At 38.8% G+C, this 70,665-nt stretch overlaps 1 protein-coding gene and 1 long non-coding RNA gene across 3 annotated transcripts; one reads left to right on the top strand and one right to left on the bottom strand.

Moving 5' to 3' along the window:
- Positions 1 to 18,806: 18,806 nt before the first annotated feature.
- LOC142150008 (uncharacterized) lies at positions 18,807 to 41,717 on the bottom strand. 2 transcript variants are annotated; one of them, XR_012690966.1, is made up of 4 exons: positions 40,853 to 41,717; positions 21,292 to 21,685; positions 20,526 to 20,893; positions 18,807 to 19,204 (listed from the first exon to the last, which is right to left on the bottom strand). It is a non-coding gene; the product is annotated as an uncharacterized LOC142150008 (long non-coding RNA). The 2 variants fall into 2 exon arrangements; XR_012690967.1 differs by lacking the exon at positions 20,526 to 20,893.
- CD36 (CD36 molecule (CD36 blood group)) lies at positions 41,577 to 68,729 on the top strand. The gene is made up of 13 exons (XM_075205273.1): positions 41,577 to 41,699; positions 42,793 to 42,950; positions 48,856 to 49,000; positions 51,637 to 51,816; positions 53,939 to 54,030; positions 57,650 to 57,699; positions 58,610 to 58,679; positions 61,368 to 61,555; positions 63,654 to 63,772; positions 65,915 to 65,988; positions 66,846 to 66,900; positions 67,740 to 67,897; positions 68,496 to 68,729. The coding sequence occupies exons 1-13, from the start codon at positions 41,577 to 41,579 to the stop codon at positions 68,503 to 68,505; spliced, it is 1,422 nt and encodes a 473-aa protein (XP_075061374.1). The 3' UTR covers positions 68,506 to 68,729.
- Positions 68,730 to 70,665: the final 1,936 nt, after the last annotated feature.

Raw genomic sequence — 70,665 nt, 5'->3', positions numbered from 1 at the left:
TCTGATGGGTTTGTTTTGATTTTTCAGCCTAATGATCGCTTGCTTCACTGATAGTGACAGCTCTTTGGATCTCATATTGAGAGTCGACAGCAACAGATTCCAAATGCAAATATCACACCTAGAATCAACTCCAGACCGTTAACCTGCTTAATTGACGATGAAATAATGAGGGAATGGCCCACACATGTCCATGAAATAGATTTTGAGTCGATTGTCCCATTACTTTTGGTCCCTTAAAAAGTGGGAGGCACATATAGAAACCGTTGTAATTCCTACACCTTTCGCCTGATTTGGATGTAAATACCCTCAAATTAAAGCTGAAAGTCTGCAGTTAAAGCACATCTTGTTAGTTTCATTTCAAATTGATTGTGGTGGTGCATAGAGGCCAAAACATGAGAATTGTGTCGATGTCCCAATATTTATGGACTTGACTGTATAGTCAGAAAGGTACATTTTTCTAATGACCTTTGCAGATCCTTTACAAAACATACTGGGTCTTAGTCGTTAAGGCACGCATATTGAGCGCATTATGCTTTTGTTTTGAACCACACGTAAATCGCCTCTGCATACTCCCGGAGTCAACAAGGAACGGATCTAAAGATACGTGTGGTGTTGGTTACGTGTGTAGGTCTGCTCTGCTCTAGTAGACTAGACACTGCGAATTATGTACTATACCTATGTAGAATATGAAATCTCAAAAGAAAGCACAAAAAAAAAAATATTAAGCAATTAATATTACCTGTCAAAAATATAGGCATTTATGATTGATTATACATGGAAATATTTTTAAACAATGTTTTTTTATATATTTTTTTCCCCTTGAAAAAACATTTGTTAGGCTGTCCTTAATGTCTACTGTACATAAAATAAATTTCTACTGTTGCTCCTGATTGCAAACACATATTATAGCAAACATGTAAAAACACAGTACGCTCAGCCAATTCAGTAAATTTCTATACCACCTATCCACAGTGTAATAACACTAGTAAAAGTACTCTGTAATGTCCGTGATAGCTTGTATTCTGTCACAAAATGTTAAACACCAGCAGAATCTGATCTGCGCGTTCTCCCCTTCCACAGCCCAATATCCTGGGAAAAATTGAATCCTAAAATGTCAAACAAACAGGGGCGCCTTCACGGTGTCCAAGATAAAATGGTTTTATTGAAATAACAGAGTTTGCATGTACCAGATTAAAAGACAGTTCAGGCATAGATCACAGAATCAACTGACTCCTAATTTTCCGAGAATGGACACCAAGTGGGGAGCATCTCTTTTGGACCTTGATCCATCCAACACATCCACCTCAAATATATTCTAGCATGCATACTCAGCCAGCACTAGTAAACAGAAATTAAACTAGCCCCCCAGTTGGAGCAAGAAATACGACTGTAAACAAGCGCACTCCTGCGTGCGCCTGAGTTTGACTTAGACTTGACTACACGGGAACACCATTACTGTATATTGCCTACGTTTCTGTAACAGATTCTGGATACTTCTACTACTAATCTTGATTAGCGCTGGCTTACCTGAGGTGTGGAGTCTAACGATCTCCCCGGTGTTCACCAAGAACCGCCGCAAGGCGGGGTGGGCTTCGCTGCCAGGAGTCGCAGGTCGCAATCCTCAGGTTCGCCCCAAGATGTAGTACAGCGGAGTGGAGCGGAGGTTGCGGAGTCAGACAAGCCGGTTCGGTACACAGGAATGGAGGCAGGCAGAATCAGGAGGCAACTCGGAGTCAACAAACCAGGTTCGGTACACGGGTCACAAGAACAGAGGAATGGTCAGCAAGCTGGGTCAGTACACAAGGATAGGAGAGCCAGAGTAGTCAAACAGGCAGAGATCAGCACACAGGAAGACACAGGAGACTGGAAGACACAGCAATCCACGAAGCACAGGAGCCAGGAACAGGTAAGTGTTGCTCTGACACTCAGCGATTGTCAGAGTGAGGTTTTTATCCTGACAGGGATTCAAAATCCCCGCCTCTAGGTTGTGGTCATGTGACCACCTCCGGGTGCGGTCACGTGGTATTGGATGCGGAAGTGCGGCTTCCGGAGCGGCGGATGTAAGTCCGTTACAATAAACCCTGCCATAAAGGTGGACTCCGAACACCTAATATGGTTTTAAGGGAAATTTTTTATGGAATAATTTAAGTAGACGGGGAGCATGCAGATCAATAGCTCTTACCCATGAGCGCTCCTCAGGGCCGTAACACTTCCAATCCACCAAGAACTGTATAGCACCTTGAACTTTACGAGAATCTAGGATAGTTTTAATCTCGTATTCGACTTTATCCCGATCCACAATAGGAGGAAAAGTTCTAGATGAGGTGGAGAATCTGTTGGTTACCATCGGTTTTAACAAGGAGACATGAAAAACATTAGGTATGCGTAAAGAGGGAGGCAGACTCAATCTAAAGGCTACGGGATTAATAATCTCAGAAATAGCGAATGGGCCAATGAATTTGGGAGCAAATTTTTTACTGGGAACCTTTAAATGAATGTTTTGCGTGGATAGCCATACCCTGTCACCGACTGAAAAACTTGGGGTTACTCTCCTCCTTTTATCATAGAATTTTTTGGAACGAGTGGTTGCTTTCTTTAAATTTATCTTGGTCTGTTCCCAAATAGCGGAGAAGTTACGAAACAGAGAGTCCACTGCCAGAACTTCAGAAGAAGTGTTTTGCGAGAAGGTGGGTAGTCTAGGATGGCAGTCATAAAGAACAAAAAAGGGGGAGTTAGAGATGGCCTCATGAAAATGATTGTTATGGGTGAACTCGGCCCAAGGGAGAAGGTCCACCCATTATCTTGGTTACTTGAGATAAATATTCTTAGAAACTTCTCTAATTCTTGGTTAGTTCTCTCTGTAGCCCCATTGGACTGGGGATGATATGCGGAAGAAAAGTCAAGCTTAATTCCGGACTTATTGCAAAAAGACCTCCAAAATTTTGATATGAATTGTGAACCACGATCAGAAACAATATGTTGAGGACAGCCATGGAGGCGAAATATTTCTTTAATAAAAATATCGACTAAGGAGGAGGAAGAAGGAAGGCCTTTAAGAGCAATAAAGTGGGCTGTTTTAGAGAAGCGATCCGTGACCACTAGCACCACCGTACAGGATTTGGAAGGAGGAAGGTCTGTAATAAAGTCCATTGAGATCTGTGACCACGAGTAATCAGGAATGGGTAATAGGAGCAAACATCCATAAGGCTTTTTCCTAGAGGTCTTGTGTTGAGCACATTTGAAACAAGCAGAAACAAATCTCTTCACATCGTCCAGTAAAGAAGGCCACCAGTAACTTCGGGACAACAAGTCCCAGGTCTTGCGGATGCCGACATGCCCAGAGAAGAGAGAGTGATGAGCCCAGCTAAGGAGTTGAGTGCGTAGTCGTGGCAAGATGAATTTTTTGCCCGGAGGGCAACCCTTGTTCAGGTGTGTAGTTGCCAATACTTGGCAGGGGTCTACAATGAATTTATTGTCTTCCAAGGTTTCCATGCCGGCTGGATCAAAAGAGCGAGATAAGGCGTGTGCCTTCGTATTCTTGGATCCAGAGTGAAAGGTGATGTTGAAATCAAAGCGTGAGAAGAAAAAGGACCACCTTGCTTGCCGAGGGTTTAGACATCGGGCAGTACGTAAGTAAAGCAAATTCTTGTGGTCGGTATATATGGTGATTGGAAATTGCGCCCCTTCTAGTAGATGTCTCCATTCGGAGAGAGCCAGCTTGATGGCCAGGAGCTCTTTGTCGCCAATCTCATAATTCCTCTCAGCAGGTAACAAGCGACGGGAAAAGAATCCGCAGGGATGAAGTTTACCAGAAGGGCTTCGCTGTGACAGTACAGCTCCAGTACCAACGGAAGAGGCATCTACCTCCAGGACAAACAGACGTGAACAATCCTGCTGTTGAAGAATGGGTGCAGATGAGAAGAGAGACTTTAATAATATAAAGGCTTGGATAGCCTCAGTGGACCATATACTAGCATCAGCAGATTTATGGGTCAATGCCGTGATGGGAGCCACAAGAGAAGAATAACCTTTGATAAATTGACGATAATAATTGGAGAATCCTAGGAAGCGTTGGGTGGCCTTAAGACCAGAAGGTTGGGGCCAGTCAAGTATGGCTTTCAATTTAATGGGGTCCATCTGCAGACCGGTACCAGAAATAATATATCCCAGGAAAGGAATTTGTTTCTGCTCGAAGGTGCATTTTTCTAATTTGCAAAACAGATGATTTTCCCGGATACGAGAGAGGACTTCCAGTACATGACTGCGATGAGATACTAGATCTTGAGAAAAGATGAGGATGTCGTCCAAGTAGATGACAACGGATTGATACAAGAGGTCTTGAAAAAGCTCATTCATAAAGCCCTGAAAGATGGCCGGAGCATTGCATAACCCAAAGGGCATGACCAGGTACTCAAAGTGGCCGTCTCGGGTGTTGAACGCCGTTTTCCATTCATCCCCCTCCTTAATGCGTATGAGGTTATACGCTCCTCTGAGATCAAGTCTAGAGAAGATGGTGGCACCCTTAATCCGGTCAAACAATTCGGAAATCAGTGACAGAGGATACAGATTTTTAACGGTAATGGCATTCAGGCCTCTGTAATCTATGCAAGGGCGGAGGCCCCATCTTTCTTTTTTACGAAGAAGAAGCCAGCCCCAGCTGGTGAGGCAGACTTGCGGATAAAGCCCCTTTTTAGATTTTCTTGGACGTATTCCTCCATAGCCTTAGACTCCGGGAGGAAAAGGGGGTAAACACGGCCCCTGGGAATGGGTTTACCAGGTATCAGATTAATGCCACAATCCCAGATTCTGTGAGGAGGAAGTCTAGTGGCATCTTGTTGACAAAAAACATCAGAGAAGGTTTGGTATGGTTCAGGCAAAAGAGTCACAGGAAATTCTTGGGAACGTCTGGGTCTATTCGAAGGAACCACTTTCTGAAGGCAGTGAGAGAAGCAGGACTGTCCCCAGGACAATATGTGACCTGATTTCCAGTCTAAGGTGGGGGAATGGAGACAAAGCCATGGAAGTCTTAGGATGACTGGGTTGGTAGATTTCTGAATTACTAGAAAAGAAATCTTCTCCCGATGAAGCGCTCCTATCTGAAGAAGGAGGGGAATGGTGCGTACCAGAATGGACCCCTCAGGAATTCTTCCCCCATCAATGGCCAGCAAAGATATGGGTTGTTCCAAAGCTTGTGTGGGAATAACGAATTGTTTAACTACTGCGGCAGAGATGAAATTTCCTGCGGCTCCAGAATCAAGAAGTGCCGACTGCGGGAAAGTCTTTAGTCCTAACTGAAGGGAAATGGGAATAGACAGGCAATCATTACTCCCCACAATATAAACACAACTTGTTCCGAAATCTCCTCTCCCTTTCTTCGGCTGACAGGCGGGTCCTCCCCAGTTGCATGGGCTCTTCGGAAGGAAGAACCGGGGTTTGGAAGTTGGGGGCCAAGCTAATCATACTACGCCGAGATTGTTCCTTCTCAGAATTACGTTCCTTAAAACGCAAATCAACCTTGACACAGAGAGAGATAATATCATCCAAAGACGTAGGGAGTTCCTGAGATATCAGCTCATCTTTAATCCGGTCTGAAAGGCCCTGCCAGAATGTAGCTACTAGGGCCTCATCGTTCCAGCGAAGTTCAGAGGCCATAGTTCTGAAATGGACCGCATACTGTCCCACAGACTGGTTTCCCTGGCGGAGACGTAATAAGCCGGAAGCGGCATTGGACACCCTTCCTGGCTCATCAAATATTTTCTTAAAAAGTGGACAAAAAGACGTTGAAGTTATATAGAATGGGATCATCCCTCTCCCATAAAGGGGAAGCCAATGCTAAGGCTTGACCGAACAATAAAGAAATCATATAAGCCACTTTCGTTTTTTCGGAAGGGAAGTTCCCTGGTAATAGCTCGAATTGTATGGAGCATTGATTTAAAAATCCTCTGCAATATTTGAGGTCCCCATCGAATTTGGGTGGGTTAGGTATCCGTAACTGCGAGGAAGAAGCTGCTGCTACGGCCTGAGGTTCAGGGGCCACTGCCGGTCCAGGTGGTCTACCAGCCACGAGGGTGTTCTGGACAACATCCAACCGGGTAGATAGACTATTGAGGAATTTTAAAAGTTGCTCTTGGTTAGCCTCTTGCTTATCCATCCTTCCCACTAAATGCTCCAACAGATCTTTAGCTGCGGTATCCATGGTCAGAGCAAACTGTAACAGATTCTGGATACTTCTACTAGTAATCTTGTCCTCAGGTTCGCCCCAAGATGTAGTACAGCTGAGTGGAGCGGAGGTTGCGGAGTCAAACAAGCCGGTTCGGTACACAGGAATGGAGGCAGGCAGAATCAGGAGGCAACTCGGAGTCAACAAGCCAGGTTCGGTACACGGGTCACAAGAACAGAGGAATGGTCAGCAAGCCGGGTCGGTACACAAGGATAGGAGAGCCAGAGTAGTCAAACAGGCAGAGATCAGCACACAGGAAGACACAGGAAACTGGAAGACACAGCAATCCACGAAGCACAGGAGCCAGGAACAGGTAAGTGTTGCTCTGACACTCAGCGATTGTCAGAGTGAGGTTTTTATCCTGACAGGGATTCAAAATCCCCGCCTCTAGGTTGTGTTCATGTGACCGCCTCTGGGTGCGGTCACGTGGTATTGGATGCGGAAGTGCGGCTTCCGGAGCGGCGGAGGTAAGTCCGTTACAGTTCCTTAATGACTCAGGCCCACTGTATTTTGAAGATTATGTTCCATAATATACCCAATAACTGTAAAGTATAAAAAGAATACAATCAAGACACCAGCAGACAATTCAGCAATCACTTTTCAATTTGTGTGTGGTGAACAGGAGCATATACCAAGACATATTGATAAAATCACAGAGCACAATTAAATTCCCATTCCCATATAAACACACCCCTTACCAGTTATTAGTTATTAAGGAATAGTGTGTGTGTTTGTGTTCATATATATATATATATATATATATATATATATATATATATATATATATATACTATATGGACAAAAGTGTTCGGACGCTTGACCATTGCACTAACAGGGACTATAATGATGTTGTATTCAAATACGTATACTTTAATATGGAGATGGTCCCCCTTTTGCAGCGATAACAGCTCTTGGAGGGCTTTCCACAAGATGTTGGAGTGTTTCTGTGGGAATTTCTGCCCATTCATTCTGTAGAGCATTTATGAGGTCAGGCACTTATGTTGGATGAGAAAGCCTGATTCGCAATCTCCATTCCAGTTCATCCCAAAGGTGTTTTAATGGGGTTGAGGTCAGGGCTCTGTGCGGGACAGTCAAGTTCTTCCACAACGAAATCATCAAACCATGTCTTTGGAGTCCTTGTTTTGTGCATTGGGGCACCGTCATGTTGGAATAAAAAAGGGCCTTCCCCAAACTGTTGTCACAAAGTTGGAAGCATTACATTGTCCAAAATGACTTGGTATGCTGAAGCATTAAGATTGCCCTTTACTGGAGATAAGGGGTCTAGCCCAAACCCTTAAAAAACAGCCCAATACCATTATCCCTCCTCCACCAAACTTCACAGTTGGCATAATGCAGTCAGGCCGGTAACTTTCTCCTGGCATCCACCACACATTAAGACTCACCTATCTGATTGCCAAACAGAGCAACGTGATTCGTCACTCCTCAGAACGCAGAAGGTTCCCACTGCTCCTCCGTCCAGTGTCAGTGTGCTTTACACCACTCGATCTGACACTTGGCATTGGTCTTGGTGATGTGAGGCTTGCATGCAGCTGCTCGGCCATGAAAACCCATTCCATTGAGCACCCATAGCACAGTTTTTTTGCTTATATTAATGCCAGTTGAAGTTCAGAACTCTTCAGCTATGGAATCAGCAGAGCGTAGGCGGCTTTTACGCACCATGCGCCTTAGCAGTCGTTGACCCCCTCTGTGATTTTACATGGTCTTCCGCTTCATGGCTGAATTGCTATTGTTCCTAAACGCTTCCACTTTCTAATCATATCACTTACAGATGACAGTGGAATATCCAGCAGGGATTGTCAGAGTGAGGTTTTTATCCTGACAGGGATTCAAAATCCCCGCCTCTAGGTTGTGGTCATGTGACCGCCTCTGGGTGCGGTCACGTGGTATTGGATGCGGAAGTGCGGCTTCCGGAGCGGCGGAGGTAAGTCTGTTACAGTTCCTTAATGACTCAGGCCCACTGTATTTTGAAGATTATGTTCCATAATATACCCAATAACTGTAAAGTATAAAAAGAATACAATCAAGACACCAGCAGACAATTCAGCAATCACTTTTCAATTTGTGTGTGGTGAACAGGAGCATATACCAAGACATATTGATAAAATCACAGAGCACAATTAAATTCCCATTCCCATATAAACACACCCCTTACCAGTTATTAGTTATTAAGGAATAGTGTGTGTGTTTGTGTATATATATATATATATATATATATATATATACTATATGGACAAAAGTGTTCGGACGCTTGACCATTGCACTAACAGGGACTATAATGATGTTGTATTCAAATACGTATACTTTAATATGGAGATGGTCCCCCTTTTGCAGCGATAACAGCTCTTGGAGGGCTTTCCACAAGATGTTGGAGTGTTTCTGTGGGAATTTCTGCCCATTCATTCTGTAGAGCATTTATGAGGTCAGGCACTTATGTTGGATGAGAAGGCCTGATTCGCAATCTCCATTCCAGTTCATCCCAAAGGTGTTTTAATGGGGTTGAGGTCAGGGCTCTGTGTGGGACAGTCAAGTTCTTCCACAACGAAATCATCAAACCATGTCTTTGGAGTCCTTGTTTTGTGCACTGGGGCACCGTCATGTTGGAATAAAAAAGGGCCTTCCCCAAACTGTTGTCACAAAGTTGGAAGCATTACATTGTCCAAAATGACTTGGTATGCTGAAGCATTAAGATTGCCCTTTACTGGAGATAAGGGGTCTAGCCCAAACCCTTAAAAAACAGCCCAATACCATTATCCCTCCTCCACCAAACTTCACAGTTGGCATAATGCAGTCAGGCCGGTAACTTTCTACTGGCATCCACCACACATTAAGACTCACCTATCTGATTGCCAAACAGAGCAGCGTGATTCGTCACTCCTCAGAACGCAGAAGGTTCCCACTGCTCCTCCGTCCAGTGTCAGTGCGCTTTACACCACTCCATCTGACACTTGGCATTGGTCTTGGTGATGTGAGGCTTGCATGCAGCTGCTCGGCCATGAAAACCCATTCCATTGAGCACCCATAGCACAGTTTTTTTGCTTATATTAATGCCAGTTGAAGTTCGGAACTCTTCAGCTATGGAATCAGCAGAGCGTAGGCGGCTTTTACGCACCATGCGCCTTAGCAGTCGTTGACCCCCTCTGTGATTTTACATGGTCTTCCGCTTCATGGCTGAATTGCTATTGTTCCTAAACGCTTCCACTTTCTAATCATATCACTTACAGATGACAGTGGAATATCCAGCAGGGATGAAATTTCACAAACCGTCTTATTGCAAAAGTGGCATCCTATCACAGTACCATGCTTGAAGTCACTGAGCTCTTCAGAACGACCTATTTTGCATAACAAATGTTTGCAAATATAGACTGATTTTATACACCTCTGGCAACCAGTCTGATTGAAACACCTTCCCAGGTTTGACCAATTACTTTTATCCATATAGTGTATATCAAATATGCAAGTGATTTTAATATTTATACATTTCTGTAAGCAATATTTACATAAATTATTAGTTCAAATATCATCGTTTATAATTGGAGAGTTCTTATGTCAAAATTCATTTATTCACTGTCCAAGACTTTGGTCTACAGGACAAAAAAGGATCACCTACAGCGTTCCATGTCTATGAATCTATAACTTTTTCTAGTTTTACTAGGTGAAGGACATCATGTTTTTGTAGCAAATAATGCCCACCATAAACTGCTAAGCACATTATTATATCTACTTCTGTCTTGCATATGATGGGGAGACAGATACCATCATATTTATTTGGTAAGTATATTTACCTGCTAAAAGAAACTTGGAGTAATGTTTGTAGGTTACTGATAAATATATTAGATATTTGAACATCATTTTTCCTTTGTTTTCTTATTGAACAGATTCTCAAGTTCAAGATCTCATGAGAGCAGAGGTGTATTAATTAGAGATGAGCGCACTCGGATTTCGTGAATCCGAGCCCACCCGAACGAGTCGGATCCGAGACAGATCCGGGTATTGGCGCCAAATGAAAACCTGAAACCGAGGCTCTGAGTCATAATCCCGCTGTCGGATCTCGCGATACTCGGATCCTATAAATTCCCCGCTAGCCGCCGCCATCTTCACTCGGGCATTGATCAGGGTAGAGGGAGGGTGTGTTAGGTGGTCCTCTGTCCTGGTAGATCTCGTGCTGTGCTGTGCTGTGCTTTGCTGTGTTCTGCAGTATCAGTCCAGAGGTACTGTGTGCTGTGCTCTGTCAATTTTGAGTTCAGTGGTGCTGCTGGGTCCTGTGCTGTGTCCTGTTCAGTCCAGTGGTGCTGTGTCCTGTGCTCTGTGCTTCTAAGGGCATAGTTATTTCCACATTATTCCCAAGTGTTTAAAATTTTTTAAAAAACTTATAAAAAAAAATACAAAAAAATAATCCAAAAAAAAATTAATTACAAAAAAATTTGCAAAACCAATCCTGCAGTATAAGCCCATTGGTATTGCAATATTACAAAGTTCACACATTCTGCAGTATCAGTCCAGTGGTGCTGTGTCCTGTGCTCTGTCCTTCTGAGTTCAGTGGTGCTGCTGGGTCCTGTGCTGTGTCCTGTTCAGTCCAGTGGTGCTGTGTCCTGTGCTTTGTGCTTCTAAGAGCATAGTTATTTCCCCATTATTCCCAAGTGTTTAAAAAATTAAAAAAAACTTATAAAAAAAAAAAAAAGGGAATTATAACAAAATTTGCAAAACCAATCCAGCAGTATAAAGTCCATTGGTACTATTACCAAGTTCACACATTCTGCAGTATCTTGTGCTACATATAATGAAGACTAAAAATTTGGAGGATAAAGTAGAGAAAGATCAAGACCCACTTCCTCCTAATGCTGAAGCTGCTGCCACTAGTCATGACATAGACGATGAAATGCCATCAACGTCATCTTCCAGGCCCGATGCCCAATCTCCTAGTACAGGTCATGTAAAATCCAAAAAGCCCAAGTTCTCAAAAAGTAGCAAAAAGAGAAACTTAAAATCATCTGAGAAGAAACGTAAGGTTGGCAATATGCCATTTACGACACGTAGTGGCAAGGAACGGCTTAGGCCCTGGCCCGTGTTCATGACTAGTGGTCCAGCTTCACCAAGGATCTAAGCCCTCCTCCTCCCCCCCTACAAAAAATTTAAGAGAGTTATACTGTCAGCAACAACAACAAAACAGCAAAGAACTCTGCCTTCTAAACAGATGACATCACAAATCCCCAAGGCGAGTCCAAGGGTGTTGTTGGTTGTGAACCCTGACCTTCCCATCACTGTACGGGAAGAGGTGACTCCATTCAGCATTTGCAGCACGCCCTCTGCATATGCTGGAAGGATCACCCACAGTCCAGTTACAGATTTGGCTAATGAAGGTGTGAATGTTGTACACCGGGAGGAGGATATTGATGTAGCTGGCGCTGAGGAGGATGTTGATGATTATGATGCAGACAGATACCAAATTGCCTTTCTCAATTTCTATTTATATTCTAGATTATATGACGGCTGAATAGTTTTCTATTTTACTCCTAGTGAAGAGGGGATGCAGACAGATACCAAACTGCCTTTGTCCTTTTCTTTGTATATTTGAATTTCTAGTTCTACAGTCTATGCAGGCTGCTTTTTTTATATTCAGCTACAAGTGTAGGGCGGGGGGCATAGATAGCCACCAAAGTAACGTGGTCCATTTAATTTCACTTTCTAGCTCCACAGTCTGTGCAGCCTGCTTTTTATATCTTCAAAGTATTTACAAGCCTTGCAATCTAAATTAACTAGAGGTAGTGACGTGCTAGAACTCCACCCTCTATATGCTGCAGAGGATGGAGGAGCATTAAAAAAGGCCATTCAAGCCTATATAGCCACCTACGACATAGGAAAAGAAGTGGGGATGTGCCTGAGTCAAGTGCACTGGAGAATGATTTCCGTGTTGTGCAAGGTTCTGCAGCCATTTGAACTTGCCACACGAGAAGTCAGTTTCGACACTGCCAGCTTGAGTCATGTGATTCCCCTGATCAGGCTTTTGCAGAAGCAGCTGGAGAAAGTGAGGGAGGAGCTGGTACACCACTGCGATTCCACCAAGCATGTAGCTCTTGTGGATGAAGCCCTTCGTACGCTTTGCCAGGATCCGAGGGGTGGTCAGTCTTTTAAAGTCAGGGGAATACATTCTGCCCACCGTTCTCGATCCTCGGTTTAAAGCGTATGTTGTGTCTCTGTTTCCGGTGGACACAAGTCTACAGCGGTGCAAAGACCTGCTGGTCAGGATATTGTCCTCTGAAGAGGACCGTGACATGCCAACAGCTCCACCCTCATTTTCTTCCACATCTATGGCTGCGAGGAAAAAGCTCAGTTTTCCTGAAAGAGCCGCTGGCGGGGATGCTGATAACATCTGGTCCGGACTGAAGGACCTGCCAACCATTGCAGGCATGTCTACTGTCGATGCTGTCACAATTGAAAAAATGGTGGAGGATTATTTTGCTGACACCATCCAAATAGACATGTCAGACAGTCCATATTGTTACTGGCAGGAAAAAAAGGCAGTTTGGAAGCCCCTGTACAAACTGGCTCTATTTCACCTGAGTTGTCCCCCCTACAGTGTGTACTCGGAAAGAGTTTTTAGTGCAGCGGGGAACCTGGTCAGTAAGCGGCGAAGGAGGTTGCTTCCTCACAACGTTGAAAAAATGATGTTTATAAAAATGAATAATCAATTCCTCAATGAGGTACAGCACTGCCCTCCAGATAGTACAGAGAGACCTGTGGTTGTGGAGTCCAGCGGGGACGAATTGATAATGTGTGAGGAGGAGGAAGTACACACTGTAGGGGGAGAGGAATCAGAGGTTGAGGATGAGGACGACATCTTTCCTCAGTAGAGCCTGTTTAGTTTGTACAGGGAGAGATGAATTGTTTTTTTGGTGTGGGGGCCCAAACAAACCAATCATTTCAGCCACAGTTGTTTGGTAGGCCCTGTCGCTGAAATGATTGGTTTGTTATAGTGTGCATGTCCTATTTCAACAACATATGGGTGGGTGGGAGAGCCCAAGGACAATTCCATCTTGCAACTCTTTTTTTGGCATTATGTGACCATTCAACAGTCGTTTGCCATGTTCAAAAAGTAAAACAAAATGTCAACAAATTCAAAAAATTAAACCAAAAGTAAAATGCCCTGTCATTATTTAAAACAAGAGGTATTGACGTGCTAGAATTACTGTAGTGTTTATATGTTATAAACACTACACTTGGAAGTTGGAGGAGGTGTTGTGGCCCCGGTACCAAATTTAGTACCGGGCCACTCCACTATGCAGTCCAGATACAGGTGTATCAGATATTAAACAACGTTGACTGTTGCTGCAAAATTTTTAAATAATATTGTGGGGAACACTACACTATGCAGTCCATAAACTTTTTTGGTGGAATTCAGACCAGTTCAGGGTTTTTAAATTATATTGTGGTGACCACTCCTCTACGCAGTCCAGGTACATTTTTTGGTGCGATTCAGACCAGTTGAGGGTTTTTAAATTATATTGTGGTGACCACTCCTCTACGCAGTCCAGGTACATTTTTTGGTGTGATTCAGACCAGTTCAGGGTTTTTAAATTATATTGTGGTGACCACTCCTCTATGCAGTCCAGGTACATTTTTTGGTGCGATTCAGACCAGTTGAGGGTTTTTAAATTATATTGTGGTGACCACTCCTCTACGCAGTCCAGGTACATTTTTTGGTGCGATTCAGACCAGTTCAGGGTTTTTAAATTATATTGTGGTGACCACTCCTCTATGCAGTCCAGGTACATTTTTTGGTGCGATTCAGACCAGTTCAGGGTTTTTAAATTATATTGTGGTGACCACTCCTCTACGCAGTCCAGGTACATTTTTTGGTGCGATTCAGACCAGTTGAGGGTTTTTAAATTATATTGTGGTGACCACTCCTCTACGCAGTCCAGGTACATTTTTTGGTGCGATTCAGACCAGTTCAGGGTTTTTAAATTATATTGTGCTGACCACTCCTCTACGCAGTCCAGGTACGTTTTTTGGTGCGATTCAGACCAGTTCAGGGTTTTTAAATTATATTGTGGTGACCACTCCTCTACGCAGTCCAGGTACATTTTTTGGTGCGATTCAGACCAGTTCAGGGTTTTTAAATTATATTGTGCTGACCACTCCTCTACGCAGTCCAGGTACGTTTTTTGGTGCGATTCAGACCAGTTCAGGGTTTTTAAATTATATTGTGGTGACCACTCCTCTACGCAGTCCAGGTACATTTTTTGGTGCGATTCAGACCAGTTCAGGGTTTTTAAATTATATTGTGGTGACCACTCCTCTACGCAGTCCAGGTACATTTTTTTGGTGCGATTCAGACCAGTTCAGGGTTTTTAAATTATATTGTGGTGACCACTCCTCTACGCAGTCCAGGAACATTTTTTGGTGCGATTCAGACCAGTTCAGTGTTTTCTTATTATATTGTGGTGACCACTCCTCTACGCAGTCCAGGTACAAATTTTGGTGTAATTAAGACCAGTTGATGGTTTTCTTATTATATTGTGGGGACCACTCCACTACGCAGTCCAGAAAGATACCTCGTTGCAACGTTTTGGACTAATAACAATATTGTGAGGTGTTCAGAATACACTGTAAATTAGTGGAAATGATTGTTATTGAATGTTATTGAGGTTAATAATAGCGTAGGAGTGAAAATAAGCCCAAAAACTTGATTTTTTAACTTTTTATCCTTTTTCAAAAAAAATCCGAATCCAAAACCTTAAATCCGAACCAAAACCTTTCGGCAGGTGTTTTGCGAAACAAATCCGAACCCAAAACCTCAAGAAAATCCGAATCCAAAACACAAAACACGAGACACCAAAAGTCGCCGGTGCACATCCCTAGTATTAATACACCCTATGAATATTTTGTTAAGTTTCTGCAAGAAGTCAACTTAGTTTCTTTGTTTGTATGTGCAGCTCATTGAGGAAAGCTGCTTTAATGAGAAATTGTTGATTTATAGACTTGATTGGCGTGATTACAAAAAGGTAACAATATACAGATAAGTATTACATAACTCTTTAAACCTTAGGTGGCTATGTGGCTACAAAAGGAAATAAATCACTTTCAAAAACTTTCAGAAGTTTAGGATATTATAAGAAAACGGTGTTTGAACTGCCTAATCAATTCTGCAGATTGAAATAGTTGTTGCAAATGTAAGATGAGTGAACTTATTAGAATACTGAGATATCACATTCATAATCATCATCATCATCATCATTTATTTATATAGCGCCAACATATTCCGTAGCGCTTTACAATCGGGGACAAACATAGTAAACTAATAAACAAACTGGGTAAAACAGACAAAGAGGTGAGAAGGCCCTGCTCGCAAGCTTACAATCTATGGGTCTTATATATTCAGTGAAAAAATTGAAGACAAATGATGCATGGATCTATTTACATTTTACCATTCTTGTGGCCAAGAAATAAAAGTTCTAATATATTTTACTTGGTTTAAATTGAAAATATGGTGTCAAATTGTATATATACATAATGTTGCTTTTAGTATGTAGGAGAATAATACATAAAGAAACCACCAGGTGTCACCATTGCACAATATGGCTTTGCATTAAAAAGTTCTGTGTTGTTCTACATATGGGAAGTTAGCAGGGGCAGTATTCAGTACAAAAGGCAAAGGGCTACCTAGGAAACTCATTCAGAATTAAACTTGGCTACAGATTTTCATAAAAAAAAAAAATCGCATATCTTTGATCACAGTATAAAAAAAAAAATGTTATAAGAATTAAAAAAAAAGGAATGTTTAAAGCCAACCCCTTTCTCTACAAGTCTCAGAACCTGACTAACAGGACTTTAAAAGATGTCTCTTTAGAGATAATAAAAAGTTCAATATGTAGGCTGCTACATATTGAACTTTGTATTGGCATACTATGCATCTTTGATATTTTGGACTAAACTATATGTCTGTTTGTATCCATATTTATGTATTCTTTCTGGGCACAAATTGCTGTTTATTGAAGTTCCTATATTATTAAACTACACGCATAATTGTACTTTCTCCTCTGGTACATTTTTATGCACATATCACTCAGTATCCCTTATTCGCCTATGCGCCTCTTAAATCCTATTGCAAAATCATGTGCCTACACCTCAAAAATATCTTATACCTTTCTATTCTTTAATTACAACACTGCTAAGGCTAGGTACACATTGGAGAATATTCCGACCGATGTGTTACCTACAATGACTTTGCCTTTGACCAAAGATTTTGCCGCAAAAGATTTTGCCCTGACAAAGACTCGTATCGAAACGCGCGTTGGCAGACGCTGTGCTGTTTGCTCCTTATGAATTTATATTTTAAATATCTTTAGATAGCTACTTGAAGACCGCTCTTGTAGACCATTAAGAAATATATACAGACTATTTAATACGTACAGTTGGAGCCCTAGGAGAATAGAGGCTCCCATAACTATACTTGAAACAGAGAATATTAACTTAGAGTGAATGATTTCTACCTACTTAAAGAGTGAATGAACACTCCTACCTATACTATTCCATAAAGGGGAATAACAAAAGAAAAATATTAGGAATTACGAAACCCTAGCTGTCAATATTTGAACTAAATCCATAGGAATTCTTGATATTAGATATACAAATACTAAGAGGTCTCTATATAATAGATCAAGATTAATATTCTATCATGATGTCACCTTAACAACTATATAGGTGATATCTAATTAACAATCACACTCATGAGTTGGTCTCACTTAGCATTGTTATATACCAGATAATTTACAATACTGAGCAACAGCATAGCTAGGTAGCTTTTTTCTACCTTTTTAACAGCTATTATCATTTATGACAATTACACTTGTTATTCAACTTTTAATATTTCGCTATTTGTTCTTTGAAGGATTCTATATTCATGATTTTAGGAGTCTAAGGACTACAATAAAGTTATAAAACACAAGTTAACCCGTGCATGATACTCATGCATTCTAGTCAAATCAAGCTACTTAAGGTGTTAAAAAGGTTCTTGTCATGCATTTGGGCCATAGCCCAGGCCTCAACCACCATCCACTCCCGGCAACCACCAACCACTCCCCACTGTCACTCCCGGCAACCACCAACCACTCCCAACTGTCACTTCTCCTTCAAGAAATATATATATATTTTTTTAAAATCTTTATAAACACTTTTAACACTTAACAAATTAAATTAACAAATTAAAAACATCTTAGTATACCAAATTTCAGCCCTTTCTGAATTTTTTTTTCCACACACACTTAGAATTTAGTAGGTCAGTGTATAACTCCGCCCAGCAGGGGGCATTGCAGCTTGGTTTTATTTTTTCCACACACACACAGACAGACTAACACACGCCACTAGACATTTATATTATACAAGTTAACTCGTGCATGATACTCATGCATTCTAGTCAAATCAAGCTACTTAAGGTGTTAAAAAGGTTCTTGTCATGCATTTGGGCCATAGCCCAGGCCTCAACCACCAACCACTCCCCACTGTCACCCCCGGCAACCACCAACCACTCCCAACTGTCACTTCTTCAAGAAATATATATATATATATTTTAAATCTTTATAAACACTTTTAACAATTAACAAATTAAATTAACAAATTAAAAACATCTTAGTATACCAAATTTCAGCCCTTTCTGAATTTTTTTTCCCACACACACTAAGAATTTAGTAGGTCAGTGTATAGCTCCGCCCAGCAGGTGGCACTGCAGCTTGGTTTTATTTTTTTCACACACACACAGACAGACTAACACACGCCACTAGACATTTATATTATAGAGATTTTAAAGGTCTATGGCCATAAGAGTGCCTCATCTTCTATGCACACTTTTTCTTTCCTTTTATTTGTAAAACTTATCCTCAATAAGTGTGTGAGTGCACCCTCCACAAATCATATGGGTAAAATGATCCCTTAGTGACAAAGTAATAGGGGTATTATGGCTTACTTGGTGCGGTGCAATTCTATTTTCTGAATTCTCTTCTTCATACATTCGTCAGCGCGTGTACAGTGTGCCTTCGTTCGCAACTGCACATCAACATATTTTTTTTACTAATATGGATACTGTTGAAGAACACTAAGTAAACTGCTCTTTTTCTGCTTGCTGTGGCAAGAAGACTGCAAGTACAGACCCGAAGGGAAATAAGGGGAAAGGATAGATCGTGTTGGACCAAAGAGTGGTTCAAGAGGAGAGACTCCTGAGAATTTCCTGATGATGAATGAACCCACATTCCAAGAACTGCTCCAACTAGTCACCCCCATAATCCAGAAGGGGACACCCATTTAAGTAGACCCATATCTGCAGAGCAGAGACTGGTTGCTACCCTAAGATTTTTGTCAACGGGAAGGACACTGGTTGATCTGAAATACAGCACAGCAATTTCACCGCAAGCTCTGTGTTTAATAATACCTGAGACCTTAGATGCTATCATTGAAGTTCTCCATGAACAGTATATGAAGGTTGGTAAACATAAATAGTCTTCTTTTGGAACAAATATATAATTTTATTAACATATATAAAATTTACAATATACATTAAATAAATAAAGTGCAAACCAATAAAAGCAGCCAAATAAACAGTTTATATATTGCAACACTTCGCTATTATCCATTTATGATGAACTTCCACTGAACTGTTACAAGTTTGAGCTGGGTATAGCGGTGGAAGTCATGTATGGTTTTGGCATTAAACATTGTCTAAGCAGGTCAAAAGTGTGTTGTGCAGGTTTTTTGGCCATCAAACTGCGCTTTCCATCATCTTTGTAGTTAGTGCATCAATTTGATCAACTTTCTGGAGCCTTTTCTCTTCCTCTTCTGTTGCGTTTGTGGTGGAATTGCAACCTCAAGTACATATTGGCTGTCGACTGTCACCTAACTTCCCTGCACAGTAGTTGTACTTGTCTCTTCTTGGACATCAACATTCAACATTAGTTCTTGTGACAGGACAGCAGGCTGAGTAATAAAAATATGAGAAAAAATAAGAGTATGATGTTAAATGCATGTAATGAAACAATTTCACACATCTTTATGTTTCAGTTTCCTGAAACAATAGAACAATGGCAAGTTATTGCAGAAGAATTTGAGAGGCAATGGATTTTTTCAAATTGTGGTGGTGCCATTGATGGGAAATATGTCCAAATAATGACTCCATCCAAAAGTGGATCTTTTTATTATAATTAGAAAAGATTTTTCAGCATCATTCTAATGGCCATAGTGGATGCGAACTTATTTGTGGACATTGGGAAAAATGGGAAAGTGTCTGATGGTGGTGCCTGGAGCAGACTTCCTTTCATGCAAAACTAAAAAACTGTGAACTTAATATTCCAACTGGAAGTAATACAAAATATGGACTACATTTTTTGTTTGTGGCTGATGAAGCATTGCATTGCACAGCAATGCATTGAAATCGCCCCCCCAGCACAATCTGTCTACAGAAAGGCAGATATTTAATTATAGACTGCCACAAGCTAGGCGTGTTATTGAAATTGCGTTTGGAATTCTCTGTAACAGATTCAGAGTTTTTCTACGTTTGGACAAGATAGACAAAGTGGTGATGGCCTGTATTGTTCTGCAAAACTTTCTAAGAAGTAAAACCCCCTGTGTACTAAGTTCACATAAGTATGAGGGCAACAATGTAGAGGAAACGGAGGTACTTAGCTTGATACCTCTAGAGTTGGGCCACTTTAGAAGTGAATACATAAACATATAAAACAAAGTCAAATCAGGTGCTAATATTGATAGAAATATTGATTACTATAAACATATATGTATATATCCGCTGCACCAATTAGGTATCCAACCTATATTGTAAACAAGTTGATAGCGGAAAATAATGGGCGCTTGATAATACATATATCATTTATTGGATTTGGTATATAATTAGATCATTATTAAAATTCATATCATGGTATAAATACACACATATAAAAATGTATACAGAGTTATGGACTTCAAAATCCTCAGAAAACTTGTTAAGATCTCACTCTTATATTAAGAGATCTGATTAATAATCTGCAATAGCATTATTATGATTACAAGTTTTTTTGGATCAGAATAGTCACTGTTCCGGATGATGTTAATTCCACTTTAACCAATTGATATCTCCAAATCGTGGAGCAATAGATATTATAGCAGATTCTCACTGCTTATAGTCTATCCAGGTTACAATATAACCGGGCTTATGCACAGGTTTAACAATTTGTCCGTTTTGGCACACTGCAGTGTGAACCTGTAATCATATATAGTGTAGTAGCCAATTAAAGCATATTTTCACCTGTATATCACTCCAGTCTTACAGTATTAGATCACCTCCTGGGTATTCTGCCCATCTTGTTGTGAAGCAATCGCGCTGGGTCTAGGTGTTCAACGGCCCGTTTCCACACTATTTTCCACAGAGTTCCAACCTCTCATATAGGACAGCAATACAAAGCTGTGATGATTCGATTATTTGAACAGCGGTATTAAGCTGTGTAGATTCAATTGCTTTCGATTGTTTGAACAGCGGTATTAAGCTGTATAGATTCAATTGCTTGACGCATATCTCGGCTTGGATAGCCGTTTCCTCAGAAGCAGAATGAGCATATACTGGAAATGAGGGATCTTTATACTCTCCCAGCAGTCCAGATGATTTCTATAATGCCTCTGATTAGGGAAAGAGAAAAAAATCAGATCTCTTAATATAAGAGTGAGATCTTAACAAGTTTTCTGAGGATTTTGGAGTCCATAACTCTGTATACATTTTATATGTGTGTATTTATACCATGATATGAATTTTAATAATGATCTAATTATATACCAAATCCAATAAATGATATATGTATTATCAAGCGCCCATTATTTTTCGCTATCACTTTAGAAGTGCCAGTGCAAAATTAAGCAGAGGCATACCTTCAATATTTTATTGGGGAAGGTACAGTGCCATGATAAAATGATTTTATGTAACAATTGTGCATAAGCATGTTATGTATGCAAACTTTATTGTTATGAATTTCCACTTTAATAAACCTGTTACACAGCAACTGAAAATATACTTTACTTACAGTTCCACTAGAAGGTATGTCATCTGCTTGGACCACATCAGTGGGAGAACTACTGGTGAACGGCCATGTAATTTAATTTTCAAGGATGAAGTGCAGAAGGTGAAAGTACCACAGCTTTTGCACATAAACATCATATGCACCTGCCCCAGATTTTTTAGAGGCCTCAAACTTATTTAGTTCTTTCTTGCATACATTCCGAAGGTTCTGTATTTTGCTCTTTGCCCATTTAAAATTTGCTTCAGGGTAATGTGTCAGACATGCATAGCCACATTATGTAACATTCAGTTACAATATTCCTTTGATTTTATCTTCCACAAACAGGGGTGCGCCATATAAGTCTCAATGAAATCCTTCATGAGCTCCACATTGTGGTCGTATGACATTTTCAGGTTCTCTATAAAAATAAAAATAAAGAGTCATGTTAATCTTTTGTCCACTGATGATATCAAAGAAACTGTACAATATATTGTAATATTTTTACCAAATAATTTCACTACTATTTTAGCAAATTTGTGTATCATAAATAATACTAATAAGTATAACAAAAGTATTTTGAATATACACATAATAACATTCACAAAATATATATTTTTGCAGTTGTTACGATATGAACAATGGTACAAGAAAACATTCTTGAACTATTTTTAAATTTGTGGATGGAATACTGACAATAGTATATAGTATATTGAAAATGTTGTATTATTTCCAGAAAGGAGAATGCACAATAACATGCTCCATCAAAAATTGTAAAGCTGAACACACGCTTATTAAAGCAGAAATAATTAATTTAATTAATTTAATTAAATTAATTAATTATTAATTAGATTAATAAACTGAATTCAAAGCAAAAAAAGATGTATTAAAAGAAAGTATTTGAAGTCACATGTGGAAACTGTAAAATTGTTTGGGGAGAAATGTATATCATTATAATAACTAAAATGGCGCCTGTTTTACAGAACCTATGGATGTAAAGGGCACCTTTGCAGAGATGCAACGAGAGGGACCACAACATAAGCTTATTACAAGCAGTGTAGAAGGTGAGAAAATGAGACTTTACTTGGTGTTGGAAAAGAACTTAACTTTATTAAAGATATAGAAGTTAAATGCTAAAATATTTTTTTCCATTTCTCGTAGATACCATCGTCATATCGGACGGAATGTTGGTAGTCCTTTGAAGGGTGTGGTAGAGAAGATGGGAAAGCTTGATGAATATTTTAAAGAATTAAGGGCAAACATTAGTGATGAAAAAAAATAAATAATAAAAACTAGAAAAAAACTTCATGGAGATGTTTCATTTTTTTTCCGAAGGTTATGCCACAAAGCAGTAGCCACTTTAACCATTAAAAAGTCCAAAGTTATATTGCTAATATAAATATGTTGAAACTTTATATTTTTCAACTGTTCATTTATTTATACAGAATTCAACAATAAATCTTTTGGATTTACAATGTGTGGTTAATTCTATGTATTTTACAAATATATGCATAAACAAGTAAATAAAGGTTTGATTATAAAAAATGATGAATGTACATCTAAAGGGTTGCAGAACACAGGTGCAATATGCCATACCATTTACATAGGTGCACTAATATGCAACCAGACATACATAAAATACACATCTATACACATCTATAGGAAACACAAAAATGTGTCATGTACAAAAATGTATATAATTATGTAGGCAGACAGATGTGATACACATATTTTTCATTTTTATTATTGAGTATACAATAAAGTAACAAATCGCTATAATTAAGGAGGCAGACATAAGCAATACACATATAAATAAAACATTGTTATTTTAAATAACACTACACTAATAAAGGTTTAGAATTAAACTGGCAGACATATGCTGTATGCATTAATGCAATAGACACCTGCTATTGCTTTACCACTAGAAGCACCAAATTACTAAATGAGTGACGTGCGGACACTGCACCACGTGGGACTGGTACAGATATCAGAAATTAACATACACACGCCCCCAAAGGAGTCGCAGCTCAAGGAACTATCAACAGTTGCTCGTGGATCGATCAGAAAATTAAACACACTAAATGATCGTTAGGTGGATTGGTCGCAAAATATTAAACAGTACAACCAATCAAATGAGCCTACAATCGACACTTTGGAACGATTTTCGACCATCGTGTCACTATACACACTAACCCGACTTCCGATCGAAGTCGGACTTCCAGTCATATGTCAACTGATTTGTCCGATTATTGGACGAAAATGCTCCAGTGTGTACCCAGCCTAAGACATTAATATATGCCAGTATACCTTCTCATCTTGATTATTGTAAACCTCTACTAATTGATCTCCTATTAATCAAATTATATAGAGGAAAGGTAAAATGGTTGACCGGCCATAAAAACTAATAATTTAAAGTATGATATTTAGTCTTATCAAAGTGAAAGACTAAAATACTTAGATAAATACCAGTGCAATTGCACCTCCAACCAAATCACAATGGCAAACACAAATACATTTACAGAAGTTATAAGAATATTTCATTTTTTTCATATTCTCTATAATATAAAATAGGAGCGTCTGGTTTTCAAAGGCTGACTAAATGTAAATTAGCACAGACATTTATCACATGTGAACAAGTTCCAGTTTTTATGCTCTGATGTTATATAAGATCTCAATTTCTTGATGAATATATACATCTAATGACAAAATTATATTAGTGTTGTTGGACTGCTGTTAAGTGGGTATTCATAAATACCATCTGCCCAGCAATAAACTTAAAATGCTTGGCCCCAGTTTGTTCAGAACTAAACTTATTTTTTTTTGCTATAGCTGCATCTAAATGGAGTGCAATAGTTATTTTGTGAAAACTGTTATATGAATATGGGTTTACTCCAATAGGGGAGTTGCTATTGATGGTTATTAGAGGCAAAGTTTATAAAGATAATCATGTTAGCTGATTTTTATTTTAGTAATCTCTGTTTTATAGTTAAAAGCAAGTATTTTACCTAATTACAATAAGTTACACAAGTACTTGACTTACATTTGTATTGCTTGGAAATCTATGCTAGTACAATACTGTCATGGCCAAAAGTTTTGAGAATGACACAAATATTGATTTTCACAAAGTTTGCTGCTTCAATGTTTTTAGACCTTTTTGTCAGATGTTGCTATGGTATACTGAAGTAAAACTACAAGCATTTCATAAGTGTCAAAGGCTTTTATTGACAATTCCATTAAGTTTATACAAAGAGTGTTGACCCTTCCTTTTGAAGACTTCTACAATTTGCCCTGGCATACTGTCAATCAACTTCTGGGCCACATACTGACTGATGGCCATCTATTCTTGCCTAATCAATGCTTGGAGTTTGTCAGAATTTTTGGGTTTTTATTTGTCCACCTGTATCTTGAGGATTGACCACAAGTTCTCAATGGGATTAAGGTCTGGAGAGTTTCCTGCCCATGGTTACAAAATTTCCATGTTTTCATCCCTGAGCCATTTAGTTATCACTTTTGCCTTATGGCAATGTGCTCTATCATGCTGGAAAAGGCATTATTTGTCACCAAACTGTTCTTGGTTGGTTGGGAGAAGTTGCTCTTGAAGGATGTTTTGGCACCATTCTTTAATCATGGCTGTGTACTTAGGCAAAATTGTGTATGAGCGAACTCCCTTGGCTGAGAAGCAACCCGCACATGAATTGTCTGCTTTACTGTTGGCATGACACAGGACTGATGGTAGCTCTCACCTTTCCTTCGACGGACAAGCGTTTTTCCAGATGCCCTAAACAATCTGAAAGGGGATTCATCAGAAAAAATGACTTTACCCCAGTCCTCAGCAGTCCAATCCCTGTACCTTTTGCAAAATATAAGTCTGTTCCTGATATTTTTCTTGGAGAGAATTGGCTTCTTTGCTGGCCTTCTTGACACCAGGCCATCCTCCAAAAGTCCTCGCCTCACTGTGCGTGCAGATGCACTCATATCTGCCTGCTGCCATTCCTGAGCAATCTCTGCACTGGTGCTTGCTGGACATTCTGGGCTACCCTGAAGTCTTCTTCACAACTTTTGAACCTCTCTCCTTGAAGTTCTTGATCCGATAAATGGTTGATTTAGGTGCAATCTTACTAGCAGCAATATCCTTGTCTGTGAAGCCCTTTTTGTGCAAAGCAATGATGACAGCGCGTATTTCCTTGCAGGTAACCAACAGAGGAAGAACAATGATTTCAAGCACCACCCTCTTTTTAAAGCTTCCAGTCTGTTATTCTAACTCAAACAGCATGATAGAGTGATCTCCAGCCTTGTCCTCGTCAACACTCTCACCTGTGTTAATGAGAGAATCACTGACCTGATGTCAGCTGGTCTTTTTGTGGCAGGGCTGAAATGCAATGGAAATGTCGTTTTTGGGATAAAGTTCATTGTCATGGTAAAGAGGGACTTTGAAAATAATTGCAGTTCTTTTGATAACTCTTCATGACATTCTGGAGTATATGCAAATTGCCATCATAAAACTGAGACAGCAGACTTTGTGTAAAATAATATTTGTGTCATTCTCAAAACTTTTGGCCATGACTGTACATAGATAACCTGTTAACTATTAACTTTCAGAACATTTTATTACCGTGTAATCCCATCGCCGTGCTTACAGTTAATTATAACATTCCAAAGATCTATATTTCGCCACAGTGAAGCCTAGTGCTATATCTCTTAGGTTTACGATTAGGGTTAGGGTTACAATTAGGCTTACGTTTAAGTTTAGGATTAGGAGTTCCACATTATAGACGTGCCGGGTCCTGCCATTGCCCCGTCAAAACCGCAATCTCAGTGTGGTCATTTTAACTGACGAGAATCCCACAGCCGGCTTCTTGTGTAGTCGCAATTAACATGAGCCGTCTTTAGGGTAAGTCTGTATTTCGCATATGTCAGTGTCACTGTAATCTGCTTTATGTTATCTGTATGAATGTTGTCGGCTTTATTTCATCCGATATAATCTTTACCACCGCCCCATATGTTATGTGGATGTTCAGCGCAGACCACTGAAAGGACAAAAGGAGGATTTCAGGCCAGGACCATGAAAGAGACGACTGCCCCCATTTCCAGGGAAAGTAGCATTTCTACACAAGGTATATATTTGGAAATATCCCTGTGTGGGTTCAAGGTAAGCAATGATTCAACTATACTCCTAGGATCATAACGCTACATTTAATTAATTTAAGTCACCTTTTCAGTGATCTAATAGTCCTGGGATGTGAATGTCCACTCTACAGGCCAGAGTTATTAAGGAGAGCAAAGCAAAGAAAAAGGAGTAACTTTGCACCTGGGTAAAACCATGTTGCATTGGAGGGGGAGGTAAATTTAAACTGTGGGGACAGATTTATAGTTGGGGTAAGGCATGTCCTAGATCAACTTTAAATTTCAGTGTGAAAATAAAGCTATCAAGTATTTGTGTGCTAGATGAAAAAATAGCCAGTATTTAACTAATAATAAACTAATTTGCACCCCTTGCACTGTAACATGGTTTGTCCAGGATCAAATTTACTCCTTTTTTACCTTGCTCTCCTTAATGAGTCAGGCCCTAAGAGTTATCCTTAGAGGAGCATTTGTAATAGTCTGCCCACCAGTGAGTATTTAGCGGTGCAAAGTGCAGAATGGCTAAAGGGGAAGAAATACCCCGTAGTGAAGTGATATCAGGGCAAAGGAATTGACCCTCACAGGACAGTGGTTGTAGAAAGAGAGCCAGAGTAACAATCCTGATCAGACAGTGTGAGCTCTGCGAACAACCCATTCCTTTGCATGCATAATTATAATTGCACTTTGCTATCATACAACACTTGTTGTTAATAAACCTGTATGTGCAGGGGCAGCTATCTGGTTAATACCCATGCATCCTGTGAAGCGAAGACTGGACTCTACTGGGTTGGCAAATATGAGCAGCTCCAGAGATAGGCGCATGAGCGTATGCACTTATACCAGCCCACAGACAGACAGGGGTCTATATGGCATTTTAAACAGTGCTTTTGTTCTGAATGCGGTTTTCAGTTATAACTTCACAAACATTCTGGTCTTAGCTTCTTCAGTTCAGTAGATAACACCACCTATCATTACTTATAACTTCTCTCCACATCTCCTTTACTACTTGTCTACAACAATTTACAAAACTTGCATATCCCCTGCATTTGTGTCCTTCACCAATAGCTGCACCTCAATGCATGTTATCTCCATGTGCAAACATTAAGTGCTCTTAGATAGAATCAAACATAATTTATGCCATAAGCATATGCCAACTCAGGCTGTTAGCACTAAACAGGAAACCTCATAACATGGGTTACCCTGCATAGTGCCAACTCAGCCATAGGCTGGTCAGCACAGGACTAAATTCCTTAGGGAAATAGGGTCCATATGCAGCTCCCAACCTGCCTGACAAGGAATAACCAGCCCTGTGCTAATAGCACTAGTGTTAATACCACATCCCTGATGCAGTGGGTTAATTAGTAAAATAAAGAGTTCATTTTTCATTTTTCCCATAGTGCACCACAGGTCCCAGCCTGGCTAGGCCACCTTTAAATGATGGTGCATGCTGGATCTTGTAGTACTGCAAACTCCAGCATACCCATGGCTTCCAGGGCATGCTGGTACTTGAGGAACCACAAGAGGTTCCACTGTGACCTGCAATGCACCAGAGAAAAATGTAAATAAACACACACATAAGTTTGACAGGTGACCTAACCAAGTCCTACACAAGCACTTCACACAAGGAGAGTTCCTATCTAAAAATGGGCTTTATCAGCAAGATTAATCTATGTGCCATGTGGCTAGGAAAGCTATGAAAGCCTAGGATTATGACAGGGAATCATCTTAATTCAGTGACTTCCACAGTCATAAGATTTCAATTTAATGAAGCATCTGTTGAATAATTTGTACCAAAATTGTTGAATTTATGCCCCAACAATTTTTAGGTTATTTGGATGGCAAATGGGTTACTTCTATTTGCAGTAGTTGTACCTAATAATGCATCCAGTCAAGACACACACCTAATAAAAAATTTCCCATTCTGACAACCTGCCTCGGACCACCATCTCACAGGAAGGGAGGGCACCGGACCTAGGATCGGATCAGCTGTTGTTAGGCTGGGGTTTGCCTGGTGGCTGATCCCCCATGCTGTGGAATCATACAGCACATCATCTCAGTGACAAACAGTGCTAATATGGGTGTCAGTGTATGTGGGAGCCACCCATATTGACAGCTTAGCTGAAGTGTAATCATAGAGCAAACTGGGTAGTACTCTAAACTGCAAGTTACTTAAAGAAAAATCTGCTGACATTACTCTCTTCCCATTGCTCAGAGCAACTCTTCTTCTTGGCAGAGTTTACAGACAGTTATCAGCCTGGTCAAACATGTTGGCTACTACTAGCTACTAGGTTTTCAGGTTCATACCCTCAGTAAATGTATTGTATTTCAGGACAGGGTTGCAAACAGTGTTACTAGCTAGGAGGCTGAGAGCTGTTCTGAGCTGTACCCATCAGTAGGAGAAAGGAGAGAGGTAGATGGTGTCTGGGACCTGATGGGAGAGAGCGTTCATGTGGGGGGGGGGGGGGGTTTAAGTACCTGGCTCTAGCTATGGTTCTACATATTAAACTTGACACAAATTATGGAAGACCCATCAAACTTTACACCAGATAAGGCTTTACATAGTTCACTTGGCACAAGACATGGTTCTACATTTTCCACTTTGCGAAACTTATGTCTCAATATTGTTATTAGCACCAGATATGGCTCCAATTTGTATGCTGGCCACCAAATATAGATAAACATACGATACTTGATAAATGATATGTTATTATGTACCCTTTGCACCAGATATGTGGTAATAGCTCTATTAATATATTTGACTATAGATATGTCTCAGTGTATTTTACTTGCCATCAGATACAGATGAAGTAGCAATGTTTTAGATTAATGATGCATTCAAGTGTCAATTAAACAGTGAGTGAACTTAAACATGCCACAGTACTATTGGATTTTGTATGCTCTCCTCATCTTCATGTGGGTTTCTTCTGGGTGGTCCAGTTTCTTCCAAAAGTCCTGAAACACACTGGTAAGTTTACTGGCTCATGACCAAATTGGTAAACTCATAGGGCACAGTGCGGCGGATTATGTTGATGCTATATCAATAAAATTCTAATAATAACAATAATAATAATCCAACTCTGGTCTTATTAGTAATAAATAATAAATAATAATAATAAAAATAATAACTTATTACCTCTGTGGCTGGATCACTTATAAATAACTTTTAGTATAAATATAGTTAAATCAATAGTGCAGTGCGCTAATTTATTTAATTGCAAATGTACTGATTTTGATACTTTGTTATATTTGTGTATCAGAAATGTACTGAATTCTGAAGTAAAAGGCATTTGTTTGAGGAAATCTGTGTTTAGCTTCTAGAGGAAATCCTCATTAAGGCTAATTAGACCTTTTTCATGTGAAGTGACAAACACTTGCTTTAGCCTGTATACACAGCACGGGGCCACTGCCTTTCTGTCTTGTGTAGCTTTTCATCCTGCATCTCAGAACCTGTCTGAATAATGCAAGCAGCAAGTGCCTGAGGATATCTCAGATTGATGTGAATTTTGATAAAGTTTAAAATCGTGTTAACTCCAAATTTGGAGGAGATATCACATACTGATGACTTTTTGAAGCCTGGTTGGAAAAGGGGGCTCGTTTAAGCCAGGTTGCGTCCAAAACTGTATTAAAAAGCACTGTTTGACCATGTATCATTATACCATCTGTAACTTCTGGAAAGAGCGCTAGTACCACAAACTGGTGTGCGCAACTGTCCTTTTTAGGACTTTCTGAGCTAATAAACATCACTACTTAAGGAACCTGCTTTGATACCTACTAACCTGGTGTAATTCCTGTGACCTACAGATTAGACCCAAGCTACTCTGTTATCTGGCTGTTCTAAGGTTGGGACCCTGCATCCAGTACCAACACTCTGCCCGCTACCTTGCAGCTCTGGCCTGTGAGATAAGCCAGGGAGAACCATCCACAGCAACCCTGATCTAACAGAAGAGGCCAGGGGTACCAGCCCTGGTGCCCAGTGAGGTGGTACACCAACAGTGAGAGTTACCCAGAAGGACGCAGTTCTAGGTGCCGCTAAGGAGCCTTGTGGTGGCAGCAGCAAAACCCCCTCCTGCTGCGGTTAGAGGGCGCATTTGGGAGAAAGAAAGAGGATGGTGGCAAAGCAAGCCCAGCCAGTCCCCAACTCAACAGACAGTGTGGCATAGGAGGCCCATCCTCTCCCAACCCCACTTTACTGATTGCATGGCTAGGGAACGAGAGGCCACTAGCCAGCACATCTGAGGAGAGATGAGTGATCTGATCAGTCTAGTAAACAAGTTTATAAAACACTAGTAAACAAAAAGAAAAGAAAAATAATTGTTTTAATTTAGTAATAGTAATGCTTAGTTATGTAATGGCACTCTGTATCAGAGAATAGTATGAGAGGATAGTCAAGATATTAGCACAATTGGTTGTATCTGTAATAAAATAAAAAATAAAAGTTTATTATAAGTGAGAAATGCAAAGTAGTATTTGTGTCCTGGAACCCTGGATAGAGAGACGGAGCCACTGACATGTGCAGACAAACTAAGAGAGCCCTCCAAGTTCTTAAATTTTAGACTTTAGGTGCTCACCTGTTTTAAGTGCCCCGGTCCCTCCAAAGCCTCAATCCAGCTCTGACAGAAACTCTTAACTTTGAAATATTTGGCAAATAGTGTGCCAGTTATTTGAAACCAGTGCATGTACCTGTCAGGATGAGGGCATAAATAAAATATTAAATTGATAAATAGAAATGACCATGATTTCCCCTCAGAAAAAAGTTGCTGTTTCTTTTCTTTACAAAATTTAGTTAATTAGCCCAGTGGGAGGTAATTAGGTTAAGCAGACACTCTGTTAGGAAACCACAAAGTGTCTGTTCAAAACCAGTGTGGCTGCAGAAAGGCATCATCTACAACGACTTCTTTCACCAGCTGGAGAAGCAATCCTATAGGGGTGGCCCACGAGGAAAAGATTCCCCTGCCAGCTACAGTCAATGTGGGATATGTTACCAAGATTCTGCATCCAGAGTCCCCGTTTACTCTGCTGGGGAAAGATGATGATGCTAGCAGCGTACTACCAGAGGCTGCACAGAATTTGGAGGAGGCTGATTTTAAAGTAGGGATGTGCACCGGCGACTTTTGAGGTCTCGTGTTTTGTGTTTTGGATCCGGATTTTCATTATTTTTGGGGTTTGGATTTGTCTCGCAAAACACTTGACGAAAGGTCTCGGTTCGGATTTAAGGTTTTGGATTCGGATTTTTTTTGAAAAAAACATAAAAAGTTTAAAAATCAAGTTTTTGGGCTTATTTTCACTCCTACGCTATTATTAACCTCAATAACATTCAATAACAAGCATTTCCACTAATTTACAGTGTATTCTGAACACCTCACAATATAGTTATTAGTCCAAAACGTTGCAACGAGGTATCTTTCTGGACTGCGTAGAGGAGTGGGTCACCACAATATATATAATAAGAAAACCATCAACTTGTATAATTCGCACCAATAAATGTACCTGGACTGCGTAGAGGAGTGGGTCACCACAATATATATAATAAGAAAACCATCAACTTGTATAATTCGCACCAATAAATGTACCTGGACTGCATAGAGGAGTGGGTCACCACAATATACGGTATATTAAAAACCCTGAACTTGTATGATTCGCAGCAATAAATGTACCTGGACTGCGTAGAGGAGTGGGTCACCACAATATATATTAAAAACCCTGAACTTGTATGATTCGCAGCAATAAATGTACCTGGACTGCGTAGAGGAGTGGGTCACCACAATATATATAATAAGAAAACCATCAACTTGTATGATTCGCAGCAATAAATGTACCTGGACTGCGTAGAGGAGTGGGTCACCACAATATATATAATAAGAAAACCATCAACTTGTATGATTCGCACCAATAAATGTACCTGGACTGCGTAGAGGAGTGGGTCACCACAATATATATAATAAGAAAACCATCAACTTGTATGATTTGCACCAATAAATGTACCTGGACTGCGTAGAGGAGTGGGTCACCACAATATATATTAAAAACCCTGAACTTGTATGATTCGCACCAATAAATGTACCTGGACTGCGTAGAGGAGTGGGTCACCACAATATATATTAAAAACCCTGAACTTGTATGATTCGCACCAATAAATGTATCTGGACTGCGTAGAGGAGTGGGTCACCACAATATATATAATAAGAAAATCATCAACTTGTATGATTCGCAGCAATAAATGTACCTGGACTGCGTAGAGGAGTGGGTCACCACAATATATATTAAAAACCCTCAACTTGTATGATTCGCACCAATAAATGTATCTGGACTGTGTAGAGGAGTGGGTCACCACAATATATATAATAAGAAAACCATCAACTTGTATGATTCGCACCAATAAATGTACCTGGACTGCGTAGAGGAGTGGGTCACCACAATATATATAATAAGAAAACCATCAACTTGTATGATTCGCACCAATAAATGTACCTGGACTGCGTAGAGGAGTGGGTCACCACAATATATATTAAAAACCCTGAACTTGTATGATTCGCACCAATAAATGTACCTGGACTGCGTAGAGGAGTGGGTCACCACAATATATATTAAAACCCTGAACTTGTATGATTCGCACCAATAAATGTACCTGGACTGCGTAGAGTAGTGGGCACTGGGCACCACAATAAAAAATATATAGAAAACCTTCAAGAGGTCTGAATTACACCCAAAAATAGTATCTGGACTGCATAGAGAACTGGCCACTGGCCACCACAATATAATATATAGAAAACCTTCAACAGGTCTGAATTACACCCAAAAATAGTATCTGGCCTGCATAGAGGACTGGCCACTGGCCACCACAATATAATATATAGAAATCCTTCAACAGGTCTGCATTACACCCAAAAATAGTATCTGGACTGCGTAGAGTAGTGGGCACTGGGCACCACAATAAAAAATATATAGAAAACCTTCAACAGGTCAGAATTACACCCAAAAATAGTATCTGGACTGCATAGAGGACTGGCCACTGGCCACCACAATATAATATATAGAAAACCTTCAATAGGTCAGAATTACACCCAAAAATAGTATCTGGACTGCGTAGAGTAGTGGGCACTGGGCACCACAATAAAAAATATATAGAAAACCTTCAACAGGTCTGCATTACACCCAAAAATAGTATCTGGACTGCGTAGAGTAGTGGGCACTGGGCACCACAATAAAAAATATATAGAAAACCTTCAACAGGTCAGAATTACACCCAAAAATAGTATCTGGACTGCATAGAGGACTGGCCACTGGCCACCACAATATAATATATAGAAAACCTTCAACAGGTCAGAATTACACCCAAAAATAGTATCTGGACTGCGTAGAGTAGTGGGCACTGGGCACCACAATAAAATATATAAAAAACCTTCAACAGGTCTGCATTACACTGCACATACGGCTGCTCCTCCATCCTCTCCATCATATACATGTTGGAGTTTCAGCGTGTGAAAACCTCTTGTTTTTGATAATGTCAGTGCATTTTGAATATTTTTCAATTTGCCCCACACCACTGAATGTACTTTATCTATGATACGCATCTATCTATCTTGACTGCGTAGTGTTGTGGCCCCGGAACACAATTTGGTACCGAGGCCACAATATAATTAAAAAACCCTCCACGGGTCAGAATTCCACCAAAAAAGGGTATGGACTGCGTAGTGTTGTGGCCCCGGTACACAATTTGGTACCGAGGCCACAATATAATTAAAAAACCCTCCACGGGTCAGAATTCCACCAAAAAAGGGTATGGACTGCGTAGTGTGGTGGCCGCGGTACACAATTTGGTACCGAGGCCACAATATAATTAAAAAATTGGGCATCAACTGTCACCGTTGTTTAATATCTGATACACCTAAATATGGACTGCACAGTGGAGTGGCCCCGGTAGTAAATTTGGTGCCGGGGCCACAATACCTCCTCCAACTTCCAAGTGTAGTGTTTATAAAGACAGACAGCGTCGAAGTGTTATTAGTTGACTTTCTTAACCCTAAAATTGTCCCTGTTGCAAATATTCGTGCAATGGACAGTTACTTTTTTATTGAAAGACTCAAGCTTTCAAGTGTAGTGTTTATAAAATATAAACAACAATACAGTAGTTTTAGAGCACGTCAATACCTCTTGTTTTAAATTATGACAGGGCATTTTACTTTTGGTTTAATTTCTTGAATTTGTTTAAATTTGGTGTTACTTTTTGAACATGGCAAACGACTGTTGATTGGTCATATAATGCAAAAAAAAAAGTTCCAAGATGGAATTGTCCTTGGGCCCTCACACCCACCCTTATGTTGTTGAAATAGGACATGCACACTTTAACAAACCAATCATTTCAGCGACAGGGCCTACCAAACAACTTTGGCTGAAATGATTGGTTTGTTTGGGCCCCCACACCAAAAAAGCTATTCATCTCTCCCTGTACAGACTAAACAGGCTCTACTGAGGCAAGATGTCGTCCTCATCCTCAACCTCTGATTCCTCTCCCCCTACAGTGTGTACTTCCTCCTCATCACACATTATCAATTCGTCCCCGCTGGACTCCACAACCACAGGTCCCTCTGTAGTATCTGGAGGGCAGTGCTGTACTTCATTGAGGAATTGATTATTCATTTTTATAAACATCATTTTTTCAACGTTATGAGGAAGCAACCTCCTTCGCCGCTCACTGACCAGGTTCCCCGCTGCACTAAAAACTCTTTCCGAGTACACACTGGAGGGGGGACAACTCAGGTAAAATAGAGCCAGTTTGTACAATGGCTTCCAAACTGCCTTTTTTCCCTGCCAGTAACAATATGGACTGTCTGACATGTCTACTTGGATGGTGTCAGCAAAGTAATCATCCACAATTTTTTCTATTGTGACAGCATCCAATGCAGCGAGAGTAGACATGTCTGCAATGGTTGGCAGGTCCTTCAGTCCGGACCAGATGTTATCAGCATCCCCGCCAGCGCCTCTTTTGGGAAAACTGAGCTTTTTCCTCGCAGCCATAGATGTGGAAGAAAATGAGGGTGGAGCTGTTGGCATGTCACGGTCCTCTTCAGAGGACAATCTCCTGACCAGCAGGTCTTTGCACCGCTGTAGACTTGTGTCCGCCGGAAACAGAGACACAACATACGCTTTAAACCAAGGATCGAGCACGGTGGCCAGAATGTATTCCTCTGACTTTAATAGAGTGACCACCCTCGGATCCTGGCAAAGCGTACGAAGGGCTACATCCACAAGAGCTACATGCTTGGTGTAATCGCAATGGCTTACCAGCTCCTCCCTCACTTTCTCCAGCTGCTTCTGCAACAGCCTGATCAGGGGAATGACCTGACTCAAGCTGGCAGTGTCGGAACTGACTTCTCGTGTGGCAAGTTCAAATGGCTGCAGAACCTTGCACAACACGGAAATCAGTCTCCACTGCGCTTGACTGAGGCGCATCCCCACTCCTTTGCCTATGTCGTAGGTGGCTGTGTAGGCCTGAATGGCCTTTTGCTGCTCCTCCATCCTCTGCAGCATATAGAGGGTGGAGTTCCAGCGCGTCACAACCTCTTGTTTGAGGTGATAGCAGGGCAGGTTCATGCTTTTTTGATGTGCCTCTAGTCTGCGGTAGGCACTGGCTGAATGCCGAAAGTGTCCAGCAATTTTGCGCGCCACCGCAAGCATCTCCTCCACACCCCTGTCACTCTTGAGGTAATGCTGCACCACCAAATTAATGGTGTGGGCAAAACATGGGACGTGCTGGAAATTGCCCATATTTAATGCCCGCACAATGTTACTGGCATTGTCTGACACCACAAATCCCCATGAGAGTCTAAGTGGGGTAAGCCACTGGGAGATAATTTCCCTCAGTTTCTCTAATATGTTGTCAGTGTTGTGCCTCTTATTAAAGCCTGTAATACACAATGTTGCCTGCCTTTGCACGAGCAGCCATTTTGTAGTTGCTGCTACTGATGCAGCTGTTGCTGTTGCTGCGGAAGGGGATGCATCTACCCAGTGGGCTGTCACAGTCATATAGTCCTTCGTTTGCCCAGGACCATTTGTCCACATGTCCGTGGTTAAGTGGACAGTGGGTACAAACGCATTTTTTAGAGCACTAAGGACACTTGATCGTACTTCTCTGTACATTTTTGGTATCGCCTGCCTAGTGAAGTGGAATCTCGACGGGATTTGGTACCGGGGACACAATACCTCCATCAACCCTCTAAATCCCACTCCACTGATGGCGGACACCGGGCGCACGTCTAACACCAACATTGCAGTTACAGTCGCAGTTATACGCTTTGCAATAGGGTGACTACTATCGTATTTTGTGGTCATGGCAAACGACTGTTGGACGGTCAATTGTTTTGTGAAAGACTTAGCGGTCTTACGACTTCCCCTCTGGGAAGATGACCGACTAACAGCAGCAACAGCAGCAGTGGCAGTAGTAGGCGTACCGCTGCAGGATTCCTCGGATGAATCCCGTATTGAGGAGGACTCAGTCTGGCTGCTGACTTGGGCTGCAGGACTGAATCTGATGGAGATTGTGGAGGAAGTTGACGAGGAGGGTGTTGCTGGTGTGTATCCAACTGGACCACGGGATTTAGGTGTCCCTGTACCGATGAGGGTCCTAGCCCCAGTTCCTGAACTAACCACTGAACTATGAAGGTTATTCAGGTGACATATAAGGGAGGATGTTCCTAGGTGGGCAAGATCCTTACCCCTGCTTATTTGAGCTTTACATAAGCTACATATGGCCATACATTGGTTGTCTGGATTTGGATAAAAATAACTCCAGACCGAAGAGGTGCATTTTTTGGTCTTCTGACCAGGCATGACGATGGGCTTTTTCATCCCATGGACATCAGCTGTTTCCCCCCCTGGTGCCTCATTTACAATAACCACATCACCATCCTCATCATCAAGTTCCTCCACAGCGCCAGCTACATCATCAATAGGCTCCTCCCGAGCCACCTCTTCCCGTACAGTGATGGGAAGGTCAGGCTTGACAACCACCAACATCCTTGGACTCGCCTTGGGGATTTGTGATAATTTCTCTTTAGAAGGCAGAGTTGTTTGCTGTTTTGTTGCTGACAGCATAACTCTCTTCAATTTTTTGTAGGGGGGGGGGGAGGAGGAGGGCTAAGATCCGTGGGTGAAGCTGAACCACTAGTCATGAACACGGGCCAGGGCCTAAGCCGTTCCTTGCCACTCCGTGTCGTAAATGGCATATTGGCAACTTTACGTTTCTCCTCAGATGATTTTAAGTTTCTCTTTTTGCTACTTTTTCTTAACTTGGGCTTTTTGGATTTTACATGCCTGGTACTACGAGATTGGGCATCGGGCTTGGAAGACGACGTTGATGGCATTTCATCGTCTATGTCATGACTAGTGGCAGCAGCTTCAGCATTAGGAGGAAGTGGGTCTTGATCTTTCCCTACTTTATCCTCCAAATTTTTGGTCTCCATTATATGTAGCACAAGATACTGCAGAATGTGTGAACTTGGTAATATTGCAGTACCAATGGACTTATACTGCTGGATTGGTTTTGCAAATTTGGTTATAATTACTTTTTTTTAAAAAAAATTAATTTTAATATTTTTTATAACTTTTTTTTGATTTTTTAAAAACTTGGGAATAATGGGGAAATAACTATGCCCTTAGAAGCACAGAGCACAGGACACAGCACCACTGGACTGAACAGGACACAGCACAGGACCCAGCAGCACTACGGAACTCAGCAGGACAGAGCACAGGACACAGCACCACTGGACTGGTACTGCAGAATGTGTGAACTTTGTAATATTGCAGTACCACTGGACTTTTACTGCTGAATGTGTGAACTTGGTAATATTGCAGTACCAATGGGCTTATACTGCAGGATTGGTTGTGCAAATTTTGTGGTAATTAAAAAAAAAATTAATTAGTTTTTGGTATTTTTTTAAATAACTTTTTTTTATTTTTTTAAACACAGGGGAATATTGGGGAAATAACTATGCCCTTAGAAGCACAGAGCACAGGACACAGCACCACTGGACTGAACAGGACACAGCACAGGACCCAGCAGCACCACTGACCTCAGAAGGACAGAGCACAGGACGCAGCACCACTGGACTGAGCACAGCACAGCACAGCACAGCACAGCACACCACAGCACAGCACTGAACAGCACGAGATATAGCAGGACAGAGGACCACCTAACACACCCTCCCTCTACCCTGATCAATGCCCGAGTGAAGATGGCGGCGACTAGCGGGGAATTTATAGGATCCGAGTATCGCGAGATCCGACAACGGGATTATGAGTCAGAGCCTCAGTTTCAGATTTGAATTTGGCGCCAATACCCGGATCTGTCTCGGATCCGACTCGGATCGGCAGCGTTCGGGTGGGCTCGGATTTCATAAATCCGAGTGCGCTCATCTCTATTTTAAAGAGGACATAATTGTGGAGATGACTATTTCTGTGGGAGAAGTGGATATTTCTGAAAATATTCCCACAAATGTGTTAGTGGGTACTGATCTTGGACGATTAATATCCCAATATGTTCCTGCTATCTCTAATTCTGTTTCACCGTGTGACTCCTCACAGGTAGTATTTGATAATGCTGAACCTGGCAATGATGTGACTTTGTGTAAAGAACCTGAAATGTTCCTTGATCTTTTTGCGTCTGGTAATGTGCTAGAGATATGTGAGGATGACAAGCGCATAGGTGCCAGTGTTAACTCTTGCTATTATGCTGATTTATGTGGAGAACCTGAGGTAATAGGGGGTAATTTGGAAACCCCTAATAGTGAAATGTGTAATGATGTAAAGGTGAGAACTGTTACTGTGGTAGAATCTAAATATGTTTTTTCACTGACATCTTGTCATGAGGTAGGGACAGATGACACTGTTACTGCAAATATTGGCATTGATAGTGGTGTAGATAAGATGCTTGCTAGAAATGGGAAAGATGACAATGTGATTAATTCTGTTGGGTTACAGAAAAGCAATGTTTCTACCCAGGTAATATGCTCAGAAGATAGGGTACAGTGTGAATGGGAGGGAGGGCAGAGTGAAACGGGATGTTTCTTTGTGCCTGAACCAACAATACCAGGGGTGTTGAAAAGGTGGGGAAGACACATAGACCTGACCAACGGGAAGTAGCGAATGACAGCAGCCCTACATTGCTTTCTATAGACACAGGGTGGTCAGTTGCAAGCTCACCATCCCTTAGTCAGCCGTCTAACAGCTTAGAGGGGGTTGATAAGGGACCCAAACTCCCGGTTACTCTATACTCCCATATAAATAGTGTGTCCCAATAACAGAGAATTTTGAAACTGGGAAACAGGGCAGAGTGGAAGTAGGTATTCTGCTGTGCCAGAATTAAGGGGTTCCCACTTACATGACTTTGGGGGAGGGAGGCATTCTCTCAGGCAGCCCCCATAAAGAGACACAGCCAGTGAGCAACACAGAGAGTGTAGCTGAGGGGCCTAGCAACCATGCTACTGTACGACCCCACATAGAAGTGCTGTGTCTAGAATCCCAGGCCACTTTTCACTCAGGTTCTAACTTGGGGGACATGAGAATTAGAGAGAAATTGCACACTCTGACAGGGTTGGTACATGAGAACATGACGGTTTGTGACAGATAAAGTGGGTCAGGAGAGGTTTCCTTACAAATTAGAGGTAATATATTGTTTGACTGTGTGAATATATGATAAGATATTAAGTCAGGGAGTGGCTAGAGGTGGCTATTCATGACATTACCGTATATTGTAGTTGACAATAGCTTATCAGGGTTGAGAGCATGAAGGGTATTGGGTGTTTGGTAGTTCATTGAACCTTGAGGACATAAAAGGTAAAAGGTATAAAAAGGAAATCATAATAGGCCAAGAACATTAAAAAGAGTTTTATCATAAATGACAGATTATATACATGTACACAGAATACAATTATTCACAGCTGATCTATGGGTGTAAAGAATAATATTTTTTTTCAGGTCCTAATCCACCACCAGCAATGAATACAGGTTATGAGAGTACAGGGCTGATGTTTCCAAGTTTGTCCTTGAGGGTCTTAAGTGAGCATTCATGCACGCACTACCTGCGCCCAGGGGAGGGTGTCTGTGCTGACCCTGCCATTTGACAGGCACTGACAGATGTTTCTTCTCTCACAGAAGCTAGCAAAATTAGTGGTGAGCTAGCTACATATTTCTAGGGGTTTGGTCATGTAATTCTGATTGGTGCTATTAGCTCTGTTTCACAAAATGTACTGTTCTTATATTATCCACAGGGATTTTCTTCTATTCACTGCAAATTGATATGCTTTGTCCAAAATCATGACATGTTTACAAATTTTTGCTCCGAATTTGTTCATTTATAGAAACAAACCCTTTGCCAGATTTGCACAAATATTTGCACAATATTTTGGTGGTACTGCTATCTATTTGTACATATGCTTTAATAAAATGTAATAATCAAATTCATGTAACTTACCTTTTATACTTTGGCTATTACATGAGTTAGTGGATTCTCAGTCTCTATATGTGGCCCTCTCTCATTTCACCAATGCTGTGAAGGGCTCTTGTCCGGTTATAGTCATTCCTATTTCAAAGTTTCTTATATGTAGATATCACTGTGAAAAACAACAGAGCAATAGTTACTAACACCCTAGTGAAATGTTCTATTAATGCATGCATGACATTCCTACATAGTCCTGGGCAATTCCTGGGAGTAGATGCTATAAAATATTGGGCCATCTGGTATGGCAAATTTGTTTTCAAAGCAATGATGGCAATATGTATCCCAACAAGCCCAGGTAGCCATTGACTAGTTATGCATGCGGAAATTTGTAGCTCTATAGCAACCAGAAAAAGTTTTAGAACAGGTAAAAAATAATCTGATTGCTATTGGCAATAGCACATTTTTCCTTAGTATCAGTTTTTATTTATTTCTTCTATTCTGTTTTAAAAATGAGTTTTCTTCAGTATATTGTACCTTTAAATTTGTGCAAATAATATAGTATTATCTATTATCTAATCATAAGCTTGCAGTTTCTTGAACTTTGATCCTTAATGAAGGACATGTTTTTTCTTTATCACTACAGTTAAGAATATTGCTAGAATTATCAGTCATTACACAAAAAAAGCACTATAAAAGCAACTGATGCCTTTAAAATTGTCTCATAACACTGCTTGGATTTTCCCCAACAACAAATAGAATGTCCTGCTGCAATAAAAAATGCTGGTTAATAGCGGGATCTATTATTGGTGGACTGCTGGCTATTCTTGGAGGAGTCCTTATGCCTGTGGGAGATATGATTATTGAAGACAAAATAGATGAGGTAAGGTATATGCATTCCTTAATATTACGATAGGACAAATGATATGACCATTATGTTTTATATAGTTGCTTTAGTTAATTGTAAGAACCATTAAAATATTTTCATTGTTTCAGGTTAAACTATTAGAAATGCACAGCATCCTGGCTATGGTTTGGAATATGGCTGAATCATAATGGTTCTTAGCTAGATTCAGTTTCAGAAAAATCCTTAGGAAACCCTGATTTCCCTGTGATTTTACTATGTACAGACTAAATTATATCTTTACAAAGTTAAAATACCTGACATAAAGTTTTATTGTTTGGGCCTTCCGTTTCACTATAATATGCAACTTAGTGCTTTATGTATTCAGCTGGAGCTTTGGTGCATTATATCAATAATTTGTACTTAACACTATACATATCTATTAATATGCTATTCTTATGACTGAATAAAAAATGAGACTAGGTGATCTACGAAGTTGTCTGCATTGTTTTAACATCATATCAGCAGGTGTTTTTCCCCCGCTTTAATACATGACATTGCTAAAGTTATCTGACCTTAATTATTAATACTTTACTATAGCAATGAAAGTAATTATTTACTGATATGTATTGTGTGCTATTTTTAATACTCACCCCAGTAATTATCACGTAGTAGTCATGAAGTAATATGTAGAAATTCCCTAAAGGAGGACACTAATGCACAATTAGTTTTTAATATTTATTTAGTGTGGACATAAATGATATCTACATGGACAGAAATGAAACTGACAGGAGCACAGAAAATGATGTACATATAATGTTCCTGTGAATTTCATTTCTCCCAACTGATACATATATGGCACATCATTTTTGTTAAATTAAAATATAGGATAATCATCATCATCAACAGTTATTTATATAGCGCCGGCAAATTCCGTATTTCTTTACAATTGGATAATGGGAGGTTGTGTTGGAATATTCAGAAGTTTAATTAAAGTATTTTAAAATTAACGTTCAAATACGTTAATGTGACTGAAGTTTTCTAGGATATTATGAATGGTAACTGACATTATGGAGGCAAAACGCAGCTGCAAATGGTCACTAGATTATGTTAACAACTTGTTGTTCAACAGGAAGCAGTCATTGAAGAAGGAACTATTGCCTATGACAACTGGCTGGTGACGGGAAGTCCTGTCTATAGGCACTTTTGGATTTTTCAAGTATTGAATCCAGACGAAATCTTAAATGCTGGAAAACCAAGATTACAGCAAAAAGGGCCTTACACATATTTGTAAGTAGAGCTGATTATGATTGCTGTAGGAATTCATATTTCTGAATCTTGCATATTCATATCACTTGAACGTGTGTTATATATGTTTTTAATCAGATGTAAGTGTATTAGCTGCCATAATTTGAATATAATTTGCTTATGGACAGGTCCAGCTCCACTAGACAACAGCACACTACAATTATGACCTGACCACTGTAGTTGGTAGTAGTGTGATTATTTGTATTTTTTAGCTTAGCAAAAAATACTCTTCGATAAATATTATCTTAGAAACCACAGAAAATAATTATTGATCATTGCATTCTAATAAAACAAATAAAAGGAATTGTAATGTGCGTTTGGTCAATATTTACAAATATGGACATTTCCATGGACAAAACAGAATTATAATTGGATTCACAGAGGGTAATTTAGAATTGCGCAAAGAAGCTCCGCTGTGTCTCATTTTGGAATGTTATTATCCTATTGTGCAGATGCGCCCACATTTTACAGGAAATGCCTAGATTTTCGTGTCAAGATTGCAGCATCTGAGTAGGATAAAAAAAGAAATGCAGCTTTTGATGAGAAGAGTGTGAGCTCAGACATTTAGAATTGCGCTCATACACAAGATTTAATTTTTGTGGATGAGATATTTAACCAAGACTCAAAGGGGGAAATTCAATTTATAAAGATGCATATAAATATCAGTGATGTTTCACTTACCATAATACCTGGAGGTGAGGCTACGAAAGGGCTTTACATTGAGTTTGCAGTGAAATCAATTTCCCACTAAATATAGAGAGGGCACATTTGTGGAGACAGGCCTGTATTGCATGTGGCCTCTTTCTCCTGGTAAAAGGTTGATTTCTATTGGTGCTCAGAAAGTATCACTAATCAATGGATATCCTACACTTTCGATTGGACAGATTAACCATCCACTCACATTTAGCTTGGGTGCATGTGCAAATAACTACATAATAAAAATATTGAAACACATAAAACTGCCACATAATAAAGACAGCTTGATGTCCCCTCATTTTCATACTTAAACAAATGAGACTGTAATGAATCGTATCATAAGAGAAAAATGTATGTTTAATTTAACACTTTAATTTAATCCTTTCCAAGAATCAAAGCCAAGAATGCACCTATGGAAGGAATTTGTACTGCATTGGTTTTACCAGGAATAACTTTTATTTTTTACTCTACCCCAGCAAATTTTAGATTTGTTTTTCTCAGTACAGATAGTGATTTCCTTTGGTACCATATTCAAGTTAGGCATTAGGTGGTGGGGGGGTTCCGGAGGACAATTTTGAAAAAAAGTTTTTTCAATTCCTCCATTAGCTACTCTCTCAAAATGATTTGACCTATGCATTTATACCTTATTATTTTATTCTGCAATTGTTTACTTTGTATACGTAACATATGTCTATTTTTTTTGTACAGAGGGAGGGTGTTAGCTTAAGGATCAATAACAAGCAGTGATTATTGTCTCCTTGGTTATTGCCTATGGCTAAGGAACAGAAGACCTGCTCTGTCTAGCCATTTTCTGGGGTTCAGCTAGGGAAAGGGCACCTTAGTAAATATTATATATTGTAGTGCTAGTACAGCTTTAATGACTGGGGGCCTGATTCATTAAGGATTTTAACTTAAGAAACTTCTTATTTTGTCCAGTCTCCTGGACAAAACCATGTTACAATGCAAGGAGTGCAAATTAGTATTCTGTTTTGCACATAAGTTAAATACTGACTGTTTTTTCATGTAGCACACAAATACTTGATAGCTTATTTGTACACTGAAATTTAAAGTTGATATTTGTGTGCTACATGAAAAAACAGTCAGTATTTAACTTATGTGCAAAACAGAATACTAATTTGCACCCCTTGCATTGTAACATGTTTTGTCCAGGAGACTGAAATAAGAAGTTTCTTAAGTTAAGATCCTTAATGAATCAGGCCCTGGATGGTTTTCACTCCTTCAATTTTTAAGTTTTGGCATGAATATAGGGAATGACTTTATTATTTCTTAGTAATTACAAATAATTGTTACATTATTTCAGAGAGAGGGCTTTCCTTAATTAGTATTTTGTTTTAATAAATGTATTTTTATTTATGGAGCATTAACTAGTAAACTACTACTTGACTAGTCTTTAGTGTTTCTTCACATTGTTACAATTTTTTTTATATTTGTAACAACTTAGTGACAGGAAGGTTTTCACCCCTCGTCACCAGACCCAAGCCTTATCTAATTGACTCATTAGGATATTACCAGAATAGTTGTTCTCCCAAGAAAAAAAAAACCTGATAGAAAAATATAGCAAGGTTTTAATCTTGATGTATTCCCATAGTAGATGAGTGGCAAAGATTTCTGTAAACCCTTAAAAAACACAAGTGGAGCTGAATTTGGAAAACATGTGAACATAAACATTGATGGGGGTGTGTGAAGGAAGTTGGATTTTAAAGTAAGGACAAGTTTATCTTTGCCTACTGTGTATTAGCCTGGCGTGGAAGGTGAGCGGGCGCTACCAGCATATTAGCCTAGGGCGGCCTGAACCCTTAATCAGGCCCTGACCAGACCAATTTTTATATTTTTTGTTTTTTTTTAATCTATCCAGGCAAATTGTATACATTTTGTCAGGACCAATAAGCCTTCCATTTGGTGTCATATTTGATTACATCACTTTTTTATTTTATTATTATTATTATTATTATTATTATTATTATTATTATTATTATCATTTATTTATATAGCGCCACTAATTCTGCAGCACTGTACAGAGAACTCACTCACATCAGTCCCTGCCCCATTGGGGCTTACACTCTAAATTCCCTAACATACACACAGACACAGAGTAGGTTAGCAGCCAATTAACCTTCCAGTATGTTTTTTGAAGTGTGGGAGTTAACACCCGAAGAAAACCAAAACAAACACGGGCAGAACATACAAACTCCACACAGATAAGGCCATGGTCGGGAATTGAACTCATGACCCCAGTGCTGAGAGGCAGAAGTGCTAACCACTTAGCCACCATTCTGCCCACAAATGTGGGCAAAATGGAGAAAAAATGGAAGAACAATAGTATATGAAATAGTATGAAAAATATACTTTTTCTTTCTAAAACTGCTTTTTGATAATTAGTGCAGCCCCAAAATAAAACTGGTTAAAGTCATCAGTATAGGCATACCAATTTTGTGTACTATGGTTTGTATACATTTTGTGTGCACAAATCCTTATACTGTAAATTGGAATAAGGTAGGAAAAGATTGGAGGCAATGGCACTTTTTTTTTTAGGTTTGGGGTCACATGTATTTTGCATGATGTTCATGTATATATTCAAAATTTGTAAGGCTCACAGGGAGTGGCTGACATCATTTTGGGGTCTGAATTTTTATTTTATTATTTACACTCTTGTCTCATAACACAGGCTTCGTTGAAGTCTGAGCTGCCTTTTTAACTTATCACAAGATTATAAAGAAGATAACTTTAAAAAAATATATTTCTTTTTAAATTACACAAACACTTTATATTTTTTCGTGTAGCATGTGTTAACATTCAAAACTATACACTGTGAGGTCATTGGGTGTTTATTTTACATGTTTTAATCAGAAAGAATTGAGCTGCGTCAGGAGTGCTGTGGCAGAAATGCTTTGACTTTTACTAGTTACTACAAGTTTTCTGTTTTATGCAGGAAACATCAGTAATCACATTACCTTCAGACCAGTATGACACAAGGGGATAGTGATCTCTAGAAAATAGCTTTCCTCATTTGTCAATATAGTGATTGGGTATCTACGTGACGTAGGATTAAAGATGGCATTCTACGTGTGGGAAAGGCATCATACATTGATGGCAGTGGAAGACTTAATTAAAGGGAGGCCCTAAAGTGTTAGACTGGATTTTGAATTTATCTTTTTGGTCTTCCACAATTCTCATTTCTAGTGGACCTGCATTCTGGCAAAAGTAGATGGAGTCTGATTTTATGGGCAGTTCCAAAAACAGAAAATACAACCTTATACACGGCATACAACCATAGTTGGGTTAATCAATTAACAAAGTAGCCTTTATCAATTAAAAAAAAACAGATGTGACATGGAAACAATACAGTTGAAAAATAAGAGCATTACAATGGATGTATGGCAATGATAATATCATACTTGCCAACCTTTGAAAAGTGAATTCAGGGAGATCTCGGGCAGAGGGAGTGGTTGGAGGGCGGGATGCGGTCAATCGCGTCATTTTGGCCCCGCCACGCGACAAAATGATGTTTTTATGCGGGAGCAGGGCCAAAATTACATGATTCACCACTAATCGCGTCATTTTGACGAGCAAGTTGCAGTATGCGGGATATTTGCCTGCTCTCCCGGGAGACCTACCCGGATTTCAGGAGTCTCCCGAACATTCCGGGAGAGTTGGCAAGTATGGATAATATATGTGTGATAGTCTTCTACCAGAGGTACTAGCACACAAGAGAATACAGCAGAATATTGTCTGGAACACTTAGTAGTGTTAGGAAGCTCGTTAGAACAGCACATGCAGGGAGAAGAATTAAGAAATAACTCTTAGCCAAGACCAGCTTGATTTGCAAACCATAAACTCTTATATCTTTATTGAGTAGTATCACACAGTAAGGTCAGCCGCGGTCACCTTTAGTTGCTTGATAATCTGGTGATTTTACTGACACAGCTTGATGCTTTCTGATTATAATAGGTAAAATAAATAGGCTTTTGGTCTAATTGCTTGTTAGTTACATAATATTGATTGATAACCACTGAATAACTTTTATCTAGAACATTTGGACCTAGTGAGATGCAATGTTTGCACAATATTTAGACTTTTACATTTTTAACCACTTTCTATGAAACTATCCTCCTTGTGCCAGTATAGTAGATTATTGAGGGCATGTGAAAGAGGGCAGTGCATAGGTATTGTGCAGTAATACAATAGCAGCACTTGTGTGCAAATATCGGTCAGGCAGTTCATAGGTGTGGTGTAGAATATCAGGGAAGCCGAGTTAACATGGACAGCGGAGCTACAAGTACAGCTGCTGTCCTCTTATCAATATCGCCATTTCAGGATTGTGATAGCCTACGGTACTGTAAGGAAAAAATGCTTTTTTTAAAAGTAAAGTAAAATAAGACATTTTTTCTTCCTTTTTTTTAAACTTTATTATTTTTTTTTAAAATGAATCTGAAACTGGAAGCCCACATAATAAAAGTGGGAGGAGAATTGAGGCCAAGGCACAAACGAGCTTTAATTCAACACGAGGACTTATCTAAACGACTGAAGCGAGGGTTTCTAAAGTTATAGAGACTGTACGACCATCCGGGTTTGCTACAGAGACTGTTCCTAAGTCAATTACGGAGTTACCTGAACTTCATTGACGGTAACAGCTGATCCCAAACCTCCTAGTGTGATTGCAACCGGCCGCTCTGGGATTTAAACATCCCTAACCAGACAGAGTTCATAGGGCAGACCAAAGACTTAATCCTCTAGCCTTCTGGGGTAATACGTATCTTGTCTTGCATTAACATTTTCTTATGTTTGCATTTATCTATGTTGGGAGGACTGTGGTGTATGTAGTTCCTATCTTACTATGAGTACCTGATGGAGGGATACACCGGATCTTGTTTTTGTGTTATATGTAATTGGTGTATGAATCTATCTTCTGTGTAATGTAATTCCTGCAATTCTACAGTATAAACCAATGTGTCATGGTTTCTAAATAAGTTTATTGAAATATAAGTCACAGACTTAACAATGCAAGTGCGCATTGTACTGCACCCCCCTGCAGTGCAACATGGTTTGCTTGGTTGCAAATTTTGCACCTACCTCTAAATCATCCCAATTATAAGCAAGTTGTTTGACATTATAGGACCAGAATATCTATTGCTGTGTCAATGTCTTTTTTCTTTTCTTTTTATCTTCAAAGAGTCCGGCATCTGCCTAAATCCAATGTGACACAGAACCCTAATCATACTGTGTATTTTCAACAACCAAATAATGCGATTTTTCAGCCACTCATGTCTGTTGGATCTGAAGAAGAGGTTCTTACAGTTCTAAATATTGCTGTTGCTGTAAGTATGCAATTTAAATCAAGATCAACAAACTGTGTCAATTTGAATATATTGTTTAATGTGCAGTATACAAAAGCCACTTACTAAAGCAATTAAGAAAATAATGTTTAGCAGATGCAAAAAGTTATATTTTTCATTGATAAATTTGCTTATTATCATGAATTTATGTTGAGTATTTTATACGCTGTTTTCTTTAAAGTAAAATACATATGCACAACTTCACATGTGTTTGGTTACAAAAGCTCCAAGTTAAACTATGTTCATTCAATTGTGAGGAGTAATGCTGATTTTCATCTAAAACAGAAGGTTTCCTTTGTAACTTTAAATGCAAGCTAAACTCTCACAGCGGATCTGTGCATCTGATATGTTACAGTGTTCCAGATTTATAAACAAGGGGCCTGATGCAGAGTTGTTGGCAAATTGGGAGTTAATTACTCTAATAATAAAAAAAAAACCACTGAAAATTAGCATATTTCCACCCATATGCAGAGCTGTGCACATCTTAAGACGCATCCGCCTCCTATCAGCGACATATTTCCTTGGTTTACAACAGGTTATCATCATCAACATGTATTTGCACCTGCCCTGTATCAGGTGCAAATGATACTCCTCCTAACGGGGGAATATGCCTTGTGCTGGTCTGCATGAGCCTTATTTGCTTAAAAATGCCTTTGCTGTACTTGGCCTATGTTAGAACGCCCTTTCCCACCTCCATCCATCCTCATACGGCGCATGCGGACGTAAGCACCAAAATAGTGCTAGTCTGCCTAAGCGCTAATGCATGTGCCCACTTTCTGGACATGCACAGAGCTATTTCACATGAAATACATTTCACAAACTAGCGTACATTGCTCTCTGCACCAGGCTCTGAGTGTTCTCGAGCTCCTGTAATCACATAGAATGGACAATAATACAGCAGCCTTTAATGCATATAACTAATTGAGCCCCTGCTATCCCTACTGAAACATCACTGCTTGTAAAGTCTCGGTTACTAGTAGCTTGTGCCCTTTAGTAATGAGGCGGTTGAGATTGGAAAGTATTGGAGCATTAGATTAGGTCAACCCACTAACTATATTTATCATAATACACGCTATAGAAAATATTGTAGTGTTTAAGTTACAATACCCATGACCTGACCAATTTTTTATGTTTTGTAGATGAGACTGTATTAATGGGAATCATTTTTTTTTATTTCATAGTAAACAGAAATTATTTTTTTTACTATTTTTTTAGTGGTATATAGGACTTTCTTTTAGTAGTATTTTCAAATATATTATTGTTTTATAAGCTGTATATATGGAAAAAACTAGTAAAAGCAATACACTTCTTAGTGATTTCCATATTTATTCTCAGGCTATAAGGGTCATTAATAAAAGTGCCAAAAACACTAACACCATTTTATGACTTCACATGCCTATGCCCTGCTTTATGGGTAAGCATATGGATTTGTAAACCAAGGTGGAGACCTATGTAAGAGTTCAAACTGTAACATCTTCTGATGGGTGGCGCTAGGAAAATAAGGGCGTTTCTTTGAGCGATCGGTATAATTAATGTGAAGCGCTCTGCTTGTATTATAATACCTATTTTCAGATGCTAATAACTTTTGAACCGTTTCATCTGCATGAAAAACTTCATGCAGTTATACTGGCAAGCTGCATTGTTCTTTAAATGTTCAGGGTGATCTGTTCAGCGAATTTTGAGCAGTTTAAAAACACAAAAGGGGATTTTTTTAAGAAAATGTTTGAATTGAAAGTTCAGCCATGTAAAAACTAGACTGTTGCAGAAAGTTACCCAAAAAGATGAGTATGGTAGAAGTGTTTATGCTGGACTGTGTTTTTGTTTTTTAAGTTTTAAAAATGTATTCAAAAAGGTATAAACAGTAGCGTCTGTGTACACTGTAAGCGCGAGACAATCCTGTTGGCTCAGGATGTAGTATTGTCTCAACGGTAAAATGCAATCTCAGCTTATTACCAAAGACAACATCGCTCTGACCAGACTTCCCCCCCCCCCCCCCCTTTTTTTTCTCTAGCATTTACATTTTTTACTGAAGAAGTTCAAATAATTACATAAAAAAGCTACATAGAAAATATACTGTTACAAGGGCAAGAGTATGGTAATTTCTGGTACAGTTTCTTGATTGTATAAGGTTACATTCACATATGGTATCTACAGTTTGCACATTGTAAACTACAGCTGAAATTGCTGTGAATATTTTACATCATCTATAACAATTTGTTCCGAATAATGGAGAGTACAGTTCACATCAAAAAATAGTAAAGCAGTTCCTTTAAGATTGCGTGTTATTGCGTGTTGTTCCTTGAGGTGCAGGGGGACCAAAAGGGGGAAAAGGCATGTATAATTTATAGATAACCTGATGGTCAAAAGTTTCATACCTAATGGTGTGGTGGAATCAACCCCACAGTTGTTCCACACCCACCGTTTATTAAACTCAGGCAACCATCATTATTGTCAATGGTCACACAGCATTTCTTATAGGAGTGCTGGAATGACTGTGATCATGGTCTTAGGGCTGTCAGGATGTGCAAAGCAAAGTGCAATTGTGAAATGTCTACAATATTAAATAAAATACTACGAAAAAGTGAATGCTTGTGTACTAATATATTTTATTTATTTAGGCTGCCCCTGCCATATTTCCAACTGTACAAGGATTATTAAATAGTTTTATAAAGAACTCTAATTCATCGTTGTTCCAACGCAGAAGTGTTAAAGAGCTGTTGTGGGGCTACGTTGATCCCTTTTTGCAAGCAATACCAGATATCATTCTTGCAGACAAAACAACTGGCGTGTTCTATCCGGTATGTATAAAAATGCTGAAATTACTTCAAATATGTAGAAACAGTTTTTCTTAGCAAACTTTAAATAGCTGAAAAACTATTTTTACCGTATATACTCGAGTATAAGTCGACCCGAATATAAGCCGAGGCACCTAATTTTACTACATAAAACTGGGAAAACTTATTGACTCGAGTATAAGCCTAGGGTGGAAAAGAGCGCTAATTTAAAAACCTAAATAAAAATGATAGGTTCAATCTATGAAATCATTTTTAGCTAGATGACAAGGAACATTCATAAATGATTATAAAATCATTGGGTACAACCTAACCTAAATAAAGGGGTATATAAGGGGTAGGGATATAAATGTATGAACATGGTGGCTGTATTGTTTGTTCATTATGTAATTGCACTGTAAATTAAAAAAAACAAAACAAAAAGGAGAGAGAGAGAGAGAGAGAGAGAGAGATTTTTCACTTACCCGGCAGTGGAACGCATATGCGTTCCAACAACAGGAAGTTAGGCATTTGGAACGCAAGTTTGCGCTCCAAATGCCGAACTTCCTGTTGTTGGAACGCATATGCAGAAGTTGACAGCCGACGGACCGGACACCAGGTAAGTTCACCCGTGTATAAGCCGAGTGCCCTTTTTCAGCATACAAAAGTATGCTGAAAAACTCGGCTTATACACGAGTATATACGGTAATTACTCCAAATAATTTCAAATATACGCACCTTCAGCATACTGTAACTAAGTATATCAGTGTGATGACATGATTTCAAGGGCAAACAAGCAGTCACAAGTAGGTTATAATAATATGCAATATAAAAGGTGTTTGCTTAAACTATATGGACTACTTTATATTAATGCCTGTAATAATACACATGGATATCCTTGATGGATAACTATACATATTTACCTAACATCCATCATTTACCCAACTAGCAGATCTGAGTGGGTTGAATGCAACAATACATGTACTGCAGTGCTGGTTGTTTCAGCCATCTTTGCCAGGAAAAGATGGAGCCTTCAATTTCTAACACTGTTGATTAGTGGACAGAGCCATAGCTCTATTGTCAAAGACAATAAGGATGACAATATATGAAGCTGTGTTTTTGCCCTGATTAATTTAATTATTAATTACATTGTCCTCATAAGTTCATTACAAAGTAATTTCACTTCCTTAATCAATAAATAATGCTTGCCCATAATTCATAAGTTAATGGTGCCTCCTCTAATATAATGAATGGCAAGATAGCACTAGAGCAATCTTGCCTAAGAAAATCATCTCTATTTTTATGGTGGTTTATAAAACTACTGCTTGATACATCCCACGCTTTGTATTCTTCTCATCGCTGTTTGTACTGTGGCACTTTGAAAACTGCCACTTTCCATCAGTGTTCTATCAGACCGTCCCTTTCACAACAGGTTTCAATTCTGCCCCCAGAAAATAATGAAAATTTCACAAATCGCAGCTCTCCTTAGTGTCTTTGCTATAATCTGACACAGCAGTGTTTGCATTTTCTCCTGTTCTAGTGGTTAGTGCTGAACTAGGAAACTATTGCAGCACTGATTTTCCTGAACTGTGTAGGTCCCTGGCATGGAACCATCAAGGCTCTGTTAGTTGGGGCAGTCGGCAAAGTTTGCCTGTGAGCTAGGTAATATAGACACAAATATTTTCTAGTGTTTGCTTATTCATTTCAGCAATGTAATGAAATGCATCATAACATTGGTGGTGTGGGCAGGGAGGAGGGGGGGGGGGGCACACAGAAGAAACAGCTACCTACTGTAAATAATTTTAGCAATGATTCTAGTAAGGAAGTGTCTTGTATTTATGCAGATTAACATTACAATTGAATAACCTCTTATTTGTGGTAAGTTGGTAAACGTGATTAACATTTAAAAATGAATAAATAGTATGTAGAAGAATAATAATAACAATTTATATTTCAGCTATAACATTCAATCTTTTAATTTTTTTTTTTTAAATGTTCAAAGATCATGGATTTAAGAGATTGTGGACTGACCTAGGAACCAATGTCTTTCGTTGCCAATCTATATATGTATATGTTTTGTTAATAAATGGATATGAAGTGCACTTGCTTATTGCATATATATTTACTTGTTTAATGTCCCAATTCGCAGTACAATGGAACAGCAGATGGGCCTTTCATAGTGTTTAATGGGAAGGATGACATCAGTAAAGTTAACTTAATTAACAAATACAAAGGAGAAAGGTAATTTATTGTTATGTTTTTTTGCCTCTTCCATAATGCCTTTAAGTATATTTATGGCAATATAATAAACTATTATCTGTTTAGGGAGAAAAATGTATATTTCTAAGCATCGGTGATATTGTAAAGATGGAGCTGCTATTTTGCTCTTTCCAAGCCTGGATTTGTGGAAAGATCACATGAGCCCTGGCCTAGTTGCATGGATGACAGAGGGGGAGTGTCCTGCCTAGGATTCCATAGTGTCTTTAATGGGCTCTGTTTGTTAAAAAAGGAAAACACACCACAAAAACAAAAAATGAGTAAGAGTAATCTGGCCTTATGGGTCATAGGTGGGAGTCTAGGTTGCCTAATGGATGAGCTGGCTCTGTTCATATATATGCATACACCGATTAGCCACAACATTAAAATCACTGACAAGTGAAGTAAATAATATTAATTATCTTGTTGCAATGGCACCTGTGAAGGGGTGGGATATATTTAGCAGCAAGTGAACAGTCAGTTCTTGAAGTTGATATGTTCGAAGCAGGAAAAATGGGCAAGCATAAACTTCTGAGCGACTTTACCAAGAGCCAAATTGTGATGGCTAGACAACTGGGTCAGAGCTTCTCCTAAACGACAGGTTTTGTGGAGTGTTCCCAGTATGCAGTGGTTCATACCTGCCTATAAGTGGTCCAAGGCAGGACAAGTGAACCATCGACAGGGTCATGGGCATCCAAGGCTCATTAATGACCGTCTGGTCCAATCTTACAGTGGCGCTACTGAAGCACAAATTGCTGAAAAAGTTAATGCTGGCTATGATAGAACGGTGTCAGAACACCTAGTACATTGCATCTTGTTGTGTAGCCACAGACTGGTCAGAGTGTCCATCACGGATAGTGCCTACAAAGGGCACCTGAGCGCCGGAACTGGACCATACAGCAGTGGAAGAAGGTGGCCTGATCTGATGAATCACGTTTTCTTTTACATCATGTTGATGGGCTGGTATGTGTGTATCATTTACCTGGGGAAGAGATGGCACCAGGATGCACTATGGGAAGAAGGCAAGCCAGCGGAGGTAGTGTGATGCTCTAGGCAATGTTCTGCTGGGAAACCTTGGGTCCCAAAATTCATGTGGATGTTACTATGACACGTATCACCTACCTAAACATTATTGTAGACCAAATACAAACCTTCATGACAACGGTATTCCCTGATGGCCGTGGCCTCTTTCAGCAGTATAATGCACCCTGCCACACTGCAAAACTTATTCAGAAATGATTTGAGGAACATGACAAAGAGTTCAAGGTGTTGACTACGCCTCCAAATTCCCCAGGCCTTAATCCGATCGAGCATCTGTGGGATGTGCTGAAGAAACAAGTCAAAGCCATTGAGGGCCCACCTCACAACCTTCAGATACCACAGGACACCTTCAGAGGTCTTGTGCAGTCCATGCAGAAAATTTTGTCCAGTTTAGAGCCCTTATGGACACCTTTACTGCACTAATCATTTATTTTAATTTATATGTGTCTATTTGTTTTCATATGCGACTGTCACTCAGTAAAACATGCACAGTCCATGTGCAACACATGTACCATCTCTCAGTCATCGCTTTTAGAATACTAGTGGAGATGAATTATTAAGTATATTTTGTTTTTAGAGCACATGGAGCATAATTTACTAACATTGCTCAAAGGTGCAAATCTCCACTATCCTATAACATATATAGACATTTGCTTTGATTATCTAATTGGCACTAGACAGGTAAAACAGAATTGCTGCTGTTCATAAATCATCCTCATGTTGTGCTAGTCTAAGTGTGCAGAAGTGCACCAGATGTAGTTATACCGTCATTTACTGAGCAATATGGTATTTACTGATGCTGTGTGAGATCAGTGATATTAATGTTTGTCATTGTGGAAAAATAAAACGTCCAGTGGACTATTTAGGGCACACCACTATAATTAGGGTAAACTGATATTCTGACATGGCATCAGCAAATATAACAAGTAAGGGTGCTAGTGGTCAGAAAAGTGTTAAAGTATATTTTATTACAGCATTTTAAGATCACAGAAACTGTCCATGATGGTAAAGTAATAAACAAACAAATAAATGTAGATTGCACCTTATTAGAAAGTTGAAACTGACTGCTGGTGTAGGAGGGGAGAATCGATTTAAAACAGTTTTGGCAAATAGAACTATGGTTAGTGCTGAATAACTAATGGCTCAGCATCTACAAAGTAATACGGCGTAACACACATTAACAAATCAAGTCTATTATACGAGTGGAGAGTGCATAAAAACCTCAGTGGGAAAAATTGCAGTTAATATAATGTCAGAACACCACCCCACCACCACCACTAAACTCACAGGATATATGACCCAGGATAGTCATCTGTGGGAATATAGTAAAAAAATAAATAATAGTAAATGAGGTTTGCTTATTCATGTCCCTTCTCCACTTTATGGTAGACCCTAGCCCATTGTACCCCTTGTCCTAAGTTGCATCTCCTAGTGTGATGTTGATGTCACATACACATATCTATATTATTTTCACAAAAACGTAACCGATCTTTAAGCTTTTATTTTATCACTATGAGGAGAACAGAGTGCCAATTGTGTAACATACAGTATATATTACACAAATACACATATATCATACCTCCCATCCTTCAATGTTGGGGAGTCCGAACAAAGTGTGTGTGCTGCTGCATGGTACTGTGTCACCGAATGTGGCCAACAGTCACACCCAAAAAACGCCGCATACACCTGCTATACAGAACAGCAGTGGACGGGACATACCTCCCAAATTTCACACCATGGGACAAAGCAACTCACGGACAGGACGGTGAAACAGAGCACTTAAATAGGGACAGTTGGGAGGTATGTGTTTATACATGCGCATCATTTTATGTGGAAGCATCGTACTTGTGTAGTTTAAGGGTTATATATACTAAACTGCGAGTTTGAAAAAGTGGAGATGTTGCCTATAGCAACCAATCAGATTCTAGTTATCATTTATTTAGTACATTCTACAAAATGACAGCTAGAATCTGATTGGTTGCTATAGGCAACATCTCCAATTTTTAAACCCGCAACTTAGTAAATATACCCCTAAGTCTCCAACGTCTTGTTGATGAAGATACAGAAAATATTTTGAGTTTGTGGCTGACATTTTTTAAGATTTTTTTTCTTTCTTTCTTTTGATGCTTGCATGGGTAATATGTTATAGTTTTTCATTACTAGTAAGCTCTTCTATATTTCTGAATTCTGCCCACAGCAATATAAATCAAAATGTGTACTTGCTGCAATTTCAGCTGAAAAATTGCATTCACCATTCCATGGAATGTTATATTCACCAACAACATTACAAATGTTCACGAAACACATTAATGCATCAGCTTATATTGCAGAATAATAGTAATTGAGTTGGACTTACAAGATGGGTGTGTGTGTGTGTGTGTGTGTGTACATACATGCAGTGTACATACATACGATATGTGTGTGTGTATATATATATATATATATATATATATATATAAAAAATCCAGGGAGATATTAACCAATGGACCCTGAAGAGAAGAGGGGGAAGTTCGGGTTTTCTGTTAGGTCGAATAGTTTAAAAATGAATATAATTTTCTTTCAGCACACTCTCTTACTGGAAGGATGAATACTGTAACATGATAAATGGGACAGGTATGTGTAAAATTTAAGTCCAAGTATTTACATATAGCAAAAATGAAGATTTAAAATATGTTTTACTGTTCTACTTTTACTTCTAATAGTTACATAATTTAAACAGAGATAATGATTTGATACAGTCATAATCAGGATATTGGGTCAACAGTTTGTGTTTTACTCAAAAAAAATCACAAACTATTTAGTACAACAATGAAGATCATTTAAAAAGACATTTTAGGAGTAGCAAAAATTGGTTAGAATGCAAATTTGTATTTATTCTTATTTTTAAAAGTGTGTCATTTAAAAAATGTTTTGAATGAAATTTTTTAACAAACCCATACATAATAAATCCCTGTGAATGAACTTTCTTCAATTTATCATTATTATTATTATTATTATTATTATTATACATGTCAATGGACAATAATATTCATACAATCTACATGTTTTAACGTCAGAACACACTAATTATAGAAATTCTGTACATTACTAGCTGTTTGCTACCAGTCTGAGCGACTAACTGATCTGGTCAGAGTGTGATCACCTCACAACTGGGGCACATGAGCAATAGCAGAAGCTACCACAATAAGCGTACGTGTACATGTCTGTCTCTGTGCCTATATATTTTATGTGATTGTGGAACTCCACAGTGACTTTTTTAATATCCTTATAATTTACAGTAAAGTGTAAATTATCTCATATATTATTCACAATTCTTAAAGGAAGCCCCAGCACTGCATGTTATACAAGTTTTATTTAAAAAAAAAAAAAAGCCATACATTAAAAGTTTTATAACTAGACAAGAAACAGCTTTAATACAGGTTGATCACTATTGCAGTTGGTGGCCTAGATGTGTTGTTTTGGGTTTCTTTTTCAAATACATGATCTGACCACTAACATTTTATATGTATTTTTTGTGAAACAGATGCAGCCTCTTTTCCTCCTTTCATTGATAAAAAGAAGCCTTTATATTTCTTTTCCTCTGAAATCTGCAGGTAAGTTATGAGTAATAATTAAAGGAAATATAATTTGCTAAAAGAGGTTCTACATATCCCATGTAGTAAATGTTGTTTGCAGGTTTTGATAACAATTAGCTGCTCTAATTTTCGAGTTTATTTCATCATAATGTAATGTCCACTCTTTTTCATTTGCAGTATAATAACAAAATAAATAAGAGACCTAGGTTATAAAGTTAATGTTTCAAGTCACCATAATCCTGTCTGTTTGGAATATAGAGGCTCATAATCCATTAAAACCTAATTCCTGACGCAATGTTTTAACCCTTTTTTGACGTGTGTTGCATCTGCGCCTCACTGCATCTAGGATTTACTTACAGGGTAACGCCTTCACAATTACGCGTTCCGCCCTTTCTCTCGTACTGAGCCGTAAGCTGTCGCAAGTGTAAATTGCGTCCAAGATGCAGGTGGATATAGTGCTTGCTGCACATGCGTGATAGTGTTTTTTTGTGCAATGCGCCTAAAACAGACTTTGCGTCCGACTCTAAATGAGGTCCGGAATCCTCAATATCAAGCATCTGTAAATTAACAAACCTCCCAAGATCTTTGGTTTCACATTCGGGACAGAGAGTGTGCGCGGCTGTGAAAGGGAGCACAGTTATGCTAGACGGGGCCATGCAACGTCACATTTAATGAGTGTCATGTCCCCTGGGTGCGTGCCCAGCACTTTCAAATGCTTGGTCAACTTTCAATATGCATGTATACATGAATGGTTAGAAATCAGTTTGTAAAACTTAGTTACAGTTATGAATGGGATAATATTATGAATATCCATCCACAATCTAATAAATTGAGAAGCACGAAATATAACTAACACTGTACAACTTACTAGGAGTTATTATGTTGCTCTAACATAGTACAGGACACAAAAGGGCATCTCAGATATTTACTGATAGTGAAAATATTAACAACACTGACACATGAAGATAATAAGTATTGGAATGATAACTTAGCTCACTGATGAGTGTTATGATGTTATTAGTTTAGCCCTTTCAATGGAGGAGCAAAATGAAACTTTATTCCACGTCTATTTGTCTAATGTGCACAAATCAAATGTTTGTTATTTTTTATAATTAATGCTTGGATTAATAATAACATATTGACAACTATATTTTTTTTAGTTTAGGAATTGCTACATGTTTAAAACTATTATATTACTTTAAATAATATATGTACTTATGTATTCCAAGAAAAGTCAACCCACACTATTTTAAACATTTTTAACTCCATTTCACTTATTTCTTTATTATTCAAAGCTTTATTTTAAAAAAGATTTCCCTGAAATTAATAAAATAAAGGATTTATTTTTAATATTGTATCAATAAAAATTAATACTTTTTAAGAAATGAAATAGAACAATCATCATTGGATTCAGAACGCCTAGAATACTTTTCTTTCTTGTGATCTAATTATGAAATAACTCAAATGTTACACTCCAGTTTGCTATATCCAATCCATCTAATCTTTTCTGTTCATTTTATAATGCAGTCTTGTTTATTTCCCTGGCTCTCTGCTATCTCACCTCATGTTTTAGGCTGTTTTTTCCTTTCGTGACATCTTTGTGTAAACAACTTTTATGCCAGTGTGGCTAAACCTATTTGTAATGAGTCCATGTATTAGTATTGTCAAAGGACTAGACCAACCGGTAACCAAGGGGTGAATTTCTCATATGAATGTAACCAATTCCCTTCATATAAAATCAGAGCTGGCTGGAATTTTTTTAGCCCATGGGGCAAGACTCTGCTCAGCAGCTTCTTGGGAACATTTTAAAGGGAAAAAAATGCAAGTAACCCAGCCCAAGGTAGCCCACCATGTGAAAAGCCCTGGGGGGGACAGATGCCCCCCTGCCCCCCGGCCCAGTCAGCCCTTGTATAAAATTATCTATAAAATCTTTGACCATTGTTTTGGTGATTTTTCTGATATTAGATTGTTCACAGGATGATGCCATCCTGATAAACGATAACATAACATATTTGAGAAACAAACATCCAACCATCACATTTCTCCTATTCTTCCACCTATAGTCTTGATTCTACACTTGGTTTTCAATAAGGTGAGGTTATTTGCTTCAGCATAGACTCTGTGCTCATCCATTATTGATGTGGGATATTTGCAAATATTTCATGAATACTTTGCTGTTGTATTGGTGGATGATTGTATACTGCAAAATTACAGTCTTGGCAAACATAGGACAACACCATCACCCTTTGGACATGTTTGATTTGTATTTTAAATGCACAGTTTACATAAATCTTAATCCACACAGGGTACATAAAATAGATAGAGGTGATTGCAGAACAAGAGATGAAGATAAAGATTGTTTTGCTATTGTTTAATATGAATAAAATTACCCCAAAATTTATTTTACAAGAATAAAAACATTGATTTGAAAGGCCAATTGTCTGCTATGTAACATTTACAGTCTCGCATTACTCTGTTTTCTTGTGCTGTTTTAGAACCTTTTTTACTACTTTTCAAAATTATTTGTTAGAATTGTGATTTTGATAGTTACTAAATGGAGTAAATTTATTTTACAGAATTTATTTGCAGATATGAAAGTGGATTTAGAAGTAAATTTACACTGATCCTAAGAAAAGAAAAATCAAGTTGCAATTTTAGATTTTCTAAATATTAATATTGGCAATTTTCACCTATCTATGTTAATAGATCTATTTATGGAATATTTGAAAAAGAATATATGCAAAAAGGAATTAAACTGTATCGATTTATAGTGCCAAGCAAAGCACTCGCCTCGCCAGTGGAAAATCCAGACAACCATTGTTATTGCACAGAAATGGAGCTCTCTAGAAATTGCACTGCTGCTGGTGTGTTGGATCTTCGATCCTGCCAAGGGGGTAAGTTTGATGGCAAATCTTAGTGTGGATTGTCAAATGAATGTGCTATATTTTCTTTTTTCTATACTAATTAAAACATAATGTGTAGCAAAAAATATTTTTTTTATTATTATTGGATTACTGTGTTAGCCAGAAAAATCTATGTAATGTTAAATACTTTCGTGTCAAAAAAATCAAAAGTATTATAGGAGTGATACCTTTATTGGCTAACCAAAATTTTTATATTTGCTAGCGTTCAGAGCACAGAAGGGGCCTCTGTGCTCTGAAGGCTAGCAAATATAAAAAATATTTTTGGCTCGCCAATAAAGGTATCACTCCTATAATACTTTTGATTTTTTTGACACGAAAGTATTTAACATCCCTTCAATTAAAACATAAGAAATGCTTATAAAACTAAATAATAAAACTAGCATTGCATAATTCATGTTCATGCTTTCTGAAGCAAGGTGGCACCTCTGCATCGGATAAAGCATGAGCACTTTCACATTGCAAATACTTAAATAAGTGGACTTAATGTGAGCTGGTGACAAACATTTAGGAGCAACTGAACAAGTGTATCCTTAATAAAAATAGTGAACTTGATTTTGCAATGGGCAATTATTAGGGTAGGTAGGGTCCAGCTCAGCTACATTCTAACTGAAATTGGGCACAGCTGAAACAAGAGGAGAGAGTGTGGCTTAGTGTGGAGGCTGTGACAGTTCAGAGGGTTTATTAGTGTGGATAGTATTGGTGGATATAGGGTAAGCTCTAGGAAAGAGGGGGAGTTTCAGAGCGTTTAATGATTTGAAAGCTGTGGGGAGTCTGTTCGGGTGTGGTAGGGAATTCCATAAAGGGACAGCGGCACGGGAGACATCTTGTTAGTGGGACTGAGAGGTGGTTACCAGAGACTAGGAGGGGTGCAGGCTAGAGGTGGATCTAAGAGGGCAAAAAGGAGAATAGTTTGAGAAGTATGAAGGGGTGATGTTGTTGAGGGGTTTGTAGGTAATGGTGAGTATTTTGAATTGGATTCTGAAGACACAGAGAACTAGTGTAGGGATATGCAGATGTAGAGTCTCGAGAGACAGCTGCTGCATTTAAAATGGATTGAAGCAGGTGTAGATGGGGAGAGAGAACAAATAGGATGATCAGCAGTTTTGGTGTTGCATTTGGTATGCTGTCAATGGCTAGACATTCATTTGGTCGACATTCAGAAAATCCACAAACATTAGGTCAACAATTCAAATCTGTACAGTGTTATTGGGTTGACAATTCATATGGTCGACAGTATTATTAGGTTGACATTTCAAATGTAGACAGTATTATATGGTTAAGGTTAGGATATTATTGTGGACCTAATATTACTGTCTACATTTGAATTTTCGATCTAATAATACTGTCTACATTTGAATTGTCGACCTAATAATATTGTCTACATTTGAATTGTCGACCTAATACTGTCAGTGTCATTACTTTGCAATCCTGGGGTATATTCACTAAACTGTTGGTTTGAAAAAGTGGAGATGTTGCCTATAGCAACCAATCAGGTTTTAGCTATCATTCATTTAGTACATTCTACAAAATGATAGCTAGAATCTGATTGGTTGCTATGGGTAACATCTCCACTTTTTTCAAAACCACAGTTTAGTAAATATATCCTCCTGTCTATTGTATGGTGATGACCACTTAAATGTTGATCATGTAATTGTCATACTTATAATATACATACTGTATCCGCCTCTTTATTGTGAGCATTTCAGATTCTTTACCACTTTGCCCAAAAATAAAGCATCATACTCTGGGATATGCAATTACTTATAAGGGTCATTTTTCAGTGCTCATTATAGAGCAGGATTGCTGCATTTCTAAGCCAATTCTAACATTTCAGCAATGATTAGGAAAGCACAAAACGACCTGCATCTTGCTTAGTATTTGTTATGCTTTGCATACTTGTTTGTCTAGTATTAGCTACAAGGACCAAGTGACCATATCCTACATCTGGCTGTTCATCTTATGGATAAATCAGTGCCCCATTAGCAGGAGGCTCAAGCAAAATATGCCTACCAGGATACTTCACTGTGTTATTGTGTAGACATCTTGTAACACATTTTCTTTCTTTTAGGAAAGCCCGTTTTTCTTTCACTGCCCCATTTCTTGCATGCAAGTCAATTCCTTGTGGACTCCGTGATTGGCCTGAAACCCAATGAAGAAGAACATCAGACTTTTGTAGACGTTGAGCCCGTGAGTCAATCTTTTTTTCTTAATTATAAAACACTACTTGTTTCATTTTTGCAATGCTTACATAGCAAGGTGAACCTGGAAGATCTTGCCCATTATTTAGAGTTAGGAGTACATTCTACTAGAAGGTGCAATTTTGCACCAAGCAAAATCATGTTGCCCTGTAGGGAGCAGGGCAAATTTTAAATGTGCACAGATATAGGGTTTGTGGAGAAGGAATGCATCAGAGCTCTACTCTAACATACATCGTCAAAGGAAAGCTGCCCAGCATTTGTGTGCCACATGAAAAAGGAGGCAGATTTTTTTCTGTATGCAAAACAAAATCCATGTGCTCCGCTTGCATCGCAACATGGTTTGTCCTGGTGCAATTTTGCACCTTTTGGTTGGATTTCCTCCCAGCTCTAAATCAGGCCCAGTGTGAGAAATGTAAGACTTGTGTACCACCAGCCATAGAGTCCCTGGAAAGTTGCATTGCTTCTGGGAGGCTACAGGTGTACTGGAACCTTGCTGCAAGAAAGTGACCAAAAGAGGAGTGTACTAATCATATGCCAGCATTCATCTATTAACAGTGCCGTAACTAGACATTTTGGTGCCCTGGGCGAGACAGGGCACCGGCGCTTCCCCCCCCATCTAAGTGGGAGTGGCATTTGACAAGTGGGTGTGGCCAATCTAATGTGGGTGTGTCTAGCACTTTACTGAAAGAATTTATACATGTATATATATATATATATATATATATATATATATATATATAAACAAACACACGGTGGTGGGATTCCAATAAATTAACAACCAGCTCTCTAGCTTAATGACTATTTAAAGTATGCCAAAAATATATAGTGGTAGGTATTCTAATATTTTATGCACTTAATACTCAAATAAGAATTGTGATACTAAATTGTGTGTTTTATTTGCATAATGGGTCAATGTAGGTTGAAGTGACTTTAATATATTGTGAAAAGAAATTGTGATGCCTTATCCTTGTCTGTGAAACAAACATTGGTGGTAGAGGGAGTTGAAATCCTTAGAATATTCTGAATTTACGAGAGAGAGAGAGAGAGAGAGAGACCTCCTCCAATCCTTTATCTAAAACCTCTGCTCCACAAAAGGAAATGTTCAAAACTAGATTTGCAGTGATACAGTTCTTCTATATTGCTAATTTATTGGAAGTGAATATTTCCAGGAATAAATTTTCAGTATATTCCAGGCCAGACTCCTCATCACTCTGCTTGGACTATGTTCCTTATTTACATCGATTTTACTCTGAACACCAAATTTTAGCATACTTTTAATTCTATGAGTAGACACTTTTGTTTGATCAGACCAACATTTACAGACCCTCTTCCATAGCTTTATCGAACCAATACAAAGCTGCTATGTGCAGTATCTGACTCAGAACATCCTTTACATTGCACTCTGCGCTATTAGATTACAGAACACAGCAGCATTCGAGGTGCTTATTGAGGTGATAAGATTGAATTCTAGCGAGACCCATATCTCAGCACATTGTATATCATTGCCTGAGAGAGAGAATGAAAATTAAAATTAAAACAAGATTATTTACCCTACAAATGAGGACCTGCATAGGCGGGAGGGGACAAACAGCAGACCTGGAGGAGAGCACAGACACGATGCAGCAGTGCATCACTCAAGATGTGCCTTTGACTTCCGCAGTGGAACGCATGTGCGTTCCACAGACAGTTTGGTATTTGGAACGCAAATTCCGAACTTCCTGTCTGTGGAACGCACATGTGTTCCACTGCGGAAGTTAAAGGCTTTTTTTATCACTACCAACAGAGCTAGGTAGCGGGCGGCTACTGCGCCCTCTTTGGGCTTGCGCCCTGGGCGACGGCACCGCCCGCACCACCCTAGTTACGGCTCTGTCTATTAACTACTATACCATACCGGGGTATTTTTGTTGTGGGATATTGTTGGAATAAGTAAACATTTTTCAAGGGTATAAAAATCAGTGCAGTGCTTAGGGCTACAAGAAATCTCCTGTCAACCAACATATTGTTTAATGCAACAAAGTCATGTTATACGAAGAATGAGTTGCTACCTGTTGTGTAATTTACTTGATTAAAAAATAGAGAGATGCACATTCATACTGATTTGATTGTTTCATGTAGTTATGTTTCTTTTTAGGTAACTGGATTCACTATGCATTTTGCAAAAAGATTACAGGTCAATATAATGTTTCAGCCAACAGACAAAATAGAGTGAGTATGTATTCTATATATATAGAATTTAGAGAATTAATTTTCTGTACTAGAAACTTGTATGTTTTATTTTGCCTGTTAGATCTACACACAGATCCGTTGTATCAGTGTTAGCCACTTACATAGCTAGTACACGTATATCTGTTTGTAACTTAACAAATAGAAATCTATTACCTGTATTTTATCATTCCTAATGGTACATGTAACATGAAAATGCTTCTCCTTGTGTAATGTATGTTTGGAGATATTTTGAATAGTTTAATTCCTTGTAAGGATGCTATGTAAATGGTGTTTTCCAGAAGTCCCTTCTCCATTTGAAGAGGTTTATATATTCTTCAGAGACAGGGCCAGTGCTAGCCTCCATGGCGCCCTAGGTATTTTTACAAAATCGGCGCCCCAGCCCCCCCCGCCGCAACAATCGGCGCCCTCCTCCCTCCTCCCCCCTCACCCCGTCTTTCCTTACCTCACCACCGCCGCCTCTCTGCTCTGTCTCCTCCCCTCCACTCACTGACACTAGCCCTCCAGAGCCCGGCGCCCTAGGCAAGTGCCTAACCTTGCCTAATGGGAGCGCCGGGCCTGTTCAGAGAACATTGTCTGAATCACTCCTCATTGTTCTTGTAATTCATACTTGCCAACTTTTGGTGGCTCTTCTCCAGGCCACACTCCTGGATCCTGCACACATCACTAGGGATCCGGGCAGGATCCAGGTGGGTGCATTGCTCCAAGAGAACTTCCCAGACATTTCAGAAGAATAGATAAGCATGTTGTCATGTTTAAATCCAAAATCTTAAACTATCCAGTGCCTGTATATTTATTATACACGTTTATGTTTTTTTTTTCTGTGTTTCAAATTTTAGTGTTATGTCTAATCTCCAGTCAGAATTTGTGTTTCCTGTTTTGTGGTTAAATGAGGTGAGCAAACATTATTTTACTAAGGTACTTTTACTTTAGCAATATATGTATAATAGCTTTAGGTCCATTCTTCTAATTAAAAAGCAATACAGCCACCAAAACTAGTTTAACATAGTTTTTCCTGCCAAAGTAATTTTCAGTGTGCAGAGTTAGTCTCTCACTATTCACTAGTAAACACAGCCTATTATATCTAGTGGCGCATGGTCACTTTGTATGCATGGTTTAGGGTCGAGACTTATGAAGAGGTGGCTCCACGTTGCATTAAAAAATTGACTGAATGTACTTTTTTTTCCTTTGTGTCCACTACCTTCTTTTCCTCCTACTGCCTCCACTTGCTTATGTGCGCTATAGACCGTCCGTGACCTTTTTGAATTGCCCTGCAGCATGAAGCAGCTCACTCGCTATTGGTCTTTTGGTCTTGACAGATTCACAAGCATCGCACACCTTTGCAAAATGTAGAACATAGATTGTGTGCTTCAGATAACACAACAGCATAATGCATGTAAATGAGCTACCTATCCCTTGATTTGTCTCAGAAGGGTCTCTGAGTGGATAGGGTTTATATAAAATGCTCCGATGTTTAAATTGTATGTAGAAGTCATTTGTATAGCAATATGACTGCCCAAAACAGCCTCATTTTAGTTAACTTTTTAATAAATATCTGGTCTAATGTATTGCATCTGAGATAGGTAACGTCACTCGTATTCATTCCTATGAAGTAGTTATCACATGATGTCAGTTTCAATATTTCTTAAAATTATTCTTTACTATATTTTTTATATATTTTATATTTAATTTATGGACTGCAATGTCTTTTGTTTTTGTTTTGTTTATTTTAGACTGCTATTATTGGTGAGGAGTCAGCAAAAACATTTAAATCAGGTGTAACTACCCCAATGAAGGTGTTGGAGGTTATACAGATATTATTTCTTTGTCTTGGAATTGTCTTATTCCTTGCTTGCTCCATAACACTTTGTGTCAGAAGATCCAAAGAGAGGTGAGCATATAATATTATTGTTGCTGTTACAAAGCTGAACACTTTACTATAATACAGTGCAGAAATAACTAAAATTTGGACAAGATTAAAAAAACATAAATGCATTAAAGTCTGTAGTGTTAATTTAGGCTGCAAATTCATCTCCATCCGAAACTCATTGGCAGATCCAGAGGAGGCGATTGTCCCCCTAGCTCACACTGCATAGATGTGACTGGCTGCCGAAAGGCTGGCAGAGGATCCTGCCCAGCAGCTTCAATTGTGATTTAGACACAATCTGTGCAGCCAGACAGCACCCTCCTACTGCTTTTCAGTCGCAAGGTGCAGCCATGCAGTGTGTGGCCGCACAGTTACTGGGTATGACAGTGTCTTACCCTGTAGCACACTAATTTGTGGATCACCAATAAGAGTAGTAAGAAGGCTTCACACTCTGGTGAATAGTTCCAGCCATTCAGAAAATCAAAATGCAGGATACTGTCACATGTCCTATACAGCATGCCAAGAGACAGAGAGGAACTGCAGAAGGAGTAGTTTTCATAATTTTATATATATTTAGTTGGTAAGGGCATATGTTTACTATTTATGAAATTTTGTTTTTCAGGAAAGCTTAAATGAATGTCACAAATGCTGCAATTATTGACACCATCACTCTACTCACAGAAAAACAAACGTGTAAGAAGACAAATGCTAATTCAAGCTATATAAAAATACTTGATGACATAAAACCACTGTAACATTAATAAAATGATTCCAAAATACCATAATGGGAGACTATTACAATAAAATGCTTGAAGGTTTATCTATGATAGTTGCCAGAGATTATTTGTATACTAAAATGGCCAAAACAAAAATAAAATCTTATGGAAAGCTTTGCTTTTTAAAGATCTTTGCAGTTTGCTATACTGTACTTTTATCTTCACAGTTGTAGTCAATAGCTTTATGTTTTACTAAAGTTAAGGAGGCTAATTGATAGCATGGTACAATGTGCAAGTTAAACTGATAAAAGCAAATCTCTCTTTACTTGTTATGAGTAAATTCCTTGTTAGGGTAGTCTATACTAAACTGTGGGTTTGAAAATGTGGAGATGTTGCCTATAGCAACCAATCAGATTCTAGCTGTCATTTTGTAGAGTGCACTAAATAAATGATAATTAGTATCTGATTCGTTGCTATAGGCAACATCTCCACTTTTTCAAACCCGCGGTTTAGTAAATCTAGCCCAAATTGTCTTGAGGAAATAGGTCTGCTTTAAATATGTATCAACATGAAATACTCATTGTTCGTAAACAATAGTTATTATTAAATATAGTCACACGATGTCTTCTGTTTTTGTTGTCCATACAAAGAGGTCCATATGTGGTCCAGAAGTGATCAATTTGGAAACTCAGCACATGCCTATGTGACCAAATTGAACATAGATCTGACTTCTCCCTTTTTGGGCCATGTGGGTAGATTTGCCAAATTGTATAGAAGTACTTCATGGTTGTATGTACAAAGTCTATGATAACTGTAAGTGATTGTAAAATCATATTTCCTCCTATTTCACAACTATCTCCTTCAAAAAATGTATTCGCAAATAATCACATAATGTAGCAGGACATTGTTCATTTGTGTGTCTCTTTTGACCATGTCTCCTGGCAACTGGAGATTTTCTATGCTTGTGCTTTTCTAAAAATTGTAGAATAGAAAATAAATTGTAGACATATTGCAGTTAAAATATTTTAGTATTCCAAAGTAAAGTTAAAATAATGATGTACAGGTTTCACATGAATATTGTTCTTTTATATTTTATCATGAATAGTGAACTATACATATGATGTAAAATAATAAAACATGTAATTTTCTTTGTATTTTTCTTTGTTGTACTTGCAATTTTTTAACAGCCTATTTATTACATAAATCATAATTCCTAATTAAAACATGTTTAACAACTAAATTAAAATAATAAAAAGTACCAATGCAGAATAACACAAGAATAAAAATCAGTGTTGTATCCGACAACCTTTCACAATTAGCAAATTTTATAAAGGAAAAATGCCGAAAAAGATTTTCAAATATTGTAACATTAAATGTCATGTATTCAAAATAATGCAAATGAAATATTCTCCATAAAGGCAATAAAACTATCCCTGTTATTTGCCATTATACTCAAGTTCCTTAAAATATATATACTGTATTATTTTAGTATTGGAATAAAGCTATTTGATTGAGTGTTAGAATAAATCATTTTGCTGGAAGAATAAAAAGTGCTTTGGAAAAGTGTCTTTTGGAGGCATAGTAGTTGAGGCAAGTTGGATGCATGAACTTTATTTGAAATAAAAAGAATATTTGATGCCAACATTTTTCCTGGACCACTTCTTCCATCAAATTCTTCATTTAAATGACGACACTACCGTTTGCTCACATCTAGTAGATATGTCAGCACTCTTGTCTCCTAAAATACTTTGTGCTTCTGTGGGAAGTGTGATGATCTGCTTGGATAAAGGTTGCAATATCGCCACTCACTTCAAAATTGAAGACATATGGATGAGCAGGGAATAAATGCTGAAAACAAAAACATGTTCTGACCCTAGTTAATCACTTCAAAAGCAGCAGTAAAGGAATAAAAACACAGATCTCTCCTGGGAATAAATCATCAGTAAACTGGGCAGACTGAATGTCCCAACAATGAACATTTATTTTCTTATGATTTAGGTTATTTTAATGGGGGAATTTAGAGTAGAGTTCTATAAATGTTTAGTTGCATTTGGCACTTCATATAATGCAAAAGTT

This window comes from Mixophyes fleayi, chromosome 4, assembly GCF_038048845.1.
Source record: "Mixophyes fleayi isolate aMixFle1 chromosome 4, aMixFle1.hap1, whole genome shotgun sequence".
NCBI classification, from domain to species: domain Eukaryota; kingdom Metazoa; phylum Chordata; class Amphibia; order Anura; family Limnodynastidae; genus Mixophyes; species Mixophyes fleayi.
This window is presented reverse-complemented; position numbering and strand designations above follow the sequence as displayed.

Excerpts from the sequence above, each read along its gene's own strand:
- CD36 (XM_075205273.1), top strand. The coding sequence starts at position 41,577 with ATGTCCTGCTGCAATAAAAAATGCTGGTTAATAGCGGGATCTATTATT. Across the intron at positions 49,001-51,636 it reads TTCTAAATATTGCTGTTGCT|GCTGCCCCTGCCATATTTCC; the intron begins GTAAGTATGCAA and ends TTATTTATTTAG. Across the intron at positions 58,680-61,367 it reads TTTTCCTCTGAAATCTGCAG|ATCTATTTATGGAATATTTG; the intron begins GTAAGTTATGAG and ends CTATGTTAATAG.